A 71,666-nucleotide genomic window follows, 5' to 3' on the forward strand; every position below is an offset into this window, starting at 1 on the left:
ACTCGCGCGCATCGCATGATACCCCTTTTGTATTTTCGCATCGAGCTATTTCTACATTCCCTATTTTTGCGATTTTACATTACGTACGGTATCGTTTACATAATTGTGCACGGATCGTATCGAATAAATGGATCTTCCCTGGTAATGTATTTGTAAATTTTTGTTGTGTGCACCAACGTATACACATATTACACGCATATTTACGCGGACGATATCTACGCGAACGAAAAGGAAACGGTCCCGCTATCCGCGAGGGATTTGAGAAATACGCGAATGCATACAGAGCGAACAGTTACCGCAAATCCACCGATTGAGCTTTCGTTGAAAGTCTGCTCATGGGGAAGAAGCGGAGACGGGCGGTTCCGTTGGCTGAACTATAACGGTGGAAATCTCTCCTTCGGTCTGTTTCACCTTTCTCTCCGGGGCGAATGTAAATTTCGCGCAAACCCTTCGGTAACAGGTTCATTTGTACGGAGGAAACGCAGCAAACCGGGAATAAACGAATAACCGTGAGGATGAAAATCTGTGTTGCGTCTCGAGCGAGAATTTATTACGTCCAATATTCCCGGCTTCTTTACGAGAATGAAAACGAGGCCGGCCTTGTCGGCTTGTTTAATCAAGCTGCTGCTAATTCGAACCACCGCTTTCTAACTCTTTTATCATCGTGCCCTCTGATTCGATACGAAAAGCGGGAATTCAATTTGCAAAAAAGATAAAAAAAGATTAAACGGAAAGTAGAAAATTTCCGCTCGAGAGCAACGAGACGATCGTTTGGGATCGTTTGGGATTAGATCGGTTCGATATGCCGGTTGGGGGAAAATAAAGTGGAATCCAATCGATCATTATCCTTAATCCATCGTCTGCGCTACAGAGGAGCGGGAGGAAATCGGTTGTTTGCAGGCCTGCCCGTGGCTTAAGGATTGCACCAAGGGTTGAGGATGTGCGGCTCGAGTCTTAGAGGAATGGAGGGTGCGGCTGGTGTAGCATGATCCTCTCTAAGCCAAGGCTAAGAGGCTATTAGTTAGCTCTGCAAGTAGCAACGTAACCCCAAAGACTAACACGGTACTTACACCTTCCCGCTTCGTAGAGATCGCAAGATATTCGACCAACTAGTTTCTCCTATGCATGTTTGCACAACATGGTGTAGGTGAGACCGGGAACGACATATTTTCGTCCTCGTCGGCCAAGATCAACGATAAGAAATTAATATTAAAACAAACTTTGCGAGCATCGGTTCTTAGTGTTCGTCCTCCAATTATAGATACAATCAACTGTTCCGAGATTACATGTAAATGAATTCTCAACAGGAGGAACTTGGTCGAAAGAAAATTAATTCTGGAGAAGAGAGGAAGAAGTGGAGGGGAGGGGAGGGGAAGAGAAGAAAGAAAATCAGAGCGGCAATTCGATGTAATTCCTTCGCGATTTTTCCTTTTCTATTTGGTTCCATTTTTATTTTTATTTTTCACCTATTTATTTATTTATATATTTATTTTTTTTACAGGTAGAAAATTTAAAGATCGACTTGGAGGAGAGAGTAAATGGATCAAATTCATAACAATTATTCGCGAGACTTGGAAATAATATTTCCATTCACGTTGCTTGTAAATTTCATGTAAAACATATTCTGACAGGATGAATACTATTACGAATCGACAAACTATCGAGGAGCCATGCATTATGCACAACTCCCGTAGAAGTCCGTCGCAAGCATCTAATCTCGCCCTTTGACCCCTTTCCCCGCGGCATTTAACCCATATACCTCTCCGTACATCAGGAAATCTCCGCAAAGCCGATTAGTAGTCAGAGCACGTCCGTTATTAGCCATTCGGCCGGATGTGGTCTAAAACTACCGAAATCAAACTTCCCTCCCCCAAAACGATCCTCATTGCTGATTTATAGCACGACTCGAACTAGATAGAAATTTTGCCCTTGAACAATACTCCTACAATCTTGACGCTGAATAATGAAATAGTTGGAGATTTTCATTCATTCGTTCATTCGCGAGAAAGAATTTCAAAATTTCAAAGTAATTCCCCATTTCTGCTTATCAATCATAATACGGCGCGGTACGGTAAAAACGAGAAGGTTGGAGAGCGAGAGATTAGAGAAAATTAGGAAAATGTGTACGAGCCTAAAACGCGGATTAAATGAAAGACCGTCCAATGCAGACATTTCCTAGGCAATTATAGCGAGCTCGCGTTCCGTCAAAAATAAGGTCCAAATGGCGCAAAATAAATGCCAGAATGGCTGGCTCGCATGCACCTGCAAATGGATCTGAATTAATTAAATTAATGCCCGGCTCGTAGCAATGGTGGGTCATTGGAACCGCGATCGAAACCATATAGCGTATAAAATGGTACGGTACCCAAGATATAACGTGGCTATCTCTTTGTTACGGGGCCATTGTTATTTGAACTTTTTCCACGCAATGGAATTCGCAACTTTTTCCTTTTCAAAAATATCAAAAAAGAAAGAAAAGAAGAAGAAGAAAACTTTTCGTCACTTTTAAACATTTTTCACATTTCGCGCTTTATCCTTTTGAGTTTCGTTAAACTCAAAACGAAAGAATAACCGGATGAATTTTTGTTGGCTGAACTCGTCCGATAAGAGTAGATAGAAACGAGGATGGGGGAAATCGATATTTGTTGCCGATTTTCGGCACGTACGACGACAAATTTTCGGCTCCCCCACCTCTCCGAGTTTATTTGCAAGTGCAACGTTTAGCAAGAATACCAGGCCTGCACCGAGAAACTATGATAAGGGGTGAACCGGAAAACGTTAAGTTTAGGAACAAACGCGATCGTAAAAGTTGCAAACTTGAAGCTACGCTGGCCGACGAAGCGAAAAGCTGGCAGAACTGGTACTAAATATGAATCATAAAAGAAGCATAAAGATAATTGTATGCTAATAGGAGGAGCGTATGCGCCACGTCGCCCGGAACGGCTCAACATCTACCGTTATTATCTACGTAGCTGCGTTACATCCGCACAACTCTATATTCAACCATTTCTGTACAATTTCCGTGATACGACGTTGACGCGAGCTAATTCTGTATGATCAAGTATTCCGAAAGCAGTCATGTCGGAAGAATTACGTAATCCTTTTTGTTTTTATTTCACGGTCTTTAAAAAAGCATTCGTTCCTTTCTTTCTCTCTCTCATTTTCTTTTTATAATTCATATTCGTTTCCATTTTATTTCAAAATATCCAGAACGTCAAGAACTTTTAATTATTTTTATTATTTTCTAAAATAGAAGATTTTTTTCCAGAGAATCGAAAACAATCAATAGCCCGCAATATATACGTGATAAATCAAACGAAGTTACGATAATTCAAATTTCACGAGAATTTAATCTCGTTTATTCGAACGATTAATCTCACTGAAACGATTATTCCCGTAACTCTGGAAAATTTCTACAAAACCGTTCGAACTTCGAAACGAATCCTCGAATTCGTGGTAAAAAGCAAGTGGGAAACAAGCGGAGGAATTTATCGCTTTGAAGAAAATGTTCAACTATCCAGGAACAATTTGGGATTCCTTTCTCCTTGCCTCGTAAAGAACAATGGAAAAGCTTGGAATGGAAAAGAATGGATAATACAGGGGGCAGCGACCGAGAATAATATGTGGAGTGTGGTGGTTTTTCACCGGCTCGTGAATCGAGAAGCGGGAAATCAAGAGGGATCTTCTTGACCGTGTCGCCGACTTTTACAGTCGATCGTCCCGAGAGCTTTTACGAGCCTTGACGAGAAAGTACCGTCACGATGTGTAAACCATGAGCCTTTTCGACAGTCGCCCGAGCCTTTGAAGCTCTCCTTTTCTTCCACCCGCTCGAGCTAAGCGAATGGAAAATGGAACAGGCAGGGGCAGCCTTGAAAATCGTATCCCTTCTCGTGGAGAGTGGCTTTTAAACAACTCGGCAGATATTCTCACTCTCTCCTCGAGCATTTATTTCGGAATAACAAATAATTTTTTCTCCCAGCCGAAAAAGCAACGGTGGTCGGTATAAAGTTTTAGAGCTAGATCGAATGGAAAGGGGAAGCAATTATACAGAGTTAGGAAGGACATTAACAGTTGGATAACAAGCGATCCTTTGTCTCGCCGCAAACGATCGGGGAACGCTTCCTCCCGCAGGATAAGGAAGCTGCCTAATCGAATTTTCCGAAACTTGTTACGAACCGATTTACCATAGCGAGCCATTCCTCCTTTGAAGGAGGCGCTCGTCCGCAAAATAGCCGAGCGAGAATTGGCAGGCACGAGCGATTAAAGATGAACAATGCAACTGCGATGTCATCCGGCCATCACGAAACTAATATCTCGGCCGCAAGGCGAACTGCCCACGTTTCCCCGTTCCCGATTCACCGGCCCGAGAGAACTCTTCAAGTTTCCGGGCTTAAGTTTCCGGGTGCAATTTTGTGTTCCAACCGAAGTGGCACGAAGACGGGCCCTCCCCCTCCCTCCCCAGGTTGTAATAAAAGTGAGGCAAAGGGGAAAACTGCCACTTTGTCCTCAAAGCGTGGAGCGGAACGTCACGTGCAAGCAATAGCCGCAGGCAAGCTTTATAGGGACAAACGAGGCCACTTTAATTTACGAAACTTGCTCGACATGCACGTCCAGAGAACGTTGATTTACTAACCTGGCGGGGGAGGGAGCGGGCTAAGCGGAGGCCGATTCGACAGGAAAAGCGAATCGACGTCGAGGTAGGTGGAGACCACGTGCGTGAGCCACCCTACAAAGGATACTCTGCTGGCTGGCTGGCTCCTCTCTGATCGGAAGCTGTCAATATTTGTCCGTGTCCGGTAACCGAGCGATGAACCGTAACGTCATCAATTATCTCTTACATACCACCGGTCGAGCCTGATGTCAAATTTCGTCCGTTTCCCGCGCCCCGATTGCGGCCACGCTCCATATAATCCATCTCATCCTCGCTCATTCGCTCCCTCCCACTGTTTCTCTTTCTCTACTTACCTAGAGAGTAGTTGGCTGGCCAGATTTGAGTAAACCGAATGGAAATTGTCTCTAGACCGCCGAGAACAATAATGACCCGGTCGAAATTCCACTTGGGTGGAAATTGCTCGGGCGGAATGTCGAGACCGGTCCTCCATCGTTGAATCGATACTTGGCCCGTATGATACGAGCGTGTTTCGTTCCCCGTTCGACGCGTGGAACTGTTCGCTGACTCGCGCGAATATTCCCTCGGGGAGATCGAGGAGAAGGAACGAGGAGGACGGAGAGAGAGAGAGAGATTGAGAGAGAGTATCGGGTATTTCGTGGCACGCGATTTCAAAATGATACGACGAGTATCGACGAGCACACCTGGGACGTACACCTAACGTTTCTCAACGATGACTTTTTCTTATTTTCGTTTCACTTCGCGGGACGAGCGTTACAAAATAGGAAAAAAAAAAGGCTTTTTACGCGCGCTCTCGTGTTCTTGTTTACTGTTGAATTTGATCGCAATTATTGATTAATTAATAATCGATGAAAAGTAAAATGAATTGGCGTTGATTTAAAAATAAATGTATTTCTATCTTCGTGGTTTCCAATTCAACAGTATCGGAATAGACGAATCTAAGCTTTGGTTTAAATCTTGGTCAATTGACACGAATACGTGTGTTGCTCTAATTTCTATATTATTGAATTGAACATCTATTTCGTTATGCCTTTTTTTTTATAATTTACATTTCGATTTACTTGCTAAATTAACTACACTGTAATTGATGCACAAGCCACGAGCGGACATTAGAATGCTTAGCAAATAATGGAAAAAGAGAATATTTCTTCGATATTATTTGTAACATGACATGAGAATTCAATACTAAGAAAAAAATGATATAAGCACCGATTAAACTGAAAACATCGTTTTCATCAGTGCTTTGCAACGAATCACGTCTCAATGTATTCCGCAAGAGTAATAATACTTAAACAAAAATGAGAGACTAAAGAGATAAGCGTTTGGATAAATATTCGTAGAGTCTCGAGTCTCGTACACGACACGTACATGACGTTTCCTTGCAAATAGTACTAGATGCTATATTTTTTGGTAAATTTTCCTTTGAATGAACTTCAGTTTCGTTTCGAGCCAATGAAACTGGACAATATCTTTCCAGAAACGATCCTCGATATCGATATTGTCAAGTATTTTTGTTTAATCATTCTTACCGTAGCTACATCTCTTTCACTAAGACGCTCTTTTAACTTCTGGGGAACGATTGGCGCGTTTACAAATTTTGCCGCGATATTATATTTTTGCTCGATAAAATATATCTTGATTTTCTATCTTTACGTCACGTTCGCTAAAAGAAGAATATTACGCGTCTCAGTCTTTCTTTGAATCCTAAACGGTATAAATATTTGTATGAAATATTCATCTGAACAATTTATTCCTTATTACGTTTCCTAAAATAATTTACTAACCCCCGATTGCATTTGATCGATGCGCAAAATCATTGAAAACTCTGGTTAATCTCGTTATATCGATTATAAGGCAGTGGAATATAGAAATTCCTCCCGTGTGTATCTTTTGAATATTATCAGCACCGAAACACGACAAATGGAATTCTCTTTGTCGACGAACCACTTTATTTCATTCACAATCGTTCCATCGAAGATATACGTTGCGTTAGTTAAAGAGATTGAAGCTAACGTGATATATTAGCTACAACTTTGGTATCGATTGAGATGGCGGAGGCACCGTCAAATTTTGAAATTCGTCGAACGATTTTTTCGCCACGTTTTGTATATCTTCCATCCCCTGTTTCGTTATATTCGTGATGTCGTCCAATTGACGACGTGTTTGATTAAACAGATCATCTGTCGATTTCGCGGCTGAGGACGCGATATCTTTCACTTCCGTTTGGAGTTTCTCGATGACCCATTCCACTGCTTGACGACCCTGAAACGTAATCGGATGCGAAGACGCATTGTTACCGTGCGAATTACATCGCACCTAAGGTATCGCCACTTCGGAATAACAAATAAATCGTTACGAAATGGTTGCACGCGACGATGAAGAAATCTGCACGCGCTTCCTCGTCGGATAAATAACGACGACTTCGTTTCTCTTCAATGATGTGCAACAATTTCATAACGCGTTTCGATAACCGGATGTGCAAAACTCAAACTCGAAGACTAGAAATCTTTCGATTATTCGAAACGATATTTGAAGAGCGAGGGGCTCCAAACTAACAATCGTATAATCGTTTACCTTATTCGCATTTTGTTCGATCGTCATTGTCAGTAACCTCTCTAAATGATCTATGAGCGGTACCCCCTGGATAGAGATGACCGCCTGTTGTGTTAAAAGCGTTGTCTCCGGATTCTCCGGATGTGGTGTGTACGTGACCACCTCACCGACCGAAACGTGCTTGCCCAAGCTTATCTGGAAGCAAAAGAAAATTATGCGAGCTGGAACATAGGAACAAAATTTCTCGCAATTCTTGTCATTAGATGCTGAAACTCTCTCTTATTTTTAGCTACGTGTTTCTCGTATCCATCGCGTGTCGTACGACTCCGCGGGGTTAACAACCCCCGGGCGGAAGGTTGGCGAGCATTATCGAGATAAAACGTTTCCGCGAAAGTGACGGCGTTGCCTTGAATAATCGATGCCAACGAAATAAAGACTGGGGGGGGCGGGGGCTATGCGCTCGTGATGCTCCTTGTCGCGGAACAAAATCGATGCACCGTTTGACCATTTACCCGACATTGTATTCCAAAGTCGTTTAAACCTTCGTTATCCCGTTCACCGATCGTTAAATAAAACATTCCCCACGTTCTCGAATTATTCAAAAGACAACCTCTCCGTCTCTCCGTTCTCCCTTCTCAATTCTTTCCTTTCACGTTGAAATTGTAACGACGCCTCGCAACAATTCCACGAGCTTTGATCAAATTTTAAAACGCACGTACACGTGAACGAATGATAGCGCGGATGCATAATAAATGGCCACAATTTCACGGTGCCCACGTCGTATCGCACACATGCACAGGGATGCAGTTGTGCATTCTCCACTACGAGACCGATAAAAACTCGGACCTATCCGCTCGTTTTTATCTCGGGAGGAGATTATATATTACTTGGAGTGTTACTACGACACGCGTCCTTCGAATTTCCGGAAAGAAAGAAACTTTTAATTTCGAGGCAGAAGGGGGGGAGGAAAAAGACTTTGCAGAAAAAACAAAAACGTCGTACACACCGTGTAATCAACAACGATTCTGGAAACAACGGTGGAAGGCAACGAGAACAAGCAGGGCCAAAAGGATCGCGATCAAAGAGGAGAGCTCAACGAGATATTCGCGTGTCGTAACGTTTCTCGAGTTCGCTGGCTGGTGGGGACGATGAACACGTCTGGGAGTGCAACAACAATGATACGCCCACCACTTGGAAAATTACATCATTATGAGTCGCATACGGACTCGTTCGCGGCACCGCGGCACGAACCGCTGCGGCCGCGAAGCTGGAACAATTGAATCGCGGGGGTGCAATACGTTTCACGGGGGAATTAACGCCCGCGGCACATTGTGGATCCGCGTTGATCGAGATAGAGAGGCTCCATACCCTCCATACCCTCCGCCATATTGGCAATCAGTGAAGTCGACTGTGTTGCACACCATCCCCCACCCTCTCCAACCCCTCTACCCCGTCTTACGGCCTCATCACCCCGGCACAATCGGAAGAGGTCAAAAAATTAACGCCTCGCTTCAACCGGCGTTTCATCAATTACGCGGATCGAGGTTTAGGGAAAATGCGGATGGTTTAATTCGTCAGCCATTGGGGAATCGCTATTGAGGCGCGTTCAACGCTGTCGAATACAGTTCTTTGTTCTCGATGTCGATAGAATCTCTATTGACGTTACACGACCGTTACGTCTGCTTGTCTCGATTCTTTTTCTCTTTTTTTTTTAACCTCGCTCTTTTCATTCAGTTCGTTATTTACTTAAAAATACGGACGATTGTATAATGAGAAAAATAAACATCGAGGATAATTTTTTTTTCTTCCATTTATTTCTTTTTTCTCTTTTTTTTCTTTTCTTTTCTTTTCTTTTTTTTAATTCCGGGGAAAAGTTAGTTGCAAAAAAAAAAACTCGGTTCGTTCGGCCGAGTTTTAAAGTTTTTGCCGAGAGAAGGTACGATTTTCAAAGCTCGTTGAACGAGACACGAAGTAATTTTCTCGTAGAAGCTACGTGAATGGTGTAAATAGGATTCTTTTCAGTGTAAATAATTAGCACTTCGCGTTCTTTATCATTTAAACGTTTCGAGAACATTGGTTCTCGAAAGGCCTCGAGTGTATGGAGGAAATAAAGAAAGAAGAAATAAAGAAGATGGAAGAGGGTGTAATTGGAGGGACGGATGGTTTCATTGTAGCTTTCGTAACGAGCAACACTGAACGTGATAAGGACGCGTTTTTAAGCGCGGTAACGAGAGCGTGGCTCGCTTTACGCGAAACTGAGAATCACCGTGATTAGACGTCAAATGAAAAAACATCCTTCGTTTCCTTTATTTCTCCCAAGAATCAAAAGAAAAAAGCTTCGAGACCATAATTGAAAAAAGAAAGAAAGAAAGAAAGAAAAGAAAAAACAAAAAAAGAAGACAAACGTTAATAATAAATTTATCATCCTCATTACTGTACTTCGTAACTTCATAATCGTAGCGTTAAAACTTCGTATAAAATATAATTCTCGTCCAAGTTTACTCGAGAATAAAAATCCGCTTCAAGTTCACCCTACTTTACCCGAGAATCTTCGAAACGCCTTCGACGTCGAGATAAATCCCTTTTCCACGGGGAGGCATCGAAAGAAGAACTTTGTCCGCGAGATAGCCAATCCACCCCTCTCCCTCTCTTTCGCCACAACGAACAACGTAATCATCTTTCGTTGCGTGTCATCAAATGTGTTCAGAAAAAAAGAAAACAAGACTGATGCACGTTCGTATCGGTCGCGATACGAAAAATGGGAAAAGAAGAAGGGGGGAGGGAGGGGAAGGAAGAAGAAAGAAAAAAATAGAAGAAAGACACGTGGAAAAGGTAAACGGGTGGCGCGCGATTTAATCCTATCAAGCGAACGATCGATCCCTCTTCCGGTTCTGGCGTCAACGACGAAGTAATTAATTTTCACTTTTTTCGCCACGGCCAGCCTGTAGAGAGTACGAAAAGCGTACATCGTCGATCCTGTCTACCCCTCCCCGCCCCCGATCTAGTGCATCGGTTAATTGAAATTTTTTTCATCAGCCGCGCGTCGAAACCGATGTTTGCCAATCCCTCGGTCTCCGTAGCAAGCACGGCGTTTGCTTTTCATTTACCGCGGCATTGCGGTACGGTCACGTTTAGTAGCGCAGTTAGGGGTGAAAGTCGTTAACTAAAATCAAGACCGCGGTATAAAGAAAGGGATATGCACTCGAGGCACGTGGCTCCGCAAAATTCAACGTAATCCTAATCACGGATAAAAACTTGCCTTCTTATCGAATAACTTTTCTTTAGCATTTTCATTTCCTTCGATTTCCTTTTTTTAACGGAAGATTAAGAACGGGGATTACGTTTTCGTTTCATTTCGAAATTCATAACGCACGAAAAAAGGAAAGAAAAAGTAAAAAAATTTTCTTTCGAAGTTTCTTTTTCCTTTTCCTTTTTCCTAATGGAATTAAATTAGAGAAGAGCGGCGTAAGCTATCGCGCGTTTTCCAATCAAAAATTCTCGGCGATTCATTTTTTGGTCGATATAACGAGGGGAGAATGGAAGGGTAGACTCGAAGTTGGTTTGAGAAGGGTGGTTGTGCGGGGTCATAGGCCGTTCTTCACTGCGCACTCGCGAGTAATTAGCATCGCCGCATAATTGAGAGGACTTCACAGATCCAGCTGGAGGCAGCATTGTTCGAGCGAAGGTATGCTCCCGATTCGATGGCTCGAGAGGGTGCCATGGCCGGAAGTCGAAATCTGGTAGGACGCAACGTCGGAAACTGGATCGACCTCGAATAGAGTTCGTGCCTCGGGCTTTCTCCTCTGCACGATAATCGCCGATTTCAGCGGATTTTGGCCAGATTGGGAATCGTGTGCTGACAAATCCGTATTAGATCATGTAAACGAGGGCTTCCAGTCATCTGATTCTACAGTTGGATGGATACGCGCCGTTTCATCCTACGTTCAATTCAATTACTTGTTTCCACGTCTATGTACATTTCTGAACAAACAAGAGTCCATATCCCTAGCCCGAATCGATACTCACCGCAGCTTATGAAACATTCGAAAGAATAACGAACCCAAAATTTATATTAAATGTATACATATTGAATAGCAATTGATTTCGACGGATAAATTAAACAGAAGTAGACGCAAATTTATCAAAAATATCTACGATACATATATATATATAGTAACATAATATACATCGATGTAGAGGAATACGTTGTCTTGGCAGCAACGCGTCGAATATAAAATTTTTACAAAGTGACAAAGTATCCTCGAAAGCGTGTACACGCGCGATACGCATTTTCATTTCCCGTACCTTAATCCATCCACTGTCGCGAGTGGATCATTAATATCCATTCTCGAAAACTTTGCCGACGAAACTGATGGTGGATCATCTCAGCGGGAAATATTTCGATGAGGGTGTCGCGTGACAACGCACAGCCGACAAGAGAGTTCAGAGGGATTAAGGGGCTTCAAGTTGAAGCGTGTACAAGAGAGCATCGTGCCAGCTTTTCGCGCGAATACTACTCTAAAAGTTAATCATTTTTCATTAAGTTGGCCCACCTCTCCCTGACTCCTCATATTTCAATCGATTCAAAAAAACTGGTAGCAGCGGCAAAATATGCTCGTATAAAAGTACATACAAAAATACCATTATGCCTGTTCCACGAGTTTACCCGTTCACCGGCGTGCAATTTGTTGTTTTTATGATTTAGAGATCCGCATGTACAATAATTCAGTCGGTGGCACGTTCAGTCAGCATCCAAACGCAATCCAAACGCAACCCCCTCGAGATCTCCATCAGAAAAGTCCACGGGGAGTCTATGAGCGGGAGGGCGCTAGGATACCATAACCGATACACGAGTTATTAATTCTCGTCCGATGCCGTATCCCCTTTGATATCCCCTCCAACCGTATACCGATATACTTGTATCTCTCCCCCCTCGTGTCTTGGATTTTCGCGCTCGCACGCACGGAAATTCGTGGCAGGGCGAAGGAAGGATCGTTAGAGAGAATACACGAGTTGTCGCCGGTAAAATATTGTTCCGGTTTCCTTCGTGTCCGGCATATCGCGGTAAACGCGCGAGAACGGAGATATTCTATTCTACTAGAGATTCGATTGATCTATCGCCTTCTACTTTCGATTACGATTCTCTGTATGTATGTGGAACAAAGTATTTAGTAGTGCTTGGATGGGATTCGTGTCTCTGAAGTGAAATATTTTTTTCTATCTTTTTCAGACACCTTTTACGTTCCATCAATTTTTAACTAACTCTATAACTCGGGAGTATTACTTTGGAAAATAATGGGGGATACTTATTACAGTTTTGATGTCAGAAAAATGTGACGAGTAGAGAATACGATGTACGATGATCGAGTTGTAATCGATACCAAAGATCTCTCGAGAGTTTAATTAAATGATAAAGAGATAACTGAAATAATTCGTTTTGAAAAAAAATGAAATTTATTGTCGAAAACGGTGAAACGCGAGCGATACGATACTATAATACGTACTTCATTGTTTTCATTGTCCGTATTATCCGTGATTAAGATCGGCGCAACGATATCAATTTAACAAAAAAAAAAAAATAAAAAACTCCACGAGATTCCCACTAGACGCATCAATCCGTATCAACAATTGTAAAACATTTATCCACGCACGAACGAGCCCGGAAGTCACATGGAGGCTTTACAACGCGTTTTAAATAATAACACGATTAACTTAACGCGCTCGCGCGTCATGTGTTGCACGCCTGCAATATATCCGTTTGATAATCCGATAATATCCCATCCACCTGTACCACGGGGAAAATGTTTCATCATTTTTTTTTTTTTTTCTGTCAAACGGTTCTATTCACCGGAACATAACCGATGAATTCCCCAGACGGTAACGCGGCCATTGTTTTAGATTAACGATACGCGATTCTACAACGTCACACATATTTACAGTTGATGTATCCCCCTCCCCCTCATGAATCGATAGATGGATCTCTTCTTCAAGAGATCCTCCACACGTATCCCCGAATCCGTGAACTCGGCCGCAAAATATCCAAGCACCGGCCAAGCACACTGACCAATAGCAACGGCCTGATAGAGACTCGAGCCCATTATGCTCAAGCCCGTGTACTCGATGCATATACGCCGGATGCGTTTAGGTTCAACGATACGATGCCGCATTACCGTTTCACCCGGTTTCGACGATATACGTATGCATCCCGCGTAACGTATGCATCAGCATCCCGCTACCCGCGGGGAGGGGAGGTAAATTGCTAAAAGATATCTCCCCCTTGGGACTCGACGGGGATAGGTTATAACCTGGACTCTGCACGAGCTTATGTGGAATACCTATATTGCCTCTGCCTCTCGCAATGTTCGTTTGTCCGTCGGTGTACGCGGTGTTTCGTACGTTGGAGGAAGGGGGGGTACGTGTTCGAGGGCGGGGGATAGAGGGGACAGATGCATCTCGCATCGCTCACGCGTACACTCGTTCGCCGAACAGGGCGGAGAAAGCGTTGACATCCCGCCGGGGATTGTTCAATTTTAGTTGAATCTCATCTCTAACCCTAGCCGCGGAAACGCGTCCCCGTAGATTACGCGAGCGATCAGCGAGGAAATATCACAACGCGAGACCTTCCGTCTCGTCTTAATTGGAAAGACGACAGCGGGGGAAAGAGGACGACCGCGTCCTGCGTATTTCTGCAAGACGAACGGCCCGCGTGACGTGCAAATTCCCCTATTACTCGCGATGGGTATTCCAGCCTGCGTTTGATATATCGGCCTAATCCGTAAGGCCACCTGTATTTTCTTCACCAACGGTGATTCGGTGAAAAAGAAGTTGATCGGAAGAATAATAATTCGATACATTTTCCGTCCATAATCTCTATAATTTCGCACAATTTTCATCGAATACGCATCGAATAAATATTTATATTATGTTCGGTTACGCGACATTTAATCGTATTGTATATATTATCCAGAAATTATTATTTCTGGGAATTATTCATTCCAGTCTAGTAGCTGCGTAATAAACTCCCATTTTTGAAGATTTATTATCTCCGGTCGTACAATAACGTTTCGAAATTGTGTGATTTTAAATAATTGATAACTTTAAAGAAACCAAGGGGCGGCGTATAATTTATCCAAACATGATATTCAACAAGCACGTGTATCCGCGGGATCCGTGTTGTATCTCGTTCCACGATAGCTACCACCATTTACGCATCATATTTGATGTATAGAGGCAAACAGCAAAGTTACATATAAAACAGCTGATGAATGGGACAGGTGGTAGCTTGCACGCCGTGTTACGCTGTTAATATTTACGCAACAAGTCAGCCGCGAATTTTCACGTGTGCGTCTCTTTGATATTTTTATTAAAAATTCTCTTAATGCAGATACTTTGAAATTTTAAAGCGGAATTTTCGCCTTTTCGCTAACCACGCCACGATGATTCGAAAGGAAACGACACGAAACAAGTTTTTTTTTCGCCTCGGTGTAAAAGCATCTCCGTGTACAAATTTGTGCAAGTCCAAGTACGCCACATCACAGGATTGTTCGTGTGGCCGATATAAAAAAACGACGCGACGGCAACTTCTTATAGATGGAAAGGCTACGCTTTCTGCACAACAACGCTGCTGGATCGTCCATCATACCTGTAATGCATCGAGCATCTCCGGTTTCTCTTTTTCGGTTGAAAATCGTGCGAGAAAGCGTAGGGGATCTTCGATGAGAGAGAGAAGGAATGGCTCTTTCTCCTTTCCTTTTTCCTCGGCCCAACATTTTCCGCCCTGTCTTCCCGAAACATCCCTTCTACCTCCGCTACATACCTCCGAAGGAGACCACGAAGCTATGCAACCCCCGGTAATGCGCGCATCAATAACCTATCATATCCAACATTCTAGATACGATGCTACACACGCCCCGACTCTAAGATGCGCCGATCTCTTCCCGCGCTTATAACTCCAGTAAATGTATCTGCTATTCGAACTGGAAGCCCTCCACTCCCCCATAACTTTCCTCCTCGGTAAATATTGCGCCGGTGAAGAATAGAATGGTTCGTGTCGCTTTTGTCGGCAGCTATTTCTCAAAATGCAAAATTGCACGTGTTATATACGCGAATCCTCGCCGGTATTTTTCGATTACGTACCGTATTACAAGTATACGATGGGGCGCGTGTCGTCGGGGAAAAACCGATGTGTAATTCTACAGGTGAAATTTCATCAACCTATTTTCCAATTACTCTTGCTGATCTCGATTCGAATGGAATTGAGAATATATTGATTGTTCGATTACACGGATAGGTACATCGAGTGGCCTCGCATGCGTGTGCGGGGCGAGCAGAGTTGCACTTCGTTCATCAAATTTATTTTCACCGTTCAAATGAATTGCTAATGCAAGCATGGAAAGGAATAGTGTGGATCCCGATCGTGTGAAATATTAAAATGTTCCCGAGTGGGCTGCTGTGTACATGTTTTGTAAAATTGAAGATACATTCGTTGCTCGTTTCTTTTTTTTTTTTTTTTTTCCTCACCCTTTATCGTCGAATTATTCGTTTCAATTAGATGGAACGCTAGATGTAACGCGATTCGATGATCCGATATCGAAGTGCAAAGCAACATTTGCACGAGTGAATATCGATTTATTCATCCTCCATTTATCTCGTTTCGCGAAGATAAATTACAAATGCGGTCAGAGTACTTTGTCGAGTAATATGTGAGTAATAAAGAGCAAATGTAATGAAATCTCCGTAAAAGCATGCTTCACAGAAACACTCATCCGACTGATTAAACATTATACATGATATTTCGATTAACGATATGAATTAAGTGGAAACGAACCGACAAACTATTTCCGGAATATCGTACGATAACGCGTTAATGCATCATTAATATAAAATATTATTGTAATACGCATAATCGTAGATTTTTCAAAATATTTGATTAATCTAAAAGTCGCCTAACCGATCAAATTAAATATAATTTATGTAAATTATTAATGAACTTACGTTTACCGTCCTGACTACCATTTCTTTAGATTCTGGATTAACTTCACTCCATTCACTGGCAAAGTATGGACCTTGATGACCAAAGAACTGAAACAAAAAGAAGTAGAATTTTTTTTAGCAAAAATTCCACAATATTAAAAAAGTAATAACGACTGATTGATAATTGAAAGAATATTAGTGCTAAAATATTCAAAAAATAAAGTAAATCAAGCAACGATTTACGTAAATATCTAATTGCGCGTGAAAAGTATATATATTTTCTTTTATGAGCTTTTTAAAGAATATATGCAAATGTTTAAGAGAATATGATTAATAAGTGGGTCATATGAAAGTCCAAAACTTGTTAATAAGAGAGAATCGATTACAGAGAATCAACAAAAAATTAAACTGAAAAAACAATGAAATAAAGAAAAATAATTTATAAAAAAATAATATAAAATGTTCGTATAACAATCATAAATTCTTTAAATTTATCACCATTACGTGATAGAAATACGTAACAAAACTAATTTAATTTTATCGATGTAAGATTTAATTATCGATATACAATATTTTATTGAAGAATTAATTATCAAATTAATTTAACAGAGTTCAAAAAGCCAAGCTACGTGTCACGCCTCTAATTAATTATATTTCTCTGATTAATTATACTTTAATTGCGCGACCCAGTCAATTATTACAATGTCTATAAAGTCACACCCGCATCGGTAACCGTTCCAATATCCAACGCGACTTGTTATTCGAGTGCATCTGTTAATTAGTCAGAAATTTTCGTCGATGCGGCAGTTGGCTCGACAAGCTTCGTTCCAGGTCGAGATGGAAAGAGAAGGAAAAAAATAATAATAAAAATAAAAAAGCAAGGATCAGAAGGAAAGGGTTGCTGTTAACTCGAATTGAAACGAGGCTTTGCACTTTCTCTTCCCGTCAAGTAATTTCAAGAGTGGCTAAATGCGAAGGCGATACCTCCTTCCTTCCTTTTCTTTCTTTCCTTCCGCCTACTATGCATTCGTTACGAAACTGTGATTCGAGGCATTCGAGCGAGAGAGCCGGTACAACAGGACAGCTTTGCGAAATGGCCAAAGCTTATAGAAAATCCTGCGAAAGGAAGCAATTCGCCGAGCCGAAAAAGATTCGAAGCTCGAATCTCCCCGTAGAGACCGGAGAAGAAACAGGGATGAAGGGAGTGGAGTAATCCTAAGGGAAGCTCCGGTATATATATTCCAAAACACAAGTGCCTGGCTGGATGATTGCCAAAGAGCGTAACATCGGTGGAAGTGCTCATTATGAAAGTTGATACGGTCGGTGTCGTTGTTTTGTAATTCCCTCTTGCTTCGAGCTTGAACTCGCTTTCGCACACCTTCTTCTTGCTTCATGTTGTCGAAAGTTTCGAATTTCCTGCTCCTGGCTACTACCGCTGTTTCTATAGATTGCTTGGTCAAACGGCAGCGAACTGTTTTGTCTATAAACTACTGCCAGGTAAAGGAGGGATGCATAACCCCGCGTGTAGATTGATTTCTTACGATATCTAAACTTTGAACAAACTCTATTGTTTGGACAAATGGATATAATATGGATAAAGCGAAAATTATACGATGGATAAGCGAAAAATATAAAATAGGAACGAAATATATATTTATTATTTTTATTTTTATTATTAATTCAAAGTATTACAAGTTATCGGTTTTAGAAATAGAAAAATCTGATATTAACGTTGGTCCTTCTGTTGTATCAATATTAAAATTATATAATAAATACGTGTTACATAATTGACGACTGATTACCATTTTTCGATAATAGAAATGCATAATCCATTTAAAAAAATTGAAGCAACGTAACAAAAACGCTACATGCGTCAAATATAAATCTATGTATTTTTCAAAAATAATAAATTACGTAAACATGTTATTATTATAAACATGTCTTATTAGTTTGCATTAAACGGCACTTCGCCAATCACTTACGTATGCAATGCACGTAATTACTCGTGACATAGTGTCGTCCAATACTATAAATGTAATTACAAATTCACATATGATTTCTTAATATTTAAAGTTAATCTCGAAATAAAAATAATCTCTTTGTGTTTTGAAATTGAAAAAGAATCAAAAGTCATTTCGATAAAAAAACACAAATAAATTTGTAATGTATCTATGAGAATGCTTACTTAAAATCGATAATGCGAATAAGGTTTTTTTTAGCAAGGTTAACATTTTCTCTATTTCCATATTTCTCTGCTTTCATCAGCCAATGAAAATGTAACCTTGAAAATTATGAGTAACTTTAAATGATATCAGCGCTTATGCGGCTGATAGAAGAACTAATGGAAACAAATGGAAAATTTACAATGATGAATGGAATTTTATTTTGCCAACAATTAATTATGTATTGGAAACAAAAGATTTTATTTTCCAATAAAGATTATTTAATAACAAACAAATATATTAAAAGTACTATTAAACCATAAAAACATATCAAATAACAGATTGACATTGATTATTTCAAATTTCTTTTTTTGTAACGTTATATATGTAAGAAAATATTATGTATTAAGTATTATTATTAAGTATGTAAAATAAGATAACAATAAATAGATAACACGATGATATAATATGATATGATAACACTAAATAGAGTTGAATAGCATAATTAATATAACTAATAAAATTATTTCTAATTTGAAATGTTGATATATTTAAAGATTTAATATTTAAAAAAAAGTCAAAATTTTTGTACAATCAATTGTGTTCATATATATTGTATCATTCATATTAAAAATCTATAATGTAATATAAATATCATATTGCAACTTTCTAATTCTATTTATACGATTAAACTTCAATGACAAAATGTAAAAAAATATGCATATATTCAGAAATTTATTTGTTATTAGAATTTTATTAAGTTAAATTTATTTTTTAATAAATTTCTATAGTTAATAATAATTTCTATATAACCTTTTTCAAGAGGTTATGCTCATTGTTATATGGTATAAATAATCTTAATAATTATCATTTTTAAAATACTTACTGGTAATATCCATGTAGGAAAACGCCATTGAGTAGTAACCAATCTGTGAGAATAAAGAACACCATCCTTAACTTTTCTATCGATAACATCCGTGCCCAAAACCGATGGATTTAAGGGATTTGGATATTTTCGGCATGCTGCTTTTACAACTGTTTCCCATGGATGACTACAAATGAAAAATATTAAAATTTCATATATCACATAATTTATTTTCTATTAAAAGAATGTCAAAAAACATTTTTATAGAAAAATTTGGAAAGTTAGAAATAAACTTGTACAAAAAACACTCACTCAAAAGTATGATGTGATGTCCACAACTTCATGTTTATAGAATTTTTTAGTATAACGTATGGAGAACACAATAATTTAAATTATTAACAATCATACGAAAACATTACACTTCGACACAGTGAGGCACGTTCACTGACTTCGAAACCTGATGTAACGTGAAAAAGAAAGCTTTCCAATGAACTTTAATCTTTTATTGTGTATCGATCTATCAAAAGTTGGTATACCTGTTTTCAGCAACCAATAAGGTTTATTTAAATTAAATTTGATTGGTCGACGGTTCCGCGCCGTTTTCTATCAATTCAAACGTAAAATTTTCTTGTCAAATCACATTTAATTTAATTATAATATTTGTTTCTCAGTGTAATAAATCATAATTTCTGTTATATATATTTTTTATTATATTTTTTTAAATAGATTGAAAGATTTGAGTTTAAATAATTTTAACATTTTTATAATTTTAACATTTGTTTATACTTCGTATGTATAATAAATCGCGCGGTCATTTCGTAATAGTGTCAAAGGCAAAGTGAATCGTAGTTTAATTGTTGATTATTATTAATCATTGTTCAAATTATAGCAAAAGTATCAATTTTATAATTTCCTAAGTGATATATTATAAGTTATAAATAAGATTTGTGTAGTGTTTGATTATTTTATTTGTTAAAATGTATAAAGTAAATTTGTATACTCCAAATTTGTTTTGGAAGAAAGAAAAATTTAGAAGTCTTCTGAAAAAAAATTAGCATGCAGTAAGCCAAGTGGTAAGTAATTTTCAACGTTTTCCTCTTTGGTTAACACATTTTCTTTATGAAATCCTGTAAAGAATATCAAGTAAAAATAATAAAATTTCATATTAAGTGTTTAACATCTTACCAAAAGTAGTATGAATTTTTTCTTGTTCTGATCTGTCTCTAATATGTAATGGTACTACAGGCTGTGGACCTTTATGATTTATAATAATATTTTCAACACGTTTTAATGCATTATATACAAGTTGAGATTTTGGTGCTCTAGTCAAATATATAACACACTGAGTTAAAATCACATCGCATTCTGGCATTCCAATCATTTCACACCCATGTAAAGTATGAATAGCTATGCCTAGAAATAAAAGTTAATTGTATATATTATAATACTTACTATGATATTGAATCATTCTATAAAATATATACCTAGAGCATCTAAATCTGCTAAACCAACATCTTCACTTGATATTCTTATTAATCTTCTTGCAATATCTACAGGATCTTCTTTAACTTCCATAATTCGTGCTAACCAATATAAAGATGCATTTTCTTTACCAGCTTTTATCGATTTATGTAAAGCAGAATATAAATGATGTATATTGGTACTTTGTTTATCAGATAACATATGTGTTTGTTTAAGACTTTCTTTAACATCTTCTAAAGTTATTGAAACAAAATTAGAATTTAGCCTATTTGATATTTTAATTTTAATAGCCAATTCTAAACCATTCAATGCAACACGAGCATCTCCATCACATGCTTCTGCTAACCAGTCAATAGCTGTTTCATTAATAAAAAAATGTGGTTTAGAATTAAAATTTAAATTATTTTCTAAATTAGTTGACAAATTTTTGAGTGAAAAATTATATATTTCTCCATTAATTGATGAAATTGCTTTACAAAGAATTTCTACAATATTTAACATTGTTAATTTATTTAAAGCAAATATACGGCATCTACTTAGTAAAGCAGAATTCAAACTATAAGATGGATTCTCTGTAGTTGTGCCAATTAAAGTAAATGTGCCTGTTTCAACATGTGGTAAAAAAATATCTTGTTGGAGTTTATTAAAACGATGTATTTTATCCATTATTACAATAATTTGATTGAATTTTGATTCAGTTTTTGTTGTACTAATAATGTTTTTGATGTTACTCACACCAGAAGATGTTGCAGAAAGATTTATAATATTTACTTTCTCTCCATGCATTTCTTTGCTTAGCTTTGATATAATATTAGTTAGAGATGTCTATAAAAATATTTCATAAAATTAGTATTAATAATATTTAAAATATGATAAAAAAATAATAATTACTTTTCCACATCCTGGTGGACCCCAGAATATCATACTAGGAATATGACCTTTTATTAATAATTGTTGTAATATTGTATTAGATCCAACAACTTTTTCTTGTCCTATATAATCATGAAAGCATGCAGGCCTCATTTTTTCAACAAGAGAAATAAATTCTTGGTTTTGTACCGATTGCTGTTGATTCATGTTTTTTATTTTTATTAATCAATGTGTTGATTTTATATTTTTTAATGAATTTATTTTATTAATCTTCTTTCATAAAAAATTTCTTTGGCGTTTTTTTTGGTATTTCTTGTGATATTTTGTTTGAAATTATATTCCTTAAAAAAAAGTATAAATCAACATGATTCTCTATATTCTTTACATATATATATTAAAATTTTTTTATATACTATACGAATTATGATGATACAATTTGAATTTCTTTATTTTCATAATATTCAAATAAATTATCTATTATTAAAGTATAGGTTATTTTGTATAATATGAATATTAGAAAAATACAAATGTTTTAAATTTAAAATTTTTTATTTTTTCTTTTTTTTTATTTTAAAAATATTATTTTTTAAAAATTGATAATCGCCAGTAAAATGAATCATCGCACCATCTATTGTACACGTTTCAGTATAAATACACGTGATTCGTTTGTAGTTGAATCAACTTTATAATTTTAAATTATATAATATGTAATATTTTAAAATAAAAATTCAGATAATGTTCTTTCATGTAAGTTGAGATTGATGGAAAATTTTTGCATAATATTCTGTATTATCAATAATATCTCTTTTAAATTTCTCATCAGGAAAAATAATTATTAACTTTATACAACATGTCAAACTCATGGAATAAGAACAATTATCGTCAACAACAAGAAGCATTTATTTCTGGTCATGGTGGGACAACATCCAGAGAAGTTATATATGCTATTATGCCAAATATTTGTAGTATTTTATTGACTACAACTATAATAGGTCTTTTCAATGAGGTTATCCATAGAAATATTAGAGTTTTAATAGAATTTGCATTAATTGTAATTCCATCTATTTTATGTTGTACTATATTATCTGAATATGTTATTACTGTGTGTTTTATTATGATGGCAATATCTGTTATTAATATTTTAATATTAGGATTTAATTTGAATTCTTTACCAATACATCATAGGAGATCTGCTTGCGGCAAAAAACCTTTCATTACAAATTTCAGAGCATTAACTAACATAATAACAGCAATATGTATATTAGCTATAGATTTTCACATTTTTCCTCGTAAATTTGCCAAAACTGAAATATTTGGATATAGTTTAATGGATTCTGGAGTTGGATTATTTATATTAGCTAATGCTTTAGTAGCTCCAGAAGCTAAAGATTTTACTCCTAAACCTAGAATAGGTTTTTTCCATACTATATCAAAAAATATAAAATATACAGCAAGAAGTTGTATTCCCCTATTAATATTGGGTTTTGGCAGATCTGTTGCAATTGAAATTTTGGGATATCAAAAACATGTAACTGAGTATGGTGTTCATTGGAACTTTTTTATAACTCTTGCTTTTGTTAAACTATTTACTAGTTCTATAACAAGTACCATCAATTCAAAATACTCATTGTTATCAGGAATATGGATTTTGGGGATGCACGAATATGTTTTAAGTACTAAAGGGTTGAAAGAGTGGGTTTTAAGCAACAAACCAAGAGATGATTTTGTATCTGCTAATCGGGAAGGTGTAGTATCTGTTCCTGGATATGTTGGACTTTATCTAATAGGTGTAGCAATTGGTAGATTAATTCATTCCACTTATCAGAATTCACAAGCACAAAATCCATTCCAGCATAAACTTAGAATAATTCATATTAAATTGTTTGGATATGAATTTGATGCAAATTATAATGAATCTATGATTTTATGTATTAAATTATCTTTGATATCAGCTCAAACTTGTGCAGCTACTTTATTTTGTGACACATATTTTAGGGTATCTAGACGTTTAGCAAATGCAGGATATTGCATGTGGATTCTCACTTTGGGTGTCATGATACTTACATTATTGCTATTGATAGAAATAATATCTGATATATTAATTCATAAAAACGTAGATGTAGAGTACGATCAAAAAAAAACTAAAATGCAAAAAACGAATATAAAAAATAAACGAGAAACCGTATCTGATAAATATGAAAAAACCGTAGCAGAAAATACCATCGAAATATTCGAAGCTGTTAATTACAATGGTCTAATTTTCTTTTTATTTTCGAACTTAATGACTGGTGGTATTAACATGTTAGTACGTACGTTATATATAAATGAATTAAATGCTGTACAAATATTGATCGCATACATGGCTGTAAATGTATTGTCAGTTTTATTATTGTACAGAAAACAGGTACAAATTAAATTATAAATAAAACGTGCGACATGTACTAATTGCACATTGCAATGTATACAATTTTCTACTTTATAAAATTAAATTATGAATCGGCGTAAACAATTAACTTCAAAATATTTACACTGCCATTGCATAGACATATCATATTGTATTTCATATTTATTGCTGCTCTTTTCTTTTTTTTAATAAAATAAGTATGTACATATATATGTATAAAAATAAGTAAAACATTTAGTTGGTAACAAATCGTTTCATTCATTCGATAATAAGTCTAGTAAACTTGAGCCTATTATTCAAATGTTTCGTTGTCATCGAAATAAATTATCTAAAATATTCATTATAATTCATCTTTGGATTGAGTATCGGATTTTAATTCCGTTACTTCTTTCGATTTAGAAGTTGCACTTTCTTTTACATCACTCATTGCGCTAGTTTGATTTTTCATTTCTGTTCTCTTATATTGAATCCTTTTAGCGACAAAGTTTTTAAACGAATCATGATTTTTTACATAATCGGTAGCTTGTGAAACTATACGTAAAAATTCTTCAACATCGAAACTGTAATTCGTGAATTTTGCATGCGCTCCTCCATCAGGATGCGTACCCTATTTAATTATTTTTACAATAAATGTCAAATGAAATTTTTTATTTGAAAAAAATAATTACTTACAGGATCTTGTTGCACTAATTTCGAATTATTTTCCCATGTAAAGTACTTTACACCGCGCAAACGAGCTAGATCTTTATAACATCCTGGATCTTCGCAATTATATCTATATAATAATAATGTGTGAGATGAATTTTCTTGGGAAAAAAATATTCAATCATACGTACATTTCAAATACTGCTGCCCAATCTGGCAAAAACATAAGATGTGTTAGTCCAGCTCCATGTATACCAATAAAGATATCAGAATTTCTTGTGATTTCTAGTTGTTTTTTAAATGATACTTTTTTATTATAAACTACCTATATAAAAAAAAATGGTTTTTCATTATATTTCTATTCATTTTAGATATTCATATCACTTGTGAGATCTTTTAACCGATACCTTTTTCACTTTGTATAGCGGATTTTCTTTCAAAGCCCTCACCAATTCATCCTCGTTCAGAATTCTTCGATATTGAGTATCTCTGCTAAGCAGAGTTACTCTTATTCTTTGGTTCTTTCTTTCATGGAGAGGTATATGCAATCTGTGCAACACATGTTCACCAAAAGCTTTGAACAATCCACTGTTCTCACAGCCGTAAATCTAAAATCATATTCATATTCATATAAAAATCAATCGTACGACTCATTCTTGCGATCATCGATTGAAAAAAAAAAATATGTAATCGTACAAGAGGTGTATTATAGTATAGACCAAAAATCATGCGCGGCAATAAGGGGAATACAAGATTCTTGAAACAGACGGTTTCTCCTCGGAATGTTTTTAAATCCCACAGCGGGTTTCTCGTGAAAGCCTCGAAAGCGTCTTGGAACGCAGAACGATAGCTGAAAGTAGCAAAGAACTCGTTTAATAGTATTTAATATCTCGTGGTTTTTCTTTTTCGCAATCGGTGTCGGTTACCTGTAGCTTTCCCAAATCATTATGTGATTATCAGTACTGAAGCCGGCTGGATGCGAGAGATTTACGTGCAATGACGCGTATAAGTTGAAAAAGTCGCAGAAATGATGATACATGTTTACTACTGAAACAGAACGACTTTGACAAATGAACGAGATGCGGGATATTCGCTAATTTGACAGATTTTTTTACGACACCATTGTTGATCATGGCGGTCATTCCGACTCATCCTTACGACTTACTAGCGTCTATTTTCATTACGAATGTTGGCTTCTCGATCACGATATCACAATCGTGATTGACGATTGGTGGTCGAGATAACTTGCGGAAATTTCGTAGTTCAGGTCCCCAAGATTGCAATGGACTAATATGGTCCGCGTTCTCTTCTAATCTTTTTTCGTTTAATCTGGATAAAAAGGAGACGGTTTAAATCTTTAATCGTTGCTTGTTAATATGTTTTACTCACGTGCAGTATCCTCCAATTTGACCTTCTTTTAAAACATCCATCTTGTATCGTATAGGTTCCTTCCTTCTGATTAGATCCGTGAAATTGATCATTATATTCCTTGCTCGGCAAAATCTCATGTGTTCCGAGCATTCCAAAGACGAGTCATCCTGGAATCGATCGAAGTTACAAGGAATAGGAATTGAAGAACAATCGGAATTGTGTCTATAAAACTTACCACAAACAACGGTTCACAAAAAATCGACATTTCTTTTCTTTGATCGCGTACGTAGCCAAAGTCGCCTTGAGCGTAAAACGTCTCTACCTGTGCTTTTTTCGTAGTCACCCATCCTCTATGATCACCTGGACATTGAGGAACGGAAAAAGAATTTTCGGCTTTGCAATTCGGCTCGTAACCCCAACAAGCTTTGGTATCAAGGCTATCCTAAGTTTTTCCAAGAAAAATTTTTCGTTAATATTCATCTTTTGTTAACTCGAATTATTTACAATTCGTTCACGTGTGCAAAATCCTCGATGCTTCCACGACTATTCGTACGCTCTCGTGCAAGCAGTGAAAATCAAAAAAAAAAAAAAAATGAAAATGTGAGCGAAAATGTATATACCGAATTTCACCTTTAATCGATAAATCCTTGCATAATCGCGTTATTAACACACCGCGTATTACCTTGTACGGACAGGCGGTATTATTGCGGCACTCTTCGGCCACCGTGGGAAAATAGTTGAAGTAATACTTGATGTGATCAGAGGGCAGATTAATGTCCGTGTAATTACTGTACGTGGATGTGACCGCGAACACCATCACGATCGTCACCGAGTATTTAATACTTAACGCGTAATCGATCATCATAGCGGGATGCACTAATGAAAATTAAACCGGGATTCCCTGAGAGAAGGTGGCGTGCACTCGCTTTACGGAGTGACTGTATCGGCGTGAATGGAGGAGGAACCACCTGTAAGAGTGGACGGGTATATGACCTCATCTACTGTGCGTACTCTGTCCACACAACACGAACGTCCGTACACCCACACGAACGCCGAGCGTGCCTCCTTAAAAGAATCGGTGAAAGTCAATGCTAGAAGTTAGAACACCCGGTAAACTTACATCACGTATAAACTAACGTTTTCCTACCTATCTAGCTATCCTTGAGCATTGCTCACCGTGGAAAAAAACGTTCTAGAGGGCCTTCGTTTTATTTTCAAAATCATACTGGTATTTAAAATCCTGTTGTAACCCAATCGGTAATATAGTCGGTCCTATATGTATATCTTAACGGTGAAAATAATGATTAAAAGTACTCACACGTATGATACGGAGCGGATATCCTCAAGTTCTTTCACCTTGAGACACTGTGGGACAGGAAACCGTGGGACTTTACTTTCACGCACGATCGATTGCTTCCATGATGTATAGTTTCAACATGGCTGAACGCAGTCATAATTTCGTATTTCATATCGATGAACTATAATCTCGTATCGTTTAATTAACGTTGAATAAATAGAATGGAAGATACGTTATTTTATGAACGATTCAGAACATTATCGTAATACGATTTATTGGAATTTCAATTTTTTTGAATTAATAAACATCCGATGGAATAAATTGTCACGTGATGGAATAAATTGTTGGAGTTCGCCATCTATAAGATTTAAGGAATAACTGCATTTCTGAGTTTTTTCTACAGAGAATAAAGTATTTTCCTATATTTACGATCCTTGATGTTAAATTTTCTTCTTAATCAAATATTGGTAAGGTCGTGGGAGGATCACTACCAACGTTACCGATTCAGGATAAAATTGATACTATAGATCTCATCTGTGGATAAAAAGGGTTAAATACGAGAAAAAAATACATTAAATTTTTTATCGATGGAAGGTACAACAGAAAAAGATAAAATTAAAAAAAAAATTAATTATCAATTTTTATAATATCGATCCAGACTCCAGATTCAAATTTCTTCAATTTTTTTACATACACGAAGCATTTATCGAAGTTATATATCATTTAAATAAATAATAATTAATAGTTGACGAATAAACGGGAAGAAAGAGAAGAAACGCAAATTCGCGCCAAAAAATTTGAAATTCCATCGTTTAGATTTTAATTCAAGAAATTCTCGTTCCTCAAAATCGATCTCTAATATATCCAAATAACAATCCAAATACATGATGGTGCAATGAGTTTTCTCGTAAGGTTTTCTCTTCCGCCACTATACGACTTTTGTCTAAGTACATCTGTGCATCTAACGTCAGTGCAGAATGATGGCTTCCGTTATTCAGCATGTTTGCACGGGAAATAAACGGTTGTATTGACTCTCGATAAGCCCACGAGACGCGCCTTATGCTAATTCCCCGTAGATACGTCAAAAACCGTTTCGACGTATACGGTAGAGACAGTTCGATCTTCTCTCTCGAGGCGTGGTCCGATCGTAGATCGTATCTTCGCATTTTATACGATTTTGCTCGTCGATCGAGAGATTTGAATCTAAAAGGGTCTCGACGTATACTACTCGAGATACAGCGAGTCCCACACTCGGTTAGGTATGGATCGTTACGTAATCTGGAAGACTCGGGATAGCTGCAGTTGCTCGTTGCTCGCAGGTGTCTTTATCTCTACGCCAGAAATCCTTTCTACGCAATTAAAGCCAGGTTTGGAGCAAGTTACATTGTGGTCAACAAAAGGAACACGTACAACGGGTTAAGAAAGTTATTTATTTAACTACAACTGTTCCTTTCTAATTTCATTTTCGTATATATTCTATGTCGGACTCGTGTTGCGAATTGGATAAACACTTAACGTACGTGGGAACACAATGGACGTGGAACTGCAATGAAAACTAATCGTTTCGAAATGTTCAACTTCTATTCTACTTCTTTCGAGTCCAATCATTTTCAAATCTATCGACGAGAATCGGAAGATAGATATAGAATTTTGGAAATCGGCGAGATCGGGAATGTAAGGGAATTAACACGGATAGAATTCGATTCGTTCTTTAAGCTATCGGCAATTCACAAATCAATGCTAATCGATGCGAGGGAACCGAGATACACGAGAGACAATAGTGTGTAGGTACAACCTCCGGCGTCAACCTGCCAACCATGGCGTGACCCGGAAACGGATCTCTTCGAACAAACTGATATATATATATATATGTACACAAATACATTATATACATCGGTGGAGACATAGCGGACCGGCCGGTATGGATCGCCGCGGATAGATGGAGGGAATGATCTACATCGATCACGATCACGGGCGCCCTCACCCTGGATCGAGAAGCGGGCACGGTGCGGTTTACAACGGTACCTCTTGGCCGGCCCATTATCGACGAAATCGCCATCATCTTTCTCCCTGATAATTTTATCAGCCACGAATCGGCTTTTGTGAGTTCACGCCACGATCTGATCGGGAGGGGATTATTGATCGGGTAGCCGGGATGAAAAATACCCCCGTCGCGGCCGGGAATTACTGAATCGAGTGGCACGGCACTTCGACCCACGCTTCGAGGAATGGAATAAATGGCCGGTAACCGTGCATTTGTATGATCAATTTCGCGACACCGATTGCATAACCGTTTGATAAACGCGGCTCACGTGGAAGTGTAACACACGTAGAAATGCACGGCGTGCAAGTTGTAAAACGAGCGCGTGGCATCGGTGTGTAACGCGGGGATTGTCCCGACACGGTGGCGCCACGCTTCGCGTGGCCGACACGATGCAACCTACGCGAAATTCACCGCTCTAACGTTTTCTTCATAGACCTTCTTATAGGGTTCCTCCTATAACGTACAACAAGCGTGGAGAAAATCGTGGGGGCGGCGCGTCACCGAGTAAGATTGCAACGGGTGTTGTTGCGAAACGAGAACATGAGGGCACCCACGCCACCGCTGAAAAAATTCGGCGGAATACAAATTTTCCCGGATCCGCGTACTTTTACGTACTTTTACCATGCGTGCTGTACCACGGATCCATTCTCCCGAAGAATAGATCCCCGATCGTCCATGCACGGACCCGAATAGTTGCGTCTATCAACCTGCGCGAGCAGCTCGTCGTATATTATCGTGAATCTACCTGCGTCTTTTCTCTTTGCCACCCACGCGTCCCATTTGAATACGTATACAGACATAAAGTGTAACGATTGCCGTCCCTTCTGGCCGCGCGGAACGTCCGGTTATCGGTAGACAATGCTTTGTAGATCCTCGGGACAAGAATCGTAAGTGCACGCGTTACTGCCTGCGAAATAATCGACGTAAATCCCGCATTTTTCCGATCGAGCTATCCAACCTAGCTCTTTGCCGTCCCATCCTTCTGGTCGAAAATCATTGATACGGCCGGGGAAACTACGCTCTCAAACCTAAACCCGTGTTATATTCCACGCGCCGATGTAGGTAGATACCGATGGATCACGATCGAACACTTGGAATTATTATACGAGATCGTGTAACGCACGATTTACACCTCGATTATCCCCATCCGATGGAAAAACATTTTCCATCATCGCGTGATGGAATAATTTCGTCTGCAACAAAGAACCACGAATATTTCGAAATATTGGATTTATGGCGCGAAGTACGAGACAGGCACTGTAACCGATCGCGTGGTAATCGAGAAACCGAGATCCGATCTATCCACATTTATAACGAACCGAATTAGAATCCGATTATCTCACCGATATGCACGGATATGTTGGGTAGAAATTGGCCGGCGGCGTTAGACGCAAAGAAATTCCATCACACGCTAGCCACTCGTTAGCGACGCAGGACTAATCGCTTAATTAATAGATGATAAATGTTCGTAATCCCTTCCTCTGCGCGTACTTCGTTACCGTCGTTAATTTTATCCACCGGGGATAAACGATCGAACGCGCGAGGGCTGGACCCGATCCACGGGGACAAGGAAGTCGTCTTTCGCGTCAACCTCGGGGATCCTCCTCGAATTTTCTTCGCGTTCGTTTAACCGCCAACGATTTATCCTTGTTGCGCAGCACAAGGTCGCGAGAGGTTACGGTTCCTGATGTCGAGCGGATGAAAAAAACGCGCGAACCTTTAAAATATCACATGGGGGCTGGCATGGAGTTTAAGGTTTCCTTCTTAAATTCAAGACGCGATTCTTTCGAAAACCGTACATACATACGCACATGCATACGGCTCGAGTCGAAATAACTCTCGAATCGCGACGCGCATAAAACACACTTCCATTGAAATTAATATCAATTCCCTTGAATTGCCTGATCTCTCTTAGCACGGTTAACGGATCGGAGTTGTACAAACGCGCGTAATGGTAAGCGTGTAATGGTAAGCGGCGAAGATTAATTTTTTCCGGGGAAACGGTATGGAAAAAACTCGTTGCTCTGATGATGCAACGGTGATGAAAAATTGCATGGTTCATCGATCGGGAAGTACGGGAAGCAAGAATAGACGATAAACAACGCATAGCCCCGGGGCTCGTTCGATCGACTTTCCATTCCACCTTCGCTGTACACTTGCGGTTGACACCGATTCTATCATACATCGTCACAGACTGTCATAAATATTATCCGCGATACGCGTTGCACTCGTTACTAACTCGTTCTAATAATAGAATATTCGTAAATTCGTATTCGTTCGATTCCTTCGTCTCAAGGCGTTGAACGTATATTTCGTGTATTTATCGTGATAAATTCGAATATATTGGATAGGAGAGATGTCTGTCGTTAACCGAGATGTCAACCAGTTACGCAATGTCAAACTCCCCGTTATATTCGAGTTAGATCGTAAATGGATGGGAGTAATTGAAATATTAATGAGATGGGAGACGGCAACATGGCAGTCATATATTGGGCGTGTAATGTAAACGGGAAAAGGCTTGGCCACATTAATATGGGCTCGTACGAAAAGTGAACAGCTACGAATTCGAGGACTCCGACTTGGAATTATCATCCACTCCACGGTTCGATCGTAAAGTAGAACCATAAATCAAATCATTTGTCACGTCCATCCATCTTAAAAACTGTCTTAATCTTCTACGAGGGACACGGCTACCGCATTAGATCCTAAATTTTTTCTTTTGCGAATCAAAAATTGCTAATACGGACGCGTATCGTCTGATCCGACCTCGTCGCATTCGACAAGGCGATTGCTCTTGTTCGTATACGGAGAATAAATTGACGTAGCGTTTTGACGAATATGCTGACCATCCTCCTCCTCGTTCCAAGTCAGACCAGAGTCGAGAGGAGTCGGATGTGAAGCTGTAATAGAGAACATTTTTGCTAACGTGAACGACAACTTGTCCCGCGGTGTTCACGATTCGACCTGGGCTACGACCTCGGAGTCGTAAATTTTGCGTCATAGCGGTTGTCACCGGCTTACCTTTTTACGAGCGTACCACGACTCGTATTCACGAGAGAGAGAGAGAGAAAGAGACACACATCCACTGCACCGAGAACTCTTGGTTCGGGCAACCAGTTGTTAAAAGGATCCTTCGGTTGGTAATCCCTGACAGCGAGTCCGGTGTCCCTTTCAGGACGCTTCTCTTCTTACATTTTCACAAGAGTGTGGCCATACCGTGAATCAAAGACGCATTTGTGTCTCCTTCTCTTTCATTCTTTCTCTCCTTTTTCCAATTCCGCGAGATATTAATTAGAGATTGAATTCTTTCCAGAGTAATATATAATCTTTCAAGATGCTCGTTTGTTAGACGATAGTCTCGCAAAAGTTGTTTTACGTTCATTCCATGGACGCCCACGTACGAGCAATGCATCAAGACGCGGCCCCGTTCGATTTCTTTACCGCCATACTTTCTTCGCGTACGCGCGAAACGCCATAGCACCCATAATCGGGTGGCTCCGTATCGACCTCACATGTCGAGTTTATGCGTTTCGTTCGTGACGGTGCGCCGTGATTTATAATGTAAACAAATTATTCTAATCATCATCACGACACGCGAAACACCGTGGAAAATATAATCTCTCCCCCCCTCTCTCTCTCTCTTCGCGGAAATACGCGGATGTCGTGAAGCCCCCTGCCAGTTGACAGTGAATCGGTGCCGCGACGGTCGCGGTTGCATTACGCCAGCCACTCTGCGGCGACGGCGGCACCGAAATATCATTAGAGAACCCGTTTAAGACGCTTATGGTTTTTAAATTGAAAGTAAATGGAGATGAATTGGACGTTTATCATCCGATAAGCACGCGAGCTTTCTAATAGTGCGACTCTACGTTGGAAGGCGTACGGTTCACCTGAACTGTAATCAGGTGTTCACGGTTCTCCCTTCCATTCCTCCTCCCGATATACGAACGTGTATCGTAATCACGGGCGGTGATATTGCATGTATGGAATAGGAATCGTGCAGGTGCGGTCTGACTCGTACGAGAGAATTCACCGCGCCTCTCTCTCTCTTTCTCTCTCTTTCTCTCTCTTTCTCCACCACCGCCACCTTTCTCTCTTCGCTGCCGCCACTTCGGAACCACGTACTCGGGGAGAACTCGAGGAACCGATTCGCACACTTCTCGCGTTTCCATAAAGAGACGAAGAAAGTGGCGTGCATTCCTGGACCGGTGTGGTCTACATGGGAGCGCGAAACGAGCCGCGCGATGGCTTGGGAAGCAGGGCGAAAAGAAACGGAAGGAGGAACACGCGTTACGCCTCGTCCTTCGTTCCTTTCGTCGCCAACACGTGGGCGCTCGCGATAGAAAGTGTCATCGAGCGGTATTCCTCGATTATCGTCACTTCACCTTCTTCTTCCTCCTCCTCTTCTTCTTCTTCTTCACGTATCGACGTTCGTACCACGGATTATTGGCGAGCCGAGTTCTTTCGTCTCCCTCGATTTCGGTGCATAATTCAGTTCGCCGGGGGTATTTTTATTCGGATTGTTCTCTGGCCGCGTGTGGAACGGGTCGGGGGGGAATTTATTCCCGGGCGGAAAGTCGTTTGTCGTGCGGATCACGGGGTTAAGAGTCGAAAAATCGGTGGCCCAGCGGGTTGTCCAAGCCAGTACGCGCCATATTCCGAGTCGAGGCAGATTGGCTCGACATCGAAAACGATTCTGGCCGAAAACTGCTCCACGAATCCCTACATCAAGTGCCCCGGTTATCGGGCCAGATCGAGAGAACAAGGACAGCCACGGCCATAATCGTGGATCAACTTCTGGCCACGGACCTGTCCCGTACAGCTACGAACACTCCGCAACACCGGCTCCGCCTATTTATCCTGCATTGTACCCTACATCCTTATACAGTACGTACTCTTATAGAGGAACGGTGTCCAATTTTCGCTCGATTATTTTGAAAAATAAGGGGACGGGTTGGCTAAAGAGACTCCTTTTTCGATCGAGATAAAAGTCGAACGAAGAAATAGAAGATTCGAAGGAAATTTAACTACTCATCGTCCAACGGTTTTTTTTCCCACAGGGATTTATATTTTCACCAGAGGAACTGGTTAAACAAGAATTACTAGTTGCAACGAAGCGAGCGTCGTAATTTGCCGCTTCTCGCGAGTTTTTCGTCCAAACTATTATTATTATTATTATTATTATTATTATTATTATTATTAGGCTTAGGCAAATCGAAAGCGCACGCGACGTCGCGCATCTGTCGTTGAAGCATAGGATCTCATTACACATTCCTTCCTTTTCGGCGTAAAGTGTTATCGATAATTAGGTAAAATGATGTTTTACTCCGTTATCACGAGTATCTTCTAATACAGACAAACGTGGATTCGATGTTGGCTCTAATGACCGTCAAAATATTGGGATTGTGTCGCTTAATTAGCTCTATCTCGTTCATGAAATCGTTAAACATCCAATTCCTTATCGACGTTCTAAGTCAACCGTGTTTCGGTTCCACGTTATCTCGTGCCGGCTGTTAATTGGTTAATTACTTATATTCACTTCGAACCACGTACTTTTCGTTACGATATCATCGAAGGACTCTTGCACGATACACCGGCACAGGGATAAATTAAAATTCGTGGCGATCATTAAAACGAACGGTTCCTCCGATTCTCCGACACTTGGAGACACGGTTGACACGAAAGGAATGCATTTTTGAATAAAATTAGTAAGCGTTCTCTCGAACCAAGCCTCCTCTCTTATCTGACACTGTCGATCCTGAATTTGCGTAATCGTAGCGAGAAAGCGCGAATGGAATACCGTCATAGGGACAACTGTTTAACACGTTGCACGTGTACACCTTCGCAGCCTTGATATTTCTGTCGACGTGCTGCAAGATGACCAAGCCGATTTTCGAGTCGCATAGTTGCGAGCCGTCGTCTTATTGTGTCTCTTGATGCGTAGGGAGCGGCGTGACAAATTTCCAACGTGCGAATTTTCCCGTATATAGCCGGGGCGATCGAATCGAAACGAGAATACCAATTAACGCAAAAAAAAAAAAAAAAATTCCTTATTATCCGACTACCACGACTAACGCGATTCGAATGAATTCCATTCCGAGCACCCTTCGTTTACACCTTACGTATCGTATGATCATCGATCTCTTCCACGTAACGATCTCGGTGATTGCGAAACGCGAGTCCACACGAAACAACGATTTATTTCTCTCGAACGTGTGGAAAATGTCTGCGAATACGAATAGAATGGGAATGATCGATAGCAGGCTAACGACGAACTCGAATCAATGTTTCATACATCGGGAAGAGCGATATTTTTCTCTTCTCTTTCGTTTCCAAGCGTGATCCTTAGAAAAGGTATATTGAACCTCGAGTTGGATCTACTCCTCCTCTCCGCCCCGCGACTAGATCCTTTCTGGCCAGTCAATGAATCACATCGGGTATAAAGGGTATAAAGAGGGTGAGCAGGGGAAGAGGGTGAAGAGGAAAAGGGGGAGGAGGAGAGGCTGAGAGGTCGGTGCACCGTGGAGGAAAGCAAAGGAGAGACGGCACGGGGCAACCCGAGCAAACCGGGGTGGTCTCGACTTCACCGTTGACTAACTGCGACACGACAAGCTGCCATACCCGGTTAAACTCTGCCGTGGCTCGATCGCGTTCGACGGGGAACAAATTAATGTTTGCTCGCCGCATCTGGGTCGTGTGGAGGTTTTCTGGGGACACGTACTCGCGCGTCCAAAGTTGGGCGTGCACTTATACACTTACCAAACTTATCGATGACAAGGCGACGAAACGTATCGAAATACATTGCGCGAAGATACCGAGAGATATTCGATACAAGCGAGGAGGAGGAGGAGGAGGTGGAGGATGCCATTCGAGCGAGAGACGGTAGGCCGAGTCAACACCTTCGAAAGAGTCGAGTTCTTGACGCGATGCAGAATGGATGTGGAAAAGTCAAATTCGTTTTCCAATTCGCTTTAAACCTGGTAGGACGAACGGTGGCCGTTAATTCGATCGAACGTTCGAAAGAGGAGAAGAATTATATCAAGTATGGAAGAGACCGAAAATCGTCGAGATTAATTCGTTTCATTTTAATATTGCGTGTACATAATTGTCTCGTACACGAGAGAACCGCGGCTGAATTCGTTCTTGATACACGAATCGATCGAGAAGTTGAGCGTTAAAGGTTGGTTAAAATAAAAGGTTGGACCGTTGGTAATTACGATCTAACATTTTCCACGATGGGCTCGATAAGGGGTCCGCGGAAGGGGTCGCTCAGAGACACAATCTATAATTGCATCGGTGCGGTTGCGCGCCGATGGAAAATCGCAGATTCGATGCACGCGTTTGCGCTATCCAAGCGAACGTTATTCTACGAACGGCATGATGCAACGAGAGCTAAACGAAACCGGAATGACTCAGTTGGCCGTAGGATAAAACCTCGAATTATTACCGGTGTTATTTTCTAGCGGTGGCCGGGATTGTCTCGCTAGTTTTCGAGATGGGTACGTTTCATTTACGAGAGCTGTCTCGAAGGGATACCGGGCCCTAATCAAGTTGATCCGACGAATGGCAGCAGGGTCGGATAAGCACCGGTACACGATGAACATTTGCAGGCGGCTTCTCCAAAGAGAAGCGCCCGTACTTACGTCGTTTAGATAAGAGGCACGATGGCCGATATGCATAATATGTTGGCCCATATTGGGACAAGCAAGCACCGCAGCTTCGTGCCGCGGAGACGTCGGTGAGCAAGAGGAACGGTGGAAGAGAAAGGGCGCCGACAACGCGTGGAACATCGCGCCAGGGATCGGCCTGTTATTTGGCTGTCAGTAATTCAGTAGCCTCTCCGGGACCTCCGAAGATCAACTGATGCCGCCCCTGAGGAACCGGTAACCTGTCTACCAAATCGATCAACCTGTATCTCCTTCACTTACCCTTCCCCCATCCCTTGTCTCCCTTTCGCGATCGCATTCGTGGCGGTCCACCCGTTCCAGGGCCCGTTTCCTTCGTATCGATCATCCTGCGACCATCAATTTCCCTCCTAATTATCGGCCAATTTATTAACAAGGAAGAACACAGCGACAAGTTGGCGAAGTACGAAAACGTGTTTGGCAATTTACACTTACTTAAGGGCGAATGACAACGCGCATATACCGTAATACCCTCGCGTATCGCGTTTATCCATGTTCTTATCTCCGCGGTAGCAAACGATACCGCGCCAATAACCGCGGTAAAACTAACCACGATAATTATTCGCATTCGCGGTGCGCATCCACGGCGGAGTAAGACGTACGTAGGCACACGTTGCCTCCACGAGTTTCCATCGCCTGCACGATTTCCCATGTAACCGACCCTATCCTTGGATTCTTGCTATATACACGTATACTTTCTCGACGACATCAGGAATTCGCATCTCCCTTCGGGACGATGCAGCGTACGATGTTTGGCGTACATGCGCGTACCGCCAGGTGCAAATTCTTCTGACATCATCGTCGATGTACGTGATGCACACGTTGCACTTGCACGGTCGGTCCGCACTGCCGTTAAGCGCGCTCCACACCACCGCGCGTACGTGTACGTGCAGCCTCCTCGAACGCGCGCGCGAGTGTGGGTGGGAGTGCGTGGCGCCACTATGGCGGCGTCCAGCGGAGTTTGAGCGGAGTGGAGATCGCGCAACAGAGAAGGAGGTGTATAGAAGAAAGGCGGAGTTCGAGAAGGACGCGTAGAAACGGGGAGGAGAGGAGAGGCATCGATATCGGAGACATTCCCCTTGGCATGCGCGCACCGTCCACTTATTAAATCACTGTTAAATCGTATTACGGCTCTTCCGCTCGCGGGACACGTCGCCGTAATTTCTAACCACCGATTCCGTCCCTCGTCTCGCCCCTTGTCGCGGGTCGCGAAATTCTCGCGATAAACTTTACGCATCGCCACGGTTACACCGGCCATCGCATCGGTTCCACGATCGTATTAGCCGGGTCCGCGTCGCGGTATATCACGCGGATATAAATTACTACCGAACGTGGAACTCCCCTGTTACGAGACGGTAATTACCGCGATCCTAGTACTAGCCGCGATTGTTCCATGTCCTCGTCCATGAATTCTAGGGAACGAGGCACGTTCTACGTGCGTAATTCATCCGTGAAATTGTTGCCGGTATTACCGGACGATAAAATCCTTCGCTCGTTGGACGACGACAATTTTCTTCGAACGACGATTTTTTCCTTCCCTGATTTTTCGATAACGATCGTAACTTTTCTTTTTTTTTTTTTTTTTCAAGATATCGATACGCGTTTCGCTCGACCTCGATCGCTTCTTCTCTTCGCGAAAGCGCGTCTTTTATTTTCTTTTTTATTCTTTTCTTTTTTTTTTTGCAATCGAGCAAAGCGAGGATTACGTGGACGATCGGCTTTTGCATTCTTCTTTCCCATTGGTGATACAATTGCGTGTAAGTAAAGAGGCGAGAAAGATGGATACAGCGAACCGATTTTATGGTACCCGATCTCTAAGCCCGTGGCAGACCATCGGGCTCCGCGCATGGCAACGGTTGGATCGGGCTCGGATCCAAACCGATGTATCGTGATTGCGAGCTCGTTCCAAATTGGAGAAACGTTCCCCGTTCGCTGTTCCCCGTACCGGTCCTGTCGGATTACCCAATTCTTTATGCAATCGCTCGTCAACCGCTCGCGAGACCATGATCGCGCTGCTCTCGATTAAGTTTGATCGAAGACCCTCGAGAACACCGTTACGTTCGACCGCCTCGTTACAGAGGTCGCGCGAGATACTGCTTTCCCTAAAGACCGTCTTAAATCCATCCATTAGGATTATAACAGAACTCTGTACCGTATTCGGCAGGTTCTCTCCCCCTCACCTCGCTATAAACCGTGGCATGATTTTCTAAGTAGATTCTTGAGAAACTCGATATCGGTTTGGAATATATTTTTATCGTCCGAACTCTCGACGTAACGATAAAGAGGACGATTTACAACTTGTTCCAGCGTCGATAGCGACACCGTTCACGATCGTCCAGTTTCGTGAAAGTGATCGATTCGACGGAAAGAAAGAGCAAGGGGATTATTCGCTTTCGGCTTCTCGACTCAAAGTCAAACAAACGTCCATCCTCGATCGATTCTCGAAATCGAGGCCCGCTCTCTCTTCGACTTTACGAGGCCCTCTTACGATCCCGCGTCGCGAGATCGGCCCTGAACGAGCCGAGCCACACCCGCTGATTTTATTGACCGTGGGGGCCGGTCATGGCGCGTGCTCCGCATCGCCACGAAATCGTTTTACCTTTGCTACACCCGCGAAAAGATTTCACCTCTCCGCTTATCGTCATGTACCCACCTGGAAATACACTCCAAGCCCAGCCCACGTGCCGTGCTCGGCTCAAGTTCAATCCGAGCACGCCACGTCCGTCCACGTGAAGATATAATGCTCGCCCGTCCCATCGCGTAGGTCTCTCGTTGCTTAATTCTTCCAACCGATTCGCCGATCGTAAATTACCGCGGAGCGATTCCATTTCTCGCGCTCGCCCGATTAAGAAGCGCATATATCTGCTCGTATATTTATATCGGGCGTCGAAAACGAGGGGGAATCGCCTCGAATATCTTTATAATTCGCCGTGATATCCGCCGGTTGTAATAACGGACTACCATCGGCTCGAGATCGGGGAATCGTTGCTCGATCGGAACAAATATCGCGTTGGTGTATTAATAGTCGCGGTGATTACCATCCCATTACTGTACAACGTCATTACGCCGAACACGGTACACGAAGCAACGTATTCACCGGGACGCGGCACTATATCAATCCGCGGTAATATCGCAACAGGTTGAAGCAGATACACCTTATCGCTAATATCTCTCCGAGACCGCGCACCTACGATCCTCAGCTCCACGATCGGTAGGTTTCTCGGGCATCGGTAAATTACATCGGTCTGCGCCGTGCGCGAGAGAATTTACATTTCTCGTTCGGAGCGGTGATATCGCGTGCACGAGAGGAGAGAATATTTGACGTCCCCCTTGTCCCGGAAATTTGTCCAGGAAATTTTCCTCGCGAAATCTGTTAAATCGTAATCGTCGATCTAATTACAAGCGTACAATTATTGAAAAATTGATACGGATATTAAACGAGCAATTGAATGTTTATTTCTTAAATATTCTCGAAGCTTTATTGTAAAATAGAAATCTTCGTTTTATGCAGATTTTATTGCCTGAGAGTAAGTGAGACAATTTTTTGTAGTTTCTATTAATTTGTTGTAGATTTTAGATAGGAAATTTTCCTCGCGAAATCTGTTAAATCGTAATCGTCGAATCTAATTAGCGTACAATTGTTGAAAAATTGATACGGATATTAAACGAGCAATTGAATGTTTATTTCTTAAATATTCTCGAAGCTTTATTGTAAAATAGAAATCTTCGCTTTATGCAGATTTTATTGTGCCTGAGAGTAAGTGAGACAATTCTTTGTAGTTTTTATTAATTTGTTGTAGATTTTAGATAGGAAATTTTCCTCGCGAAATCTGTTAAATCGTAATCGTCGAATCTAATTACAAGCGTACAATTGTTGAAAAATTGATACGGATATTAAACGAACAATTGAATGTTTATTTCTTAAATATTCTCGAAGCTTTATTGTAAAATAGAAATCTTCGTTTTATGCAGATTTTATTGTGTCTAGTAAGTGAGACAATTCTTTGTAGTTTCTATTAATTTGCGTTGTAGATTAATTATAGGAGATCGTTCCAGTGAACGAACGGAACATCTTTATCCGAAAATACAATTAACTAGGTATATCTGGAATATATCGTTCGATTTGATTCGCATTTGACGTTTGGCATCCTCGTATCCATTCGAATTCGTCGATTATCGACACTTGTAGAGATTTGTTTCTCGTAACAAGAGCCTATTTCCGACAAAAAGTTGGATGAAAGAGCGAGTACCCCGTCCGGGGTTAAGCGTTACGAGTCAACCTCGACAGGGAGTAGTGCTGATCGAGCGAGATCGGAAGGCGGTATCGTAAATCATGTAACCCAATTCAATAAAGCACTATGCCCTTTCCCTCTAACCAGTGCCAGCAGGTACAACCTGAAGAAATCCCGAATGTGTCCATAACTCAGCGGGTCTCTCCACGCGGCCCCCTGAATCCACCTCCTCCTCGATTCTCTCGCGATCGTATAAGACGTACGCGCTCGCCCCTTTTCCTTTTTTATCTCTCATTTCGTCTTTTTGTCTTTCCTTTTCTTCTCTTCCCCCCTCCCTCCTCTCCGTCTTTCCATTCCCCTCTTCTGTTTCCGAACTCGAGCCGACGGTAAACAGAAACGTAGAGAGACGCAGTTGAAACGCGTTCCACGTGCTATTCGATTTGTTTACAATAATATTATTCTTCGCGCGAGGCATATACGCATTTACGCGTTCGAAAGTCGAGGATGATTTTCAGTCGTATTCGTACATTCGTGCAAGTAGGAAGGCCGTATTCTACGAGACAATAAGGATCACGGTGATTCGTTTAAATTACGACGTATTGTGAGCGTAATGTTAACTGGATGCGTCGGTGGAGAGATGTCGATTTCGAGGAGGGGTCGTAATTCATGGAAATGAGTAGGAGAAAAAGAAGAAGAGGGGAAAAAAGGAGTTGATAAGGAGAAAGGGTAGAGAAGGTTACGAAGCGCGTAAGTGGGAAACACGGCGATTGTGTTTTGCGGCTGACAGCAGGAGTCTCGGGTCTCTTAGGGAACTTAAATCATCGAGTAACAAGGAGACGGTATCGACGCCGGTGACGATCGACGAGACCTGTACCCTGGGATCTCCGCATCGATCACTCGTGAGAAGAGATCGATACACACGGACGATACACGCGGGGATGTTGGAGGTTCGTCGTTGGAAAATATACGAGCACGTGGTGCAGTGACACGAGAGGAACACGAGAGACGTGTCCGCGTCGCGATTTTTCACGGATGAAACGTGCCGATCGATGGAACCCTTCTTCGTCCCTTCTCGCCCTCTCCCGAGAGGATCGATATTTTTCTTTCTTTCCCCCCTCCCTTCCTCTCGACCGTCTTCGAGGTTGAATAAAAGGAATCGTAAGGAAGAGGATCGTTCGTAAAGGAAGAAACGGCACGACGACGGGCGATCACGATCGGCGCCAATAAATAAACGGCGGGGAGAAGGGTGGGCAATTAAGAGAGACATCAACCGACTAATGAGATTACGCCAGCGACGAGGCACTTCTCCTCGGCAACAGCGTCGGCTTGGCGTGGCGTGGCGTGGCATCGAAACGAGAGAAGACGAGGTGCATTACGGTTGGTCGTGGAAAGAAGGAAGGTAGAAGAAGGACTCGGTCACGCGTAGAACGAGCTCGCCGAGTTCGAGGCAATGGTACAACGATACCGAATCACGATATCGAGAGAGCCAGTGATTCGAACAGAGGTGGAAGATTCCGCGTGGAAAGAGGAAGGGGATATATATATATATATATATAAACGATGGATGGATTTGAACGGTCGAAGCTATACGACCGCTGCTGTGGGGCAGAAGACAATGCGGCATAAATCACGAACGGCAGCAGGACGCCGGCCGCCGTGGCGATCGGTCGATACACTCCGATACACGCTCGACGAACTAATTGCCCGTTGTGTCTATGGGAGGAGGGTAGAAATCGCGGTCTGATTGCCACGGGAATTGAGGAAGGAAGTCGTGTGCCTCTGCTAGTCTGACGATCCACCAGGAACGGATAATCATCTGGCACGGAGGTGCGGCTACCCGCCTCGTACAAGGTTCATCTTCGGTAACAACCTCGGGTAGGAAGCCGTGTACGTGGCCGATCGATCGCTGGATATATCGCTTAATTCGATTCGTTCCTCTATTGTGTTACGTTTCTAACAGAACCGACTCGCTTCTCCGTTCTTCCATGACCAATCTTTCTCGCATCGGTACGCTGTGTCAATACAAACATACGTGTTGTTTGCCATTGCGTTACTCCGTCCAACTTGTTGTACAAGTGCTGTACAAACTGTTAACGTACAATTTTTCCTTCTTCCGAATCCTTGCACGGCCGGAAACGATATCCCCCGGAGGAATTCGATATTCCTCCGCCCTCTTCCCGAGCCGAGGGTTCGATCAACCGAAGTATTAGAATTTAGAAAAGCGTTTTCTAAAGCGTAATTCGAAGGAAAAGCGAGGGAAACGGGCGACTAAAGGAGGCAGGAGCGGTTTGGATGTCTGGAGCTCTCGCGAGAGGCCGATAGAAACCCGTTTCCGGGTAGAAGGATCCACCGGTGCGGTTAGCACGATGCCCCAAAGCGGGTTGACCTCGAGAGACCGTAGTAGAGTCCGTAGGTCCAGGACGGTTCGAGCCGAGACCATCGTCCCTCTAATCTCGCCCGTTTCCTTTGTATGTATCGTACCATTACACCAACTCTCCTCTCTCTCCTTTCTCGCCGCGCTACGAACATCTCTCGTTGTACGCTGAAGTTGGACCACGAGTGGCGGAGAGAGGGAAGAGGGAGGGAAGAGGGAAACAGGACCAAGAGGAGCGAGCATCTAGATCGCGGCTGAGCGTCGCTTCTCCTGGACTGTGAAGGGGACTCGAAAAATGGCCTCGGGTCGGTTTCCGGGTCACGCGTTGGTCGAGACGGTCGAGTATCAGGTGTCATTACCATTGCCTCGACTCCGTTCCTCGACTCGCTCGATACGCTGCAGGGATGTCTCTACCCGAGCTACGGGATCCGCCGCTGAGAAAACGGCGGGTACCGTATGCTCTCTACGGCCACTGGGGCACGAAGCGAATCCTAGATGTGGAACGTCCAAGTGTTCCCAGTCACGCCCTCCCACGATTTTGCGTCTCTTTTAACGGCGTGCCTCTTTCTTTCCTCTCCTCCTCCTCTTCCTCTCCTCCTCCAGACGAAGATGGTGTTTCGTTGTATCCGTCCCGTATCCCCGTCGTTAGAATTGAATCGCGCGAACTCGAGTTTTTGGTATCTCGCGGATTTCGGCGGATATCTTATGCATCCGCGCGAAACGATTCGATTCTCCTCGTTGTTTCGAGTTGTTTCACGGACACGTGGGAGAACAATGACCAATCGATCGTAGAATCCTCGAGGTTAAGTCCGATCGTTCGATGACCGATCAGAGGTCGCGTCATTCCGTGGAGATCGAAGAGATGTCATTGGTTGGACCGTTACTTTCGAATACCCCCGGCAACTGTTCCTCACGATCGATACACCACCTGCGGAAATCGAGTATCTCGCGATCTTTGCCTGTTAACCTTTCAGTTCCTTCTTCTTCTTCTTCTTTTTTTTTTCCTCTTTCGCAACGATCGTCGGGATAGAGATAGGTTGGACAGAGAAAGGTATTTGGCTAATGCGTTCTTCTCGTATCGATCTATATTCGTCCGAAAAAAATGGAGATAAGATATCTCTCGCCCGGTAAGAATTTCATTTCTAATGGGACGTGTAACGTGGACACGTTACCACCGATTCGATCTCGGTTTCCCTGTCAACTCTATTGACCGATCAACATCATTAGGCCGATTCTTCTCTCTCTTTCATTCTTGGTAGAGAATCCTGATCGAAGCGTGGAATCTCGTGGATGCTTCGAACGTTAATAAGCTCTGTCTAATGATATATTCGGTAGCGCGAACGAGGCAGATAACTCGTTTCTTCGAGACCCACATTGTCCTCCCTTCTATTTCTTTCCTTTTCTTGTTTTTTTTTCTTTCTACCACTTAACGTTATCCACGTGATTTCGATAAGAGTTGGCGATCGCCGACAAGAGTCGGACCGATTTCGTGGAATAATACGGGTGAAATGGAAACGGCGAAACTTTCACTTGTGACATCGGTCCACGGTGAGCGAGAGGAGTCCATTTTACCGCTTTGTCGCGTTCGCGTCGCTCGAAAGCCGGCCGAGCCACGTCTTCTATTCTCCTCCACGTCAACTCGGTGAAAATTGTCCCCGTTGTTCACGCGGACGGAGAATCTCTCACGACCCGCGCCGCGACTTCGGCAAAGGAAGAAAATCGGGAAATGGTGTCGCATTGTAACAGTCACACAGGTTGACGCGATGCTCATTCATCGAGATCATAAAGGGTCACTTTACAAGTTCCACCCACTTTATGAAATCCTTTGTGACGGTGGAGATTTAGCCGGCACGCTCGAGTGCTCGAGCACGAAAACAGGACCCCGGGATCGAAGATTTATAGGGAAGAGAGGATATCTCGGGTCTCGCGCGTATAATAAAATCTACGCGCGTGATCTTTTTCCCTGATCCACCTTATTTAACCTCTTTAGTTTCTCCCTTCTCTCTCTCTTTCTCCCCCTTACGCACACATACACACGCGCATACACGAAAAATCTTTGGTGTATTTAACTTTTTAACGATTCGACGAACGAAACGGTTCATACATTTTAAAAACGCGGCATTCTTCGTTCTCGGTCGCTTATGGCTATGGGCGTTCAATACCAGAAAATGTACCATTAAAAATTAATGGCTCTTCGAAGCAATGGCGTATCCTTGCACGCTGCATTACGTACCCGGGCGAGGAAAGAATGCGGGGAAGAAGAAGAAGAAGTCGTGAGCGCGGACAAAAGTGGGAGGAGAGGGTGTCCAGGTAACACGGGTTAGGTTTAAGGTACTCCAGAAACTCCATAATGTAATCCGACTTTGGCGGAGGGTCGCCGTGCGTTCACAACCTGCGACCATAAGAAGCGAATAATAGTCTCATTCATCCGACTAACGAAAATCTTTCAAGGACTGGTATCGTTTTTTAACAGCTACGCTCGATCTTGGTAAAGGTATCGTATTATCGATTTCAATAAAAAATCTTTCCCTTCGAACGAAACTCCGATCCCCTCTCTATCAATCTGTCTAGAACAAGTTTCTTATCGAACAAGAAACATCGTCAAGCGTCGAAAAGAATCATCGAAAGAAAAAGGATAAAAATTGATGTTGACACGAAACAATTTTTATTCTTCGTCGAGTACTCGAGAAAAAAAACTCAACGCACACCGTTATTTCACGTGATTCGGCCGTGATTAACAAAAGTCCTCGAGGACGATCGAATCGTGGACCGTTGATCGGTATGCGCCGCATCTCGAGCACCTCGTTTCTCGTTACGGGAACATAACTCACGAACAATGGCCACGCGAATCTCTCGAACCGAATGAATAGCATTCCTCCCTCGGGCGGACTTCGTATTTCGAATCCCGCTAACCTCTTTCTCTCTCTCTCTCTCTCACTCCGCTCACGAACATCGCGAATTAACGAATTACGATTTATGAATGTTCAAGGTATCAGGTAATTGGGTGTAGAGACGCTCCAGGCTGTGCGGGCGTCTACTTAGTCCGTCGTCGTCGACTTTGGGATCCATCCCCTCTCTCCCGGCTGTCCATGCCAGGCCGTCGATGAGCTCGCCTCGACACCGACTCCATAAATCACTCCGGATTCCTCGCATTCCCGACATTGTGGATCGGTACACTTGTTTCAACCTTCCATTCTTTCGTCCATTCATGCCCGCCGCGACAATACCTTTGCACCTTACGTTTCCATAGAGACTGGATGTACCCTATACATACATGCATACGTACGCGTCGGGCCTGTACACAAGGTTCGAACCTTCCATTCACGGTGTAAAAACCGGAGGGTGAATAGAGGAAAGAACCCCCGCGTTCTTTGCTTCCCTCTCTCGATCGTGTCGTCACGGTATCGAGAATTATCCGCCTCCTCTTCGCCCCTCACTCCGCGCTCTCCGGTCTTCCTTGTTGATTTTATCGTGTTTACATTTCAGGGAACATCTTTTTCTCCTCGCCGTAGACCCGTCCGTTCGTTCTTCTTCTTTCCTTTCCTTTTTCAATACGGAGATTTACTTCTTACTTTCCTATTCTCACGAAACGACACCGCATCGATGCCCGATTTTTCTCTCTTTTTCTCCGCCAAATCGAATAATAGACTCCGTCATTCTTTTTTTTCCCCCTCTCTTCGATGAACCTGTGCGTACAACGATTGTGTAAAAAAAGGGGGGGACAAGGGAAAAAAAAGAAGGGAAAAGAATATCGAGTCTTTTCGAAGACGAAAAGACTGGCTTATCGCAACTCGATGCACCTGATACGATCTCCCTTTTTATTTTCCTTCTTTTCCCCCTCCTCCTTCTCCTCCTCGACGAGAGCTTAGCTTCGAAACGTTTCGAGGATATTTCACGTAGCACCACGAGTCGCGCGCCGTTCGGATTCTTTATCCCTTTGCCGGCTAAATTTGTGAAGTAAATAGACGCGTCGTGTTCGCGTTTTTATCGTATTAGAGCAAATTTGTACGAGGTACGAGGACGGATACGTTGGCTGAAACGTTCTCGCATTCCTGGCAACCGAGTTGGCCAGGAACCGAGGCATTATTCAGTCGGTTGACCGGCTTTTTTACCAGCCGAGCATCGCTGCTAATCTCTCGTCTCAGACAGGAGGGAATCACGAATCCCCTCCTCCCCTTTTCCCCTCCCTCAGTTTCTTTCTCGGTACAATGTACTTTTTTTTCCCCTCCGTCTCCCGTTGTTGACAAGTTTTTTTCTGCGCCGAGCGCATCGCGGAATACGCACCACGAGCGACGAAGGTTTCACCTCATCCTCCTTCCGCCCCTTCCTCCGGCCGGCATCTTCCTCCCCGGGCTGGCCCCGCTTTCGTTGGGCCCTCTGAAGTTTTGCCGACCCGTTGTCTATCCAAAGAGGAGGCTCGCTTTTACGCGGATTCGGATCCTTTGTCGCCCGGGGCCCGTCGTTGGCGACGAGACGACACCTATGCAGAAAACGCAAAGGGGCCGACCACACCTGATTCCAAGGGGCCTCCTTAAGCCGCGAGGAATTCGAAATTGCGCGATTGTGGCTCGAACGCCGCCTCTTCGATATTACGAGCCGAAAAGAAAAAGAAAAAAAGGAAGAAAATGTCTCGTTTCCTTCGAATAATTTTATTATTCCTTCGTGAGATCCGTATTGTAGATTTCTCGTGCCGTGTTTTCTTTTCTTCCTTTTTTTTTTTAATCGCGAGAGACGAAAGGGTAAAGGGAAAGGAGAAATGTTCTTTTCTAATTTGTTCGATTAATCCATCCCTTTCTCGTTCGAGTTTTCGAGGTTGCCCCTCCGTTTCGGATCAGTCTGTCCTCCTCGAGGCGCTCCATTGTCCCGAAGAATAATACCGGAGCACCACAGGACACCGGGCTACGCTCGTTCATTCATTCCTTTCCCACAGAATTGCCCGAATCTTGGAAACCGTTCCCTATTCTCCGCCGTGTTTTTTCCTTCCCCCTTCCCCAAGGAGAGAACTTTCTGCATGGGAATGGGAGTTTGGTAAAAAGACGTTTTTCCTTCGTGTATAACCTTCTTTACACGTACAAACTCACGGAGATCATCTTCGATTCTTCTGGACGTTGTCAACCCGTCAAGGCTTTCGCAATCCTTTCAGATTTTCACGTAAGATTCCACGCCTTTTTTTCACACTCCACCTACTCCTCCCGTAAGATCCCTGTAAGATTTTCCGCAGCTGATCAAACGAATCTCGATGTTTTCTTTCTCTCTCTCTCTCTCTCCTTTAATCTTCTCTTTTTCGCTTTTGTACAAATTGTTAATCTATCAACTCAGAGTTATTCTTAGAATACTTGTTTCTTTTCTCGAATTGAATTGGTTTTGCTTCGGAAAATCTTAAAAAAAATTCAATTCGTCCAACTGATTATTTATCGTCGATTGTATTTGAATTATCGATAGAAAACTGGGGGGGAGCTGTTCTTGGAAAACGTGCCTTGTCCCATCATTGATCAAAATTAAGCGTATTATCTTTTCTTTTCAAAAGCAGCACACCAAAATTACTGACCTATCGAATAAAGTATACGCTTGTCTCGGCTGCCAAGGGTCGAAGAGAGTTTGTTCATTCACGAAAGAAGAAGAAGATATCCTCGAGGACGCACTCCATCCTCTGTGTGTTCTTAACCACTTAGTTATCTAGCGCGACCCTCGAGAAGGGAAAAAAGGACCGAAAGAGGGTGGCGAAGAACCATATGGCACCTTCGGGACGCGTGACACAAAGAGAGTCGGCGCCGTTTTTAATTGCGCCATGTGGCCATCCGAGAAAACTCGAATGCAACGCTCGTTTCGTACCCGCAACTGTCAGGTCTATTGCTCCGCTGTTTTCTATTTGATTTCTACCGACGACACCGGTCGCGTCGAACCGATATTTCAGGTAAATATCAGCTGCTGTCGCTTCGAAATCTTGCGACATCAGCATGATGTCGCTTATTTATCCAATATCAATCCGCGGGTCCTCTTTTCCCGTCTACGTTTCCTTTCTTTTTTTTTTCTTTCGTTTAAAAATTTAGAGAAAGAAAGAAGTGACGCAACAAATATACGATAGTTTCCAACATCGTTAATCTATTTCATCTATTTTTGTTTTCCTACTGGCAGCGACGCCCACGATGAATTGTACACGATTCTTGGCACGAATTTTCGACGCACCCCCGCAATATATCACGAGCAAGTTCAGGTTCCACATGGCGCGTGTCTGGTGCTATATACGAACCCTCTAGGGACCTCGAAACGAGGTATCCGCCACCATGCCAATAATAAATCGATCCTCGTGTCAAGAAAAACGATCGAGCTTATCCACCCCCGTGGGTCCGACCACCTTGCTCGTGTACGTGGCCTTCTCGATCAATGACGAGGGTCCACGGGGGAGGATTTTTCTCCTGGACATCGTGGCCCACCTGTTGCGAACGTTCCCCTAATAACTGGAAAAAAACATTCGATCCCTGCCGCAATAATGGAGCCTCAACGTCAGCGTTAGCCACACTCTGGATCATCACGTCTTTGTCTTCCCGCCCGTCCAATCTTCCCGGACGTTTCTTCCTTTAAAGAAAGTTCACCGGCTTTCGAAAGTCTTCTAATTTATACGAGCAAATATGCTATCCGTTGGACGCGTAGGAATGCAACCGGTCCCGATCCACTTTCCCGCATGAAGACAGAAGTCACGAGCGGCGGTCGTGACCACGCCTAACCGTCTTCTCCCGATCTCGATTGCCCCCTTGTTCTCGTTGCGATGGGCTGCGTGGGATTGCGCGAATGAATTTTCGTAGGGACACGTTGACGCAGGCCACACACGTCGGCCGTGCAGGTTATCCGGCGACGAAGGATTTGCCATGAAACGAGCGAGATTGTAAGCGAGGCGCACAATGAAACGCGCATGAGAGGAGAACTCGGGGATTTACAGCCTTTTCTTCGGTGGTTCCCTATGCGTACCGTGGCCACGCACAATAGCACGTGTTGCGCGACCGCTAGAGGCGCTTATACCACTTGTTTCGCATTGTGCACGCGTACGGGGAACCAATGTCTCAGCAGTTCGCCTTTGATTACGCGATATGAACCACCCGGACATTGCTTCGCATACACCGTGTACCGCTTCGCGAGCATTGAGCTATTGAGCCACCTCCGGTTTCACACGAGGCCCTCTTTGAATTTCATCGCGGTTTGAACAGAGTCGGTAGATACGCTTCTGAACGTTGCACGATCCATTGTGGCGCGTTAAGAAATCTCAACCGGTTGACCGGTTTGTGCTGCTTCCCCGTTCCACGCCGTACGGGAGGAGCGTTAATCAGCATCAATTATTGTCGTAGCGGCGCGACCTTAAGTAGCTTAACTTTAACTCGCATCCTTGTATCGCTCGATTCGGAATTATTCTCGGGAGAGGTCGACGATCTCGTTGTTGGCTGGACGTTAGAGAACGTGATTCCTTTAACCGCTCGTCGTCATTGTGCGATACAGTCGTTCTCCGACTGTCAGAAGCAAGGTTGAAGGATCCGGGTAAAAGGATCCGTGGCTAAGTGATCTTTCAATGTATAAACCGAAGACAGGACGCGAGCGAGATACCCTTTAAGAACGAGAACGGACGAGAGGAGAGGGAAGAGATAGACGTCACCTCCGGCCGGTGTCATGTCGGAGGTGTCCGAGGTTTTTTGTCGGATCATAGACTTTACCCTCCTCGTACAGTCTCGGTCCCCGTGCACGCACAATGCCAGGTCCGCGATGCAGTCGGACGATGCTGAATGCGAATAAATGACCTCCATTCATGGTAGATCGCCCACCATTCCATTGAAGAAACGACCCCGGCTCTCCGTGTGCGTATGTGTGCTCGCGCGCGCGTGTGCCCGCTCCACGCGTTTCGACCCAAGCTGAGCCGAGGAGGTGTAGGTGCACGACCAGACGGAGAGAGAGAGAGAGAGAGTCGACTCCTCCGGTCGAGTAACGAGTGACTTCGCCCTTTATTATTATAATGCATCGAGAAAACGGTCCTTTGTTTCCCGTCATCCGCCACTTCGCCTGACTTTCTACATTTCTCTATCCCCCTTGCTGCCTTTTGTGTTCCCCTGATATACAGCCTCGCGTGTGTACCTGCCTGTTTCCAACAAACTCGTACGTATTTTCGTTCCCTCGAACAATAGACGAGCTGCTCTCGCTGAGTTGAAAAAGAAGAGGAAGAAGAGAAAAAAGAAATTGGTTGTTCGTTAACCGATCGGGGGAGGGAGGGTGGGGATAAACGATCATCCCGTTTTAATGAACAAGTGCAGCTTTGCTTTTACCGCAAAGGATCTTTGGGGTTCCGATCCGCAACGCTGGTAGCCGGTGCAACGATGCGTAGCACTGCGAACGAAGGTTGGACGCTGTCCTCGTCTCCTGTCTTGTACCTGACGCGTCGAGACAGGCTGAAAACTGTTAAATAGCCTGGCCGTGGATAGTTTCTGTTTAGAGACGAAAGGTGCCGCCGTCTCTTTGCGCTTCGAACGGTTGTGCACACCCCCCTCTTTCCCTCTCTATCCAGGGGCCCGAGTCAAACGTGCTCGCGTACAGCGTTTCGTTTCGTTTCGTTAATTAACGTTGAGCCGAGCCTCTCTCTGATCGCCTCTAATGTTAATTGCGCCAAGCGGTTGGCCAACCTGCGCCGCCTTGTCGGTAGGCGTGCCTCACCACGTGTCGTTAATGTCTCGTTCCGTATATATATATATATTCGCTCCACGCTTTATTCCAGATCTCTTTTTGCCTCGTACACCATATTTCCTGATTACTTGACGCGTTCCGTGTCCAATCAATTTCACCCAACAATTTCCGAGCATTACGCGCGCGCCGATTATACCGCTTCCTCTCCTCTCACGGGTATAATGGTACGTAAAACGCGATTTCACAGTCTCCAACTAAACTACCGTCGCGACGCGTGTTTCGATCGATCGAATTTTCGACGACATTTTTTTCCGCGTCTATACACGATATGCCTTCGAATCGGTTCTCGCCGTAATTTTAATTTTCCATCGGTCGACGTATTTCCGCGAATAAAATACCGATTAAACGAAGGGCGGATCGATAATTGTTCCACGAGCGCTAATTGGACCCGTTCGGTGGAATCTCGCGATACGAGAATTTGATGAATAAAGGGAGGAACAAGAGAATCGAAGATTTCTCGGCACGTAAGAGTACAAATAGAGCATACGGGTGGTCCTCAAACGTCCCGTTATAATTGGTTACGGTTTATCCAGGAACCTTGTTAAACGAATGACTTTTCTTGACCCGAAGTCCACGTGGACCTCGATGAAAATCAAGGATCACGTACGTTTTTTCTGATCAGCGCCGAGCCGAGTGTGCGCACACTCGGCTCGGCTCCAGGACGAAGGGCATCGACGAGTTCGCCGTATACCGTATACCAGCCACGGCCGATCGGCTATCTGCGACTAATTAACACGGCCCGTTAATGAAGCCCACGTATGAGCCGCGCACGTACCTAGTCGTTCTCGCTCTCCCCTCGCCTCTTCCGTCACCTCTCCTTTCCACCGTTCTCCTTCTCGCTTCGCAACGTACCTCGCTTAGCCATAATCACGGCGCCCGATACTATACCGACACGGTATTCGCGCGCGGCGCCTAATTAGCGGTTCTCTCGTCTCCCTCGCCTCACCCCCTTTCTTCTTTTCCCTCCTCGACTTCTACCCCTCCTTCCTCCCCCTTTTACTCTTCTCTCCCTTCTTCTCCTTCCTTTTTCCTTCTTTCCTCTCCGTTTCTCCTCCTCGGTTTGTATGAAGTTAATCGGGCGTACGCCTCACTTGCCTCTTCTCGGTTCCGCCCAAATTCAAACTAATTGCGCAATTAGCGGCAACTGGTAACTCGTTAGGGGCACGGGTGAGATTATGCGCGCGGAATATTCGATGAGCTCCCCTCTCTCTCTCTTTTCCGCGATAATAAAGGAGAAATTATTCGAGCGTTTCTTTCGAAGATGCCGAAGAGGCGTGCAGCTATATTATTCCATCGTAAATTAGGGATCGTTACCTCGCTTCATCGCGAGGCGCTTACGGAGATCTCTGGTAAGCGCGTCGAGATCCTCGGGATGGAATAATTCGTCGGCGACGACTTCGGTCGGATGATCCTCCTCCGGTGAAAATATTCCTCGTGGCTTTTCACGGGAAGTGGTAGGCGATCGTGGCCGACTGCCAGGTAGGAGAACGATGGCCAACCAGTTGGCGACATTTGGCGCGAAACCATGACGAAACTACGACGCTACGACCGACCCGACTCTAGAATGGACTTAATCCAATTGCAGAAGTATTCAGACCGAGCCGTTTCCTGTCCATTCGCGTTGTGCCGACAAAATGGAGGGTGTGTGCGCGTGTACATGTACATATATTCGTACTGTTACGAGGGCACAATGCACAATATACGTATACACGTATATCCGTCCACGGTTTCATAAACTGGATTACGCTTACGAAGCGTCCGCCCGAGACGAGAGAGCATCCGGCTCTCCGAAAGGAGACAGGGCATTCAAAAACGACTCTCCTCGCTCTCTTCCTCCTCCACTTCCCTTCCCTCCCTTCTCCCTCTCCTCTGCATCCTCCTCCTCACACGATCTTGTTTCTTTCGCGGAGACAGGATACGGGGACTGACGGACGGGAATCACGATCCCCTTTGTCCGTCCCGCGGGCTCCGACATTTCGACCCGGCATTCCTCTCACGTCTCGAATCTTCAGGTAAAACACCGCGTCTCTACGCGGGATACGAAGCGCTATCATCGGTGTCGTTAATCCCTTCCTAATTTCGCTCCCCGATCGTACTTTCTCGCTCCGTTGCTGCCCCTTTCTCCCAATGGAATTGTTCGAATTTCGTTGCGCAGTCGGCGAGAGAAAGCGAAAGAGAGAAAAAAGAAATGTAATGTGAATTATAAGCAAAAGCTACAAGTGGAAGCACGAAATTGGGAGGGAGACGGAGAAGGATGCGTCTCGAGGCGACCGGTTCGATCGCTTCGTTTTGTCTCGTTAGGATACACGATGAGGGGGGGGACACGCGTCGCGACCTGTTCTCGATCGATGCGGCTGACACCTCGAGGCTGTAGGTACGCGTACAAGGTGGACGGAGGTAACGTGTTCGGTGACACTGCGCCTTAATAAATGCGATTGGTCCGCACGCGCGTGCACGACGTGTTCGACGGAGGAAGGCTTCCCTTCCTCGAGGATGAGGAGAAAAAGAAATGGGGAGAAGGATAAATAGCGTGGAGAGTGGGATTGGATTAAAACGAAAGTACGAGTATGGAAAGGATGGTGGAGAATTCTACTAGTCGAAGAAGGATATCGTTTTTTTTTTTTTCCGTCCACGTTTCATCGAGCGACGTATGTTCCCATATGTGACAGTTTCTCTCGAAATCTCGTTCTTGACGTTCCACGGATCTTCCCTTCCCTCGTTCACTCTCTTCCTCCTCCTCGTGGCCTCCTCCCTGGCGAAGGAGTGGAGGAAGGGGAAGAAGAGGAGAAAAAAGGTGGATCCATCATTGATGCCACGTCGTACGGGCCATGGGTGGAATTTTAAGCAGCGACATGTTGTCGAGCTCGGGATATCGGGCCTTTTTTGCTCGATACGGCCCTAATTTCGCGCGCTGGGTGGCGTGTCGGCTTGTCAAAGAGTTTCCACGGTAGTAGGGAACGTTGTAGTACGCACACGGGCTCCTTTCACAAAGAGTGACCGGAACCCCGTGCTCTCGGGCTATTACATTGAACCGCGCGCGCGGGTCGTGTCCTCGAACTCGCTGCCAATCGATCTACACGTCGGCACGATACTTTCTTCCCGATACAAAGCCGCGAGAGATCTAATCGTCGAGACGTCGAATGGACAAAAGAGATCTCGTAAAAATTGACGTTCCTGCGATTCCTTTTTTCTTTCTTTCTCTTTCCCCCCTTTCCTCTCTTTCCCTTTTATTTCGCGAAATACCAGAGACCGCACAGGCGGCAAAAATTCTTCTTTTCGTTTCGTTTCAGGGAGTTTTTAAGAGGAGCCTCGAGAACTTCCTCGCCCGTTCCCATTCCCATCCTCTTCCTCCTCCTTCTTCGCCTCCTCCTTCCCTCCCCCTTCCTCTTTTCGGAGCCAACAAGGAGATTCGTGAAGATAGCTCGGCACGGTAGCTCGTCAGAGGGCTGCGATCAACCTTCCGTGCGCCGTAGCACGTGCGTGTTCCGCCGATAAGATCGCTCGTAACTCGATATTGTTTCACTCAAACAAATTAGGGGAATCCTGGTCCCGGGGTAGAGGCCGCGGCTTTCCGAGCTCTTCAACTCCAACTTGCCTCTCTTCTCGGAACAAGGAGAAGGTAGCCGCATTCTTGGGGCCGGCCGCTCGCTATAGAAAGAGTTACGTGGCAAGAGTCACAGGTACGGGCGGACTCGTTTTTTACCCACCTCTTCTTAAACTCTTCATCTCCCGTCGTAATTTTCTCTTACAGCGAGAGGGAGGGGGTTCTCGCCTCTCCTCAACGCCGATACGATTAACAATCCGTCGCATCGACCTACGATGACGACGAATGCGACTCCATCCTTGCGACTCGCTGCGAAGCCTCGTAAACCTTAATTCCCTAAATTCTCCGCTCCTTGCGGGCCGCAGAAAGAATACTTCCAGGAAGCGTTTCTCCGTTTCGAGAACGGAGACTTTAAGTACCTGGCCAAGGAGGCGACCGAAGGAAGGCTGCCAAGTTTCACGAGCTCCCCTTGTAAATCACGCTTAGCCGACGGCGGCATAATTGTCGGCGTTAATAAACCCGCGACGTCGACACGCTCGTGTTTATGCGGCTTTACGAACGGGACCACGAGAACGTTTCCAAGCTTCGTCCGTGCGCTTTCAAGCCGTGGCGTTAACCTGCCTCCGACGTAGCTGCCAGTCGTTAAGTTAATTGATCTGTAAGCCGAGTCGGATTTCCATGATACATTGTTGCGCGTACGAATGTGAGATACATCCGCGGGACGAGTCGATCGCCATTCTTCCCAAATCTTGGTGATCCCTCCACGCTCGGTTCCTTTTGATAAAAGGTGGGACGGCACCTGGTGTGTGTGCGTGATCCGTCAACCAAGCGCGGTTCATTAAACGACGTTTTGTTAAACTCGAGCCGGCGAAAGATCTCGGCACATGCGCGACACATGCGCTGTCCGCGCTCGTCTCTTCTGATCGGTTGAGCGAAACGGGTTCAACACCCAAGCAGGCTCTGATGAGATTCGAAACGTGTATACCACCCAGCTTGTCGGACCACGGTACCCCCGTGTTCGACGAACACGCCTTTTGACAAGTTTGCACTGGAAACATGCGCGGATACGCATGCGCGGGGAGAGCGGTCGTATCGTTGTATCGTGTTCGCGATGGAACGTCGATCAGGAAGCGGTGAATACTGCTAATCTACATACGCGTAAATAGAAAACCGTGTAACCCTGCCCCGGGATCGAGAAATAGGCGGTAACCGCAGACTTTCACGAAACTTGTCGCACTTTCCTCGACTCGTGGACGTTTTCACCACTCGTTCGATGTGTACGGATACGACGAACGGAGAGAAAGATCGCGTGGAAGATCCGGTTCGCTCGATCCGGAATTAGGAAAAATTTTCTCGTTACGATACTATTTAGTAAGGTAAGAAAGATAATTTCGTTTCCGTCGTTCTTTCAATCTCGAGACGAATTAAAAATTTCTGCCCAAGCGAAATTCTTCTTTGCGAAAGGAAATGAGTAGTGTATCGAAAATTTTGTATATCTTTTCTTCTTTCCATTCTTTCTTTCCGAGGATAATATCGCTCGGTATTATCGTCGAGTAATTATTTTAAATAACTCACCGCAAGCTTTATATCGCAGAAATTAACGTACACCGCAGGTTTCTATTCCCCTCGCGGCGAATCGCATAAATAACCACTATTTATTTTAATGTTATCTCGAAAATTTTACGAGGGAAATTATGAACTGGTGGATGACAAATTGCTGCAGGATAGTTGGCCGTTGATCGTCCGTGAATATTACAACGAGTCTAATTAGCGTTATGTTCGAATAAGCTGGCGCAATAAAGTGGGGGCAAAACGCTCGCTACCAGGCAAATGAACATCGAAAGCAATCGAGCCACTCGTACCGTGGCCGATAAATTCATGCTCTGATTGCGAATAAAATCTGCAATTACCGGTAGCCATCATGCGTGAAGATAGCACCCCGTTAAGTCGATTTTCCCGCGATACCGTCCCACCTACCATCCACCCAATCCTCGACAGACCGATCGAAAAATCCTCTCCTCTCTCCCTCTCTCTCTGGTGCAACAGCATCCAGAGATTACGCGCGCATACCTGGCGTTCGAACGTAACGCCATCCGATGATCTTATCGAGGAACGAGTTTGATCGTAGGAAAGTCACGTCGAAAGGTTAGCCGCTGACTAACGCGTATCCACCGTGCCTCTCGTGTCGACTTAACGAGATTTCGTCCCGAACTCGCCCATAATTATGCGATACCTAGCTGCGTATCACATTTACACAATTTTAAAGTAAAATTATTCCACGAACCGATTGTAAGTTATCGGCATTCCTTCGTATAAGATCCGATCTGTACACGTTTCTGCCGCTTTTCAAACGTTTCTCGTTTTCGGGGCAAAAGGATAATGTATTCGTTTCTCCCTCGAACCGAGTTCACGTCACGCGAATTACGATCGACGTAACGAACCGTTTCCGCTAACCGAGAGAGAGAGAGAGAGAGAGAGAGAATCGATGACGATCTTCGCGCGAGAGAAGAACGGATCCTGAGGAAAGGGTCAAGCACCGACGAACGTGCGGCGAGGCTCGCGGGGAGGCGCGAACGGAAAAGGGTGAGACGATGGACGGATCGCGATAATGGTGACGGTGATCGCCGACAGGAAGGCAGTTCGATTGGAGCGTGCACCGATCGCGTAATTAGACACGCCTCATATCTCGTGGATGGCATTGGGCAGCCACGGTGGAAGGGAGGGGTGAGGCGAGGCGAGGCGAAGGAAACGGTCGATCGAACGAGGAGAGCGAGCCCACGGATACGCGCGCGAAAGAATACCGTCTCGAGCACGTACCAGCTCGCCGGTATCCACCCTCGCGCGCGTAGGTGTTGGAACGTGTTGCCCGTGTGTGTCTTCATTACGGACAGCCGTGAGAGCATTTAGATGATATCGTAATGGCAATTACCCGGCTGATCTCCCTTCCCCCCTCCCCCCTCCCCCTCGGCTGCCTCGTTGACCAACTCCTTTGCCGGACAGTGGCCACACCGACTAATATCGCCCCTGCTCATTATACCGATCTCTTGCCGATCGTACCTGCACCACCGTCGCCGTGGCTAGTCGTCGTAATAGCCCTTGTCGCTCCCCGCGTCGTCGTGGGTGTGTGACCACCGGCCGAGCCCGCTTCGACCCGCTCCTTCCGCCACCCCTCCGTGCAACTCCTCCTTCCTTCCTCGTCCAACGGACGACCCAGCCAAGTGAATTTCGCGTCGCTCGATCTCGCTCGCTTCTTGCTCTCCCTTCGTTGTATAAATTATACGATAGAAGCTGGAGGAGGAAGAAGCTGGAAGGGGAAACGGAGCGCATCCGATCGTATTTTTATCGAGGATTTTACTTCTCGCGATACGGAAAGGGCGATGGGTCGATAAGGAAAGGTGGCGAAAGAGCGCAAGGTGTTCGACGTCAGGTTGATCATTCTCCGTCCTTGTCCGGCCCGTGGATAGTGGAGTAGGGGAGGTTTTATCGGTGGAACGTGATGGAAGGAGAGGTACCTAATTGAGTGTCCTCGCCCTGGGTGTCCGATGTTGTCCGGCGTTGTCGCCGCTACCTGAGGGCGTGGGCGCCTTGATATGAGTTACGAGTCTGTCGTATTACACGGGAGAGACCACGAAGCGGTCACGGTGGTCCTGCCCGTCCCGAGATTACGGACCATTTATACACACAGGTATATATTATATATAGGATCGGGCAAACGAGCGCCTTGCCGCCATTTTATTCACCTTATACAGCCTCGATCGGGGATTATCAACGCTCTATCAACTGCGTTTCCTACGTTCCTCGCACGATATTCAACTGTTTTCGACTCGGACACGAACTCGACTGCGAGCAGGCACGGCGGTTCTGCTCGGTCCGACCTTTGCGACGGACTGAGCTGGAAAATCGAGATAAAATTAATGGGAATTAGGATCACCGTCGCTGGATCGTCGCTGTTCGACGTGATTGGAGAGGAGGGGGAGGGGGTGGAAAGAAAAAAGGTTCGTAACGAAATGACCTCGAGATGGAAAAAGATGGCACGCACTTAATAACCGATAATTTATTAATACTGCGCGTTTCAGCATTAGCTCGGTGAGTAAATCAAGGCATCCTTGTTTTACGGCGTGCATTCATTACCGGGCAGGTTGCACTCGCTCGTATATCTCGCGAGTTCCGGGGTGAAAGAGAGAGTGGGAGAGAGAGGGAAGAAAAGGAAGATCATTGAGGAAAGCGGAAGGCAGAGAGAGAGGTAGCCGGGAGGGAGGAGTTACTCGAGCAAGTATCCGTCCAAAGACTTCTCGCTCCGTTTATGCAATATATACATTGTTAGGGGACAGTTTACGAGGCACGTTTTAAGATGTTTACGCTCGCGTTTACGTTCCTTACGCCCTTATGTTTTACGGCCGTTACGCGACATCCTCCTCCGCCTGACACAGGGATCAACGGGTTCCACGGACAGGGCTAAGGAGCCAGGCCCCATCGCCACCCTTCGCCCCTCCACTCCCCACGCCATCCCGGAATGTATCTCTAAATCCTCGTTATCCTCGGGTGGACCTCCTCGGAAATTTATCGTCCTCCGTCGACGACATCCGAAGTCCGAGGACGCAGCTTGGGAGCCTAATGACCTCTCGCGTCATGCGGAATAAAACCGGGTCCTCCTCCTCCTCCTCCTCCTCCAGCTCCTCCTCCGTAGGAAGATCGATCTAGCCTGTCCTTGCTCGCAACGTTGCACGGTTCACGCGCTACCATATCCTCTCTCTCTCTCTCCTTTCTCTCTCTTCTAGTTTCTCTCCTAGTTGAGAGATACGTTCGGTCCACCTGCGACCGGATATCATCGAATTCCAGAAAACAGGTTGTTGGAGGTTGGGGCGAAAAAGCGGAACAACGTCGCGGAACAACGAAAGGATGGAAGGATCGACCTTCTCGTTTTCTTCCTGCTCCGTGTCGTTATCGTATCTGGTTGTATCTGGTGTGTGTAACAACCACCCCGGAAGTCGATTCTTCTCGGTGTTATCGGCCATCTAGCCAGCACCTGCGAGAGAGCGCCGGGTATCGAGAGCACGCCGCGCTGCCTCCTATAATCGTCTCGCGCTCGTTTTCCGCTGCCCTGTTTCTCGTCCGTGCGTTCATTGTGCGTTCCTCTCTTTCTGCCCCGCGTTGGCGAACGCGGAGGATCGAGACCGGTACCGCCTTTGGCGCAAGCGCGCATAATGAGAGTGATATAATAACGACGGACACCAGCGGCTCGGTAACTCGGCGACACAACTCATCCCGACAAAAGGATACCGCTCTTCTCTCGCGCGGTGGAAGAAGAGAATGGAAGGTCGAGGAACGAGGGGCATCGGCGTGCAAGAGAAGAAGAAGAAGAAGAAGAAGAAGAAAAAGAAGAAGAGCGTCGTCGTCGTCGTCGTCTTCGTCGACTTCGTCGTCGTCGTCGAGAAGGAAAAGGGGGATGCGGAGGGAGGCGCGCGCACGAGAATGTCGACGAGAGAAGGAACGATGTAACCAGTCGAGTTAATTAAGAGGATCCAACCTTGACGGACGTGGCCATTGTGCACGCGCGCGGCGCAAACCCTCTTCCCCCTCCCCCGTACTACCTTTGCCCGCGTGACGCGTTCCTAAACGTATCCACGTACGTACACGTCGTCGGGGCACCGTCGCCCTTCATCCTTGTCGCGCGCCATTTATGGACCGTATCTTGTACTTCTCTTTATCCTTCCTAGTCCCGTCTTAGACCCCCTCTCCCATCCTACATCCACGGCGATTGTTCGTCTTTTGATTTGCATTGGAAAAAATTGGAAAGGTCGTGTTGCGTCTAATAAGCACTAACGCTCTTCGGTTGTAACGGAAATGGTAGCGTGCCGTTTCCCGCGCTAACGTTCGAAGTGGTATATGTGCGATCCACGAAAAATTATGACGGAGTTTCTTCGATCGCGACGCGTCTCGTCGCCGGTTTTATGGAAACGCGCGGGATTTGAATCGAGGAACCCTGGTGAAGAGGATATCGGGAGGGGGACTTAAATTACCGAGGGGACGAGTGAATTATCGAGAAGCGTCTCGCGACGTCATCCACCGCGAGGCTGGAAACTGTTTCGAATCGTCACAGCTAGCAGATAGGAGACCGTAAAAAGCGTTGTGCTCTCGGGCCGCGATTCATTCGAGGAGTCATTACGCTTCATTCTCCTTTTCCGCGGGACGAGCGACCAACGAAATAAACTCCGCAACAGATAGTGCATAGCACTGATATATAAGCGGTGCATAAAAGGTGCTGCAACGCGCGTGCAAAACCGTGGAGGCGTCTTGGTGACAATTAACAGACCGGCACGCTCGCAAATCACCGGGCGGCACGCTCTAATCACAGCTCGGACCGATTTTTCCCTTCCTTTCGCGCTATATCCTTGCCGTGTTTCGTTAGCTCGCGAGTTCTACCGTCTACCATCTCCCTTCTCTCTCTCTCTCTCTCTCGAATAAGTGTCTCCCTTCCCCTCTCCCCTCCAGACGGGTAGAGATAATCATATATCGAATCTTTTGAAGTTAAAGACACCGCCTGCACCGCTCCGAGGTGTCGAAGCACGCGGCAAAGGTAACCGATCCAGAGTTGAAATCCACCAGCGGTTCTTTTAACCCACTTTCGAAAGTTATTACAGAGCCGAGAAGGTGTCTCTGTGTCACGGTTGCCGGCGTGGAACACGGGTTCACAGACGCGCGCGCGGGTTCCAACGGCGTATAAATTCAGCCGTAGGAAAATTTTCCCATCGCCTCGTAAATTATATGGCCGAGAACAGGCGGGAGAAGCGAGAGCGCAAATAGGGGGGTTTATACCGACGTGAAATCGGTGTTCGATCAAGGGGATCGATAATCGGAACAGCTGTCGTTATCTCAACCCCGTCCCGCAAGCGGCAAGATCACGCGCGAAATCTCGTCGCTCTAATGAGAAGTAATAAACAGACAGTCGATCGATTTTTGTTTAACGCAATTGAGAATACATGGATACGGCGTAGAAAATTATGGAGTCACGCATGACTTGGCTCCCGTATACCGGTATATAGAGGGGCCGCCATATTACGAGACCGATTAGCAGATCGAACACCGATATAACCGAGGTTTGGAGAAGAAACGAAAGCGACTCTCGCCGGTTGCGCGCACGTTGGATGCGTCATGGCTCGAGTTTTAAAGCCTCGAACCCGGTCGAGTGAAGGCTGGGCACACGTATAGCTGCGCGGAGCCAGATTGCTATGCTAATTCCGTTAATGTCGCATGAGTTATGACCCGCGTGGACGTATACGCGCGTATATGTATACGAATATATATATATATATATATACATACACGCGTGCTCGAACCGCGTTATTCTTTCGTTGTGGAGCACGGTTGGAAGAAATCGCACGGGTTGGCGATCCTTTACGGAGGCGGAAGAGACGACGCCTCTCCTGTAAGTAGCCGCAGTCGCCGCCACTGCCACGAAGAAATGATATTCCTCCAGCACGCCTCGGTGCTGGCCGCATATCTTAAGGCCCGATAAATTGAAACCGCGCGAGCGGAACCCGAGAGAGAGAGGGAGAGAGAGAGACTCCCTACCACGCCAGTCATAAGCACCTTATCGTGGCGCGGAGTCGTGGGTAGGCATTGGTCGCCGTATACACCGGTAGCAGGTGAAAAAAGCCTCGTAATCTTCGGTAATTGAGATTCGATACCAATTAAAATCGAAACCGGGCGCGGGTCAATAGCGCCGCTAAATGAACCAAGTGTTAAAATCGTCGGAATTTTTTCTCCTTCGTGCGTGTCGTCGAATCGGCGAGATAACAGGCGATTTTCAACCTCGTGAATACTCGCGTGCGTACTTCGCTTTCTTCTCCCTTTTTTTCTCCCGATTTATCCGAACACCGATTGGTTCGCAATAATTGGTTGGCCGGATAAATCGAACCGAAAAGGAACGAACGCGCGATTACCTTTCTTCCCCCTCCCTTTCCGGCACGTTTTTCGCGATATCGGAATGTTATTGCATAATATTATTACTCGCAAATTTGCACGCGCCACACGGGAATTAACATATCGAGTCGTCTCGACGACGTTGACGGCCTTTTTTTTTCATTCGATCGCGATGTTTCTCGCCCAACCGTAAAAATTCGCGAAACAAATCTCGAATCGCGATATTCCTCTTTCAAGCACTGAAAGAAAACTAAAGAGACATCGATTAATTAAAATCGTATTTTTAAAATTGCGAAATTATCTTAACGACGATATTAGATTCAACCCCCATCGAATGGAGGAGGGAATGAAAAATTTGTAATACGCGCGATTTATTGCGACGTTCAATATGTATAATATTCACATCCAGTTTCCATCGCGTTCCGCATTATTAAACATCACGTTACCGTGCCCAGTTTTCCTTTGCCCGTTTAATTCGCACCCACGCCCGATCATTAGCGCCGCGGTCAAGCTTGGCTCAACACCTTGCATTATGCACTCTCAATCATGATACGTGTTCAGGGTATTCTCGTAGCCCGAGGCGACCTCGTAACTTCTTTCTCCCTCCTCCTCCTCCTCCTCCTTCCCTCCTCTCTCCTTCTTTTTCCCCCCGATACACATCCCCAGATATCAATGACGACGCTTTCCATCAGCGATAAATAATGGCGATCATTGGTAATTGTATTAGATGAAGACCTGTCACCTGCTTCGTTCTTGATCGTTCTCAATAAGCTAGACGACGAAGAGGAGGGAGAGAGAGAGAGAGAGAGAGAGATAAATGGAAAACGCTGCGGGGGTAAGAGACAGGACGAAGAAGAGCGAGGATGATAAATCAAAGCACGATGATCGCGATCACTCGAGGGTCGATTTCACGGAAGGGATCGCGATCCGCGCGAGAGGAAGACTCGAAGAAAAAGGTGGAACGAGGATGGGAGAGAATCTAGCGAGGGGCTAAATCATCGGTGATCCCGTTCTCTTCTCTCCTCGCCCTGTGGCGTTTCTGCCAGATGTGCCGCGTACCCTTCTTACCTGTTCCCGATTCTCCAAGAATTTCGTTTCATCGAACGATGCGGACCACCGATCCAGTACTCGGAGAATCTATTATCAAGTTTCTCAACTCCGATGCGAGATCGCTGGAAGAGTTCAGCCGAGACACCTTCGACCAGTTTGTTAGACGAGAAAAATACGAAATACTGGTTCGATTCGCGGCAGAGCTGATATCGAAATTACTTGACATCGATCGCCAACAGCAACTCATTAATTACGATTTCTCCCTGCTATCGTCGACGTTTCGTAATTGACGACGGCAGCGTTATGTCATCGGCGGATAAGTTCATTAATACGAGTGAATCGTTCGTGATTCTCTGCTCTCCGATCGATTCGACGATTCGACAGATTGCGCAATTTTCGCCCCGGTGAGCTCATCGTTCGTGACGAAACAGGGTCGATCGAAAGAAAGAAAGAAAGAAAGAAAGGGGGCAGAAAGAAAAAAAGCATAGACGGCACGATCCATCGAGGAAGTTTGGTTCGTTCCCTCCATTCTAATCGTTCGGTCTGGAACAGACGACCGTAATTTATTTTCTTCTCCGGTTCCGATAAGATGGATCTCGCATGCTTATGGGCTCGACCGAGCGTACCGGCTCGATCCACCTAGGAGAATCTATTTATAATAAGGCGATGCTGCGACGCTACCGATCACCGCTACCGTCTCCGCTACTTACCACGAGGAGGGACGCGACCACGTCGTCTCATCACCGTAGATCCATTAGTCAGCGGTTGACACGGTGACGGCTACCGTACGCCACTACCGTTCCCTCGACAGACCTTAAGATCCTGCCTCAGCGGCCAGCTCGCTGCCTAGCACTTCGCCCTCCTCCCCGAACAGCTAGGCGCGCGAGCAACGACCAGTTAATGCTATGCCTTCTCGTGTCGGTGACACTAGCGGAGAAAAGCGTGCATTATCGTCTGCGGGGGAGACGGGGAAGACGGCGGAGGCAGCTATAAACTACCGAGGTCCACGCTCGAGATCGAGCACGCAAGATGACCGTGACACACGAGCATTTATTACGAAACGCCGTTTCACCCCCTTCTTGGACGCTTCAAGAGGACGATTCTCTGTCGCTGGATTATCGATTACACGCGCGCACCATTAACGCCCGATGTAAATTACGATAATTTGAACGTGTTCGGTATCGCGACCGCAACCCGTATAATACGTACCAAGTAACGGAATTTAGCAACGAGGAATTCGAAAGATGCCTCGTCGATGATGGTTTAGAGTCTCGGAAGATTTAATCTCCATTCTATAGAGGAATGTATATATGTATATGCGGTGGATAGTACGAGGAAACGATCGAACGCGGCTTCAACAGCTTCGGCTAATTTTTATTGGCCGATCGAGGAGAAGAAGGACGCGAATGGACGTGAAGATTTCATGGGGCGCGTAGGTGAAACGTTAAAGCGCACACGCGCATCTTGGAGGCGCCATTACGGTGCCTCCGGGCGGGCGAAAGGGGCCGAGAAGTTATGTTGGCAAGCCTTGAGCCGCGGTATTTATAATGGCATGCTTAATTGTTGTCCGTAGATCAACCGTGTATCGTAACTTCTCCGGAAACTCGGCTCGCCCACGTGAAACCCGCCAAGTTACGTCGCGTAATAATTTCTACGATTCCGAGGGGGACGTTGGGAAATTTTTGCGAAAATCCTCCGCGGAATTTCCCGTTCCCGCTCCTCACGCTTCCAATATTCCACCCTGGACCCGCGCCGTGAATTACGCCCTCCTCCTTGCGCCTAACTGTACCCGCGGGGGGACAACGTTCGGTTAATATCACTGTGAAAATCGCGAGTCGTACGTGCTCGCCGTAAATGGCGAATTCACGCTTCTTCCCCCCCTGGATTTTGTTGCGTGTTCGTCTCGAGGAAACGTGTAACTTGTTTTAACTCTGCTCGCCCAGTCACGGGGTTAAGTGGCACGGCACAATTCCGCGCGGCGGGCACGCACGCGTGCGTACATTGTCGTAATCGCGAACGTGTGTCGCGAGTTCTTAAGTTCGGTATTCGTTAAGTGGAATTAATTAACACGCCGATATCGTGAATATTAAGCGGGAAGGCAAATTCCAGCAGGGCCGCGTTGGCGTTCCTGCACCATTAAATATCTCATTTCGATATTTTTTTCGTTTTCCTTTTTTTTTTTTTACTACGATCTCTCATTTACGGAGCAATTCGTATACAACAATTTCCTTTTTTTTCCTTTTTTTACCCCGTGAAATTATTTTGCATAACAAGATCATCGATCCTATCCATCGCTTCCATTCCGACTCCGTCTCGTTTCACGATTAATAATTCATTTCTCATATATGTATATATATATATATGATATACTTATAAATCCGTGGAATGATCAATTCTGATCCATCATCCGCGACAAAAGCCGAGTCCAACTGATAACTTTATAGCCCCGCGTCGCGGCATTATTTAAACGGATCCAGCCGCGAAGCACGGATAGTACATAAATCTGCCAAGTTTACGAGAAAGCTGGAACATTAGTGCGTCCCTGGTTGGCGAGAGGTTATAGGTGGCTACCGCGGCTGCGTGTCGGGAGGAACCTTAACCTTCGAGCGGAGACGAACATCGAGTGGACATCGCTCTTACGTTCCGTATTCTTACGCCTGCCGACCGGATATATATCCCCTAAGTGTGGTTCTATGTACCAGCCACCGGCTCGCTGCGAGCTTATGTCGCGCGTCAATTGCTCCCTCGAGCTAAGGACGCGCAAGGGTGAAGAAGGCTAAGGTCGATTTCAGTTTTAAGTAACGAAAAGACCATCGTCCTGAAAATATATATATACATCCTCACATTTGCACGTGCGTCTATAGGCTGAGAAAGGTAGCTCTATAAATTTCATTACGTAATTCCGTTTGGCCAAAGTTAGAGGAGAGACTGTCCGCCAAGTTTCCAACCAACTCTCGCCGTCTCCCTGGCCGTAATTCCACCGGCTCCCTTTTACCCGTCCGATGATTCGTTTTATATGGAACACAAAGGATCCGCCCTTGCTTATAAACGCAACCTGTGCGCGCACTTAACGCGGGCCGCCGTCGCAGTCTTCGAGCGCGCGCTTCGCGAGCCCACTCTCGGCCCCTCACCCTTGTTTTCGACACCCGCGCGCCGCGTGTGGAATTCACTTAACCGGGGAATGCGAGCCCCCCGTGCTCTCTGCCCCCCTCCATCCGGCCTTTTACTCCTCCCTCTCTTCCTCAACCTGATCCGATCTACCGTGTCGAATTCCGATCTCGCGCAGGTGCGATCGAGAAATCTTAGCAAGTCTTAAAAGTCTCGCTCCTCCTGTATCTCCAAGTCGCGGGTGTATTTCTTCTATTCGTGGTGGTCTTCCTCTTTTTTCCCTCAACGCGAGCTACGATGACGATAAATATTGATTTTTCTTTTTTGTTTTTTCCAGGCAAGCGGGTAGGGAATTAGGGCGGAATAAATGAGTCTCCTTTTGAAACGTGCGTACAAGATCAGATTGTTAATTCTCGCTACAATTTTCTGTCGTCTGGCGTGTACGCGCGTACGGCAATGATAAATTGATAAATATGCTAATTTTTCCAGGCGTGGTTGAGAAAAATATCTTTTGCGAATAATAATCCTTCTTAATTCGAATTTATCGATCTTTCGTAGTATTCGAATTCAATTCCGATCCTCCGTTCGATCCACAAGAAAAAAAAAAAGAAAAGAAAAATTCCTACGATTGTCTCTCAGAAATTCGCAATTAGTCGGTCGATCGTGGCAAATGGATTGGCCGATTGTCATTGGTCCGGAGGGGAGAAGAAAAGAAAAAGAAAAAAAAATTAATTGTTAGCCTAAGCGGTCGATAGATTTCGATCTGACATCGTGAAAGTACAATGCTCGTTCCGTACAATACAGATTACACGCGTGCGCTCGATCTCCACCACGTGGTTCTCTAACTTGAGCAACTTTAAAGGTGTTCGAATGAGTCCCCGCCACCGCCCTCCCCCGCTCGATCGGCTCTGACCGCTTTCTTTCCCCTCTTCCATTCGTTTACCTCGGTCGAAAATAGCGTTCCTTCGCGTTTGCTCGCCGGCTGATACCGACGTGGAAAGTAGATAGCGGTTTTCTCATTGAGCTGCTTTTTATAGGCGAACGAAACGCCCCGACGATCCCCCTCCCCCGTGTCTCGACTCGAGTACACGAGTACCGCATTACTCGGTTCGGTAAGAAGCTACTGAATCACGAGATACGCTCCGGACCACGATTCCTTTCATTCCTCTCGTCGCTGTGACGATACCTCCTCGTATCTCGCGCTACGCCGATAACTAACGAGAACGAACGCGCAACCCGCGATTAATCGACCGTGGCCCCCCTCTTAATTTAATCGGAGCGGATATCGCGGGATATAGACGGGCTGCTCGAAATCACTGGTTATTAAATATATATCGGCTTTCGACGATACGAGGATATAAGGATAAAGTGTCCGTATCGATAATAATGTGTCACTGATTAATCGAAGAGGTGGCAATCGTTCAGATTACAGATCTTGGGATAGAGGTAAATTTTTCAAAATTCCGTACATCCCTTCGCTACATTGTGTCAAATATGTGGTGTACGCCGTGCGAGGATCGTTAATTTCATTAAGTTATTGGAACGAGTTAGGAAATTATCGAGCAAGATTCACTCTCTACATTGCGTTCCTTTTTCTCCATCCCCTTCTTTTCCATCCCGAGCTTCCGTTCTGTTCTTCTTCGCTTCTTTCTCTCCTTTTTCCGTCGATAGAAACGCGCATAATGGGATAATGGTCGAGTGAAATGGCCTGCACCCACGGAGTCGCCCCTCGTTCGGTGCACTTGTTTTCTCCGTATGGAACCGCTATCAGCCGCTGCAGGACAGAAAATGCAATTATAAATACAGAGCGCGCCGGATATCGCAACGGCGCGACGGCGCGATCCGCCGTAGACGCCGTTTTCTTTTCTTTCTCCTCTCTCTCTCTCTCTCTCGAAAGCAGTGGTACACGCAAAGACCCTGACACGCATATACGCGAGCGAGATGTCTGAATATAATACGCGATCGCGGCCAACGCAGCGTTTCTAACGACACGGACACTCGCTAGCAGGTGTGCGCACGTGAACCGGTGCAATAATATCTATCATTAATTTTTCGTGATCCCCTTATCGCGTAATTTATCATCGTATCTAATTCGTTCCTTCTCCCCTCCCTTCTATATATAATACAGTCAAGGAGAACCGGCGTCCACGCGGTTCTTTCTCTCTTCCTCTCTCTACCTCTCCTTTTCTTTTTTTTTCTATATATTTTCCTCTCGCGAAGGACAATCGGCTTGACCGTCAATCGCGAGCTTGGAAGACGAGGCTTGGAAGAATGGAGAGTGGAGAGGGGAGGAGGGGAGAAAAAGTGGAAGAAAAGCAAAGAAGTCGTAGGCGTTCCGAGCATACAGGTGCGACGGCACCGAGAACCGTGGATAACATCGCTTAATCACACGTGACTCGAGCATATGCGCTCCACCCACATCTCGTTCCGTATCTCTCGCGGATTATCTATGCAAAAATAAATAAGCTACTAAGTAACGACCGGTCGGTGGGTCGGTCGGTCGATCGGTCGCGTCTACGCGTTCGAGAAGAGAAGGAAGAGGATGAAGGATGGTAAAAAAGAGAAAAAGAAGAAGAGAAAGAGTGAAAGAAGGGAAGAAAAGGGTATCGCAGGAAAAGTATTCGAGCGGGTATCGAAACAGGGTTTTCGTACGGTGAGAGAGATACGCCGTCTGGTGCCACCGGCGAGAGGAGGCACGTATCGTTTATTGATTTACAGTTGCAGATATCCTCGTCCACGATTAAAATCGGCCGTTCTACATTGCACGACGACTTCTATCCCTTATTACGTATCCCACGTTTTACGGCATCCACAGATGCGATCTTCCATCCCCTAGACTGATTAATCGTCGCAAATTAAACGGTACGTTCAGTCTCAATTTTTTTATGGGTCAAAAGTGTTCTCTATCGCGAGCGCGCATCTTCTTATCCGTTTCGTACGTTTAGTTATTTATATACATCCCGCGGTATACAAATCCCGCTCGTCGAGGAGGAGATCCCGAAGAAAGCAGCGAATATAGTTTCTGCATATTTCGATGCATATTTTCCGCTATATTCCATTCGGCCAACAGACTCGTCGTATCATAGTTTTCGTTTATCCGTGGCCAAGAATAACGAAATGATAGGATCGGTTGCGTTGTGGGGGGTGGTGACACAACCGGCTCGAATACACCATAGATGGGTATACGACGGCAGCGGTGTGCTGCTCTCGGTATTATGGAGGCTTAAATCAGCTCGAAGGAATCTCTCGGGACATGGGTGTTCAATTACCTGGCCGTAAACCTTTACTAGCCCACGTCCACGGGCGACGGACGACGAGTCGGTCCGCGCGGCGTGTATATGCGCGCGGAACGGGCGCGATCCGCCTCGTACGATTCCTCATGAGCACCGTGACGATCCAATAGAGCTTTACTTTACGATCTCGTATAGATCCGTCCGCCTTGTCTCGCGCGTGTTAAAGATCGCCCCGGTGAGAAAATACCGGTACATTTTATCGTATTTCATACATTTTACCATCCGCCCGATAAAACGACCCGAGGGAAGTTTTAGCGACTTACTCTCCACTTTCCCTTCGGTGCTCTCTGCCCGGTTAAGCGGGCTGGCGCCACTATGCACAATGTTACAACCGTGAGGAGTCGTTTTCTTTTTCTTTTTTTTTCCAAAAGGATCGTTTTATTCCGCGGACCTCCTCGAATCGCTTTATTCGCCATTCGCTCGTGCTCGTTCCCACGAAGCGC

General features: G+C 44.5%; 4 protein-coding genes across 7 annotated transcripts; 1 reads left to right on the forward strand and 3 right to left on the reverse strand.

Annotated features, from left to right (window-relative positions):
- Positions 1-5,501: 5,501 nt before the first annotated feature.
- LOC107996217 (protein slowmo) lies at positions 5,502-19,716 on the reverse strand. The gene is made up of 5 exons (XM_017054167.3): positions 19,496-19,716; positions 19,205-19,370; positions 16,178-16,264; positions 7,205-7,378; positions 5,502-6,892 (listed from the first exon to the last, which is right to left on the reverse strand). Exons 1-5 carry the CDS (start codon positions 19,525-19,527, stop codon positions 6,656-6,658), a joined length of 696 nt encoding a protein of 231 aa, XP_016909656.1. The 5' UTR covers positions 19,528-19,716; the 3' UTR covers positions 5,502-6,655.
- Positions 19,717-20,135: 419 nt separating this feature from the next.
- Positions 20,136-22,168, reverse strand: LOC107996221 (ATPase WRNIP1). 3 transcript variants are annotated; one of them, XM_062083947.1, is made up of 5 exons: positions 21,969-22,168; positions 21,557-21,876; positions 20,668-21,490; positions 20,369-20,596; positions 20,136-20,310 (listed from the first exon to the last, which is right to left on the reverse strand). In XM_062083947.1, exons 2-5 carry the CDS (start codon positions 21,740-21,742, stop codon positions 20,213-20,215), a joined length of 1,335 nt encoding a protein of 444 aa, XP_061939931.1. In that variant the 5' UTR covers positions 21,743-21,876; positions 21,969-22,168; the 3' UTR covers positions 20,136-20,212. The 3 variants fall into 3 exon arrangements, with proteins under 3 accessions (XP_061939931.1, XP_016909666.2, XP_061939932.1); XM_017054177.3 differs by having other exon boundaries at positions 21,949-22,085; XM_062083948.1 differs by having other exon boundaries at positions 21,954-22,071.
- On the forward strand, positions 22,165-23,985 carry LOC107996220 (uncharacterized). The gene is made up of 2 exons (XM_017054176.3): positions 22,165-22,282; positions 22,359-23,985. Exon 2 carries the CDS (start codon positions 22,386-22,388, stop codon positions 23,955-23,957), a length of 1,572 nt encoding a protein of 523 aa, XP_016909665.1. The 5' UTR covers positions 22,165-22,282; positions 22,359-22,385; the 3' UTR covers positions 23,958-23,985.
- LOC107996219 (EGF domain-specific O-linked N-acetylglucosamine transferase) lies at positions 23,881-27,603 on the reverse strand. 2 transcript variants are annotated; one of them, XM_017054175.3, is made up of 12 exons: positions 27,274-27,603; positions 27,103-27,195; positions 26,638-27,020; positions 26,191-26,397; positions 25,974-26,122; positions 25,750-25,913; positions 25,511-25,628; positions 25,281-25,434; positions 24,992-25,192; positions 24,776-24,909; positions 24,612-24,714; positions 23,881-24,546 (listed from the first exon to the last, which is right to left on the reverse strand). In XM_017054175.3, the coding sequence occupies exons 3-12, from the start codon at positions 26,818-26,820 to the stop codon at positions 24,280-24,282; spliced, it is 1,680 nt and encodes a 559-aa protein (XP_016909664.1). In that variant the 5' UTR covers positions 26,821-27,020; positions 27,103-27,195; positions 27,274-27,603; the 3' UTR covers positions 23,881-24,279. The 2 variants fall into 2 exon arrangements, with proteins under 2 accessions (XP_016909664.1, XP_016909663.1); XM_017054174.3 differs by having other exon boundaries at positions 25,511-25,631.
- Positions 27,604-71,666: the final 44,063 nt, after the last annotated feature.

This window comes from Apis cerana, linkage group LG13, assembly GCF_029169275.1.
Source record: "Apis cerana isolate GH-2021 linkage group LG13, AcerK_1.0, whole genome shotgun sequence".
In the NCBI taxonomy this organism is placed as follows: Eukaryota; Metazoa; Arthropoda; class Insecta; order Hymenoptera; family Apidae; genus Apis; species Apis cerana.

Bases quoted from the DNA above. Each gene is read 5' to 3' on its own strand.
- LOC107996217 (XM_017054167.3), bottom strand. From the start codon at position 19,527: ATGAAGTTGTGGACATCACATCATACTTTTGA. The intron at 19,371-19,495 runs GTGAGTGTTTTT...TTTCATTTGTAG, and splicing joins ACATCACATCATACTTTTGA to TCATCCATGGGAAACAGTTG. The intron at 16,265-19,204 runs GTAAGTATTTTA...TTTTTGTTTCAG, and splicing joins TTCCTACATGGATATTACCA to TTCTTTGGTCATCAAGGTCC.
- LOC107996221 (XM_062083947.1), bottom strand. From the start codon at position 21,742: ATGAATCAACAGCAATCGGTACAAAACCAAGAATTTATTTCTCTTGTT. The intron at 20,597-20,667 runs GTATATATTTTA...TTTTATTTCTAG, and splicing joins AGCAGATTTAGATGCTCTAG to GCATAGCTATTCATACTTTA. The intron at 20,311-20,368 runs GTAAGATGTTAA...TATTCTTTACAG, and splicing joins AAAAATTCATACTACTTTTG to GATTTCATAAAGAAAATGTG.
- LOC107996220 (XM_017054176.3), top strand. From the start codon at position 22,386: ATGTCAAACTCATGGAATAAGAACAATTATCGTCAACAACAAGAAGCA.
- LOC107996219 (XM_017054174.3), bottom strand. From the start codon at position 26,820: ATGATGATCGATTACGCGTTAAGTATTAAATACTCGGTGACGATCGTG. The intron at 25,193-25,280 runs GTACGATTACAT...ATATGATTTTAG, and splicing joins TATACTATAATACACCTCTT to ATTTACGGCTGTGAGAACAG. The intron at 24,910-24,991 runs GTATCGGTTAAA...TTTTTTATATAG, and splicing joins CGCTATACAAAGTGAAAAAG to GTAGTTTATAATAAAAAAGT.